A 60,948-nucleotide genomic window follows, 5' to 3' on the forward strand; every position below is an offset into this window, starting at 1 on the left:
CAGCGCTGGCTGAGGGGGGGGAACAAGGCTCTTGAATGAGGGTTGCACCATGGGGGAATCCGCCATCCCAGCAAAAGCCTCTAGCTCCACCAGCCTCCATCAAAAGCATCAATGAGGCACATAGCTGAGGCCACAAGGTGTGGCACAGCAAAGGAAACACTTCTGTGTGCATACAGCAGCTGGAAATTTTCACTACCAACTTTGGGGAAATAAATGTCAATGTCAAGGCAATTCTGGCCACTGTGTTGATAGGCAGTATGCAAAGACAGAGTGGCTATTCTAGATGAAGTCCCATGTGCGGGGTGGGCAGCAGGGTGAGCTACAGGCTGTGGCCAGCCTACAGCATGGGTGAACAAAAAGGCACAATGGCTGCAGGACTGCATAAGCGCTGGGACGTGCTCATGGGGGAGAAGAAAGCACTCAACATTTCAGCAATCGGTTGTGACCAGAGGAGTTTGAATAGGAGACTAAGGCAGTAGAATAGGTTAGTCCTAGACACATCAGCAAGGTTTGGCTGTTTCTAGCTTTGACCCTATTTCCTTCCTCTTCTAGTTTCCCCAAGTTTCAATTTGCCTTCGCTACAGCGGCAGTTTAATAGCAGCAGACACAAAAGGAAATGTGTTGGTAGTGCTAGTAAGGTAAGCTTAAGCTAGTAGGATTTGCACAGGTGGGAAAAGGGGCAGGGGAGAAAATGGCTGCAATGGCAGGGCTGGGGGTGGATATGACTCGGGGGATAGCAATGCAGAGCACAACAGAGAGTGGTAATGGAGACCAAATGCTGTAACAACATGGGAAGCCTGAGCTCCACAGAGGTGGAGTGCTCAAAGGCACCAGGAGAGACAGGATCTGACAGCCTAAGCACACACATGGTGGTCCAAGTAGGAGACTGGGCAGGAGATAAGGGAAAGCAAATACCAAAGCTAGACATGGTAGACTGAATACAACTGGATAGAGGCTTTTGAATGCTGCTCAAGAAAAGAGGCACCAAAGAGCTATCAGCGCCAGTCTTGAGCAGAAAAGCAGGATACAAAATGAAGTTTGGCAACACAAGGGAGAAGAAAGTTGCCAAGTGTATCCCACCAAAGTAGTCAGGACAGCAGTAGGAAAAAAAAAATACACAAACCACTTGCAAAGCAAGAGATAAGATGGAGGAAATTGGACAGGCAGAGGACATAAGAGCATGCATAAAAGCAGAAAGAGAGAAGACAAAGCAAAAGAAATCCACCAACACCCTTCAGCTCTGAAAAGGAAGGCATGACACAGGCCGTAGAACAAAGCAGCATGGAGCTTGTGGCGCAGGATAAGCCAAGAAGGTTGCTGTAAAACCGTAAAGACTCACAGGAAAACATGGGAATGATGCTCTGTATTATCAGTGCAAGACACAAGCTGATGGGGGAAGGAGGGGCAGAGAGAATGGCCAAAGTAAGCTGAAAGCAAAGCTAATGGATTTAACAAAGGCACAGAAGAGTCTGCACCAATATGGCAACATTAATAAGGAGGATGTGGCACCAAGATATGGTGGCAACAAATAGTTAAGGATTGGCAAGAGGAAGTAATTTAAGGCTAATAAGAGGCAGTAATTTATCAGGAGCCAAGAAGAGTAAAGAGTTCAGAGCAATAAATTCAACAAAGAAATAAACAGGCAGAGCCAGAACCAGAGCCACCAGCATGATAACAAAGATAACAAAACAGCAGCATATAAACTCTGTACACAAATGGAGAGCAGCTGATGGAAGCCTAGATGAAGCTGCCAGGCCTCCACTCTCTCTTTATTCAAATTTTCCTCAAATGCCCAACTGCATCAAGCCAGTGACCAGGGAAGACATCTTTTTGAAGTAGAGCCCTTGTTGCGCTTGTTCCTGCACTTAGCATCTAGACCAAGAGCTCTTTGGGGCAGAGGCCATTACAAGATCCCCACCATGGATGAGGTGGACAGGGTGTGAATGAACACAAGGTGAGGAGGCATTTCCAGAGATGGCAGCCACCAGTAGGTCCATGAAGGAAGGTACCATTGCTGGGCTTGTGGAGCACAGGCAGCACAAGAAAGGGTCAAGAGAGCTTAACAGTTGCAGCCCCAGCTAAGGAGCAACAACCAGGCACCTCTCTGGAAAGTGAAGGACCATCCTCCACCATAGAAGTGGGGAACAGGAGGGCAGGAGAAGCAACCTGCATTCCTCACATTTCTTACTATGTCTATGTTTCCTAGAAAGCACGTAAAGCTTATTAGCTGTGCTCCTGCTCTGTTCGGCCCAGATGAACAGGAGACGTTGTTCCTGCAACAAGGATACCTCTCCCTTGCTCATGCCCCAGGATGAAAGCAGGGCAGCTGGAGGTACACACCCACCCCACTGCTGTCTGTTTCCAAGCTTGAAAATCCTGATCCTGAACTTGGGCCACTCCAAAGGGGGATCAGTGCCCAGCAACCACAGGTTTGCTCCAGCGCTTCCTCCCGTCAGCTGTACCCAGGCTCAGCCACAGCCAGACTGTGCTTATGGCCGGGGACACAAGGCGTGGAAAGGAAGGCTGCTCCGAAATCAAGAGAAGCGCCTTGAGATACTTGATGCAGAGAGCGTGGGAAAGAAGCTAACAACCTTCATGTTCATCAGGAGACAGATAAACCACTACAATAATAAAATTTCATTATGACAGCTAAGGAAGAAGAAACAAAAATTCTTTGTTTACTGTGTCTGTAATAAAGTACAAAGGTATCTGCCTTTGCACTACTGGTTGCACAGGCAGGTTTCAGCCCTGGGTGAGGGCTAGAAGTTGCTTATGCACTGTTTGTCATTTTCCAGGCAGCAGATCAGCCCTTTGCAGTGTTAACTCAGTCCTCCATGCCACAAGGTGCACACAAAACACCTTTACTAGGGTCCTTCTCCTTACAGGAACAGAGAGAGGAGATTGCAAGATTTACTAGTTCACAGAGACTCACAGATTTATGAATTTACTGAGAGAGAAATGGGGAGGACATTAGAGTTCTCAATTTCAGATGCAGACTGTACTCACATGCTTACTCGGCATGGCATTCATTCTCAGGACCAAAAACCACTAGAAACCTGATTTTTATTCCCCAGGGAGCTTTGGGTTTTACTACAGGTTTTCACTAGTGCATGCAATTTACAAATCTGAGAGAATAGTATGGGAAAAGTTTCTATTTTTAACAAGAGAAAATAAAAACTTCTGAAGTAATGAACTCCTGAGTAAAAAGATTAATCTTGTTGAAAGAGTTTTGCTGCCTTATGTACTCCCACACAATACATTTTACATACTTCATTTTGCATGCATATATACATACACTTCTTTTACAGAGTACAAAAATAAATTGATCTATATTATAAACTCACTCTACATATGTATGCTTTTTATTCACAGACATGTGTGAGAAAGTTTGAAAAAATGAAAACCCATACCAGCCTGCAACTAGGGGCAGGGACAGAGCTGGATAAAAGCTGTGTATTCCAGGCAGTAAAACATCCTCTCCTACCTGCTTACTTTTAAAGATGCTCTTCCTCCCAACCCCCTTACTATTTTTAAGAGAAGTCCATCTATCCTGAGCACCAGAGCAGCTGACCCAATGACATAGTTACCTCCTGGTGTGTCATCTGTGTCCTGAGCTGAATCTTCCCATCCCAATAGGAAGACTTATTTTATATAGCCACATCAGATCACTCGTGGTGACTGTAAAAAGCTCATACCAGTAAGTCAAACGTGTATGTCTTAGCTCTATTTACCCTTTTTTAAGAAATCCACTAATAATTAAGCATGTTTTATGACTAGCTTTTTAAAATGTCTTTATACAATTTCACCTCACTTAAAAATGGCTTTCATAGTTTTGCCCCAAATGATCACAAAACACAATGAGACTAGAGACCTGGGTTTGGCTTAGAGTTCCCTGCAGTCACAATGCACTCAATTTGCCCTAGTATATTTCTCCCTAGTCTAGGTCTGCTTTTTCTCTTCCTGTTCCAGCCATCATGGCTTAGACAAAATTTTTCAGGGAAAAAGACTGCAGCTTTTTTTGAGGTTCCATCCAATGGCTGATCTGAACAGCCTGGCAATCCCAGCAGTGAGCAAAAGCAGTATCCCAGGCAAGGTTTCTGAAGTGAGTGCACAAAAGACATGAACTAAATGTGAATTACTTATAAAAGGATCCTGAATGACCTACAGATCAGTCATTGCACACCACATTATTCAGCAAACTCAGAAAGAGCAAGCAACTATTGCAAGCCTGCACTACCTTTGGATGAAGCTCCTGCGGTTCTTTGAGTATCTTCAGATGAGCCTTTTCTCTCTACCTCTGGCTTCTTATCTAACTGATGGGATTAGTGACTATTGCTGGCTTTTGAAGCCACCTGGAAATCTACTAATGAATAGTGATAAAAGCACACTCCTTTCTTGATATTCTTCCTCAAATTGCTCCTAAAACACTTCCCCTCAAAATGCACATAGGCTGCCACTGGTGACCCAGCTCTTACTCCTACACACTATGCCCAGCTGCAGTCCTGTGCAAAGGACAAGGTCACAGGTAGCACTGTAAAGCATCTCTAAATATCTTGCATTGGTGTGACCTCAAATTTCCAATTCTTCTTATAGAAACCACAAGTTTATTGACATCACTTACTGGGCTAAGTGATGTTTTTAGTGGAGTGAAAGTCCTTGGGCAAAGACCAGTGGTCTACCAGACGGTAATAACGAGATGTACCTGCTCAGCTCTGCAGGGTCTATTGGCTGGCCACAGACAGCAGTGTTTATGTAGTCCCAGTCCTTTCTTATGGCAATCCTGAGTTTGAAGCTTACAGAGCAGCTCTGAGCCTCCCCAGAAAGCCCTCAAGAGCCACATGAGCAATGACCGAAGGCTGTTCCAGTGAGCCACAGACTGAAATGATGCAACTTCTACATCTCTCCTAGGTCATGTTGATGAAAAGAGGTCAACACTGCTGAAGAGATCTTTTATTTGGGGCCTAAAAACCAGCCACAGGCAGCCAACATGCACCATTTGGTACATGACCTACCAAATGGTATCTACCATGGTACCGAAATGTCACAAGACCAAGACCATCTGAACAGAGCTAGAGGCTTTCATTAAACATATGTGAAAGCATCTCTGCACTGCATCCACATGAAGACAGTTCAGTCAGGATCTCCGTAGTCTTACTTGCAGTCCAGACAGATTTACAGAAGCAATGGACAACTTCTTTCAATCATCTGCTCCCCCTCTTAAATTTAAACCACTGTCTTAGTCATCTTTCGCTCGGGGTTTCTGACTAACAAAGGGGAAGGGAGAAATTTCACCAGTAACTAAGAGGAAAACCACATGTGAAGTGTAAGTTGGTTAGTACAGCAACCATCTTATCAAAACAGCTTAGATCGCATTTTCAGAGCTAAGAGCAAAACAAAGACTGAGTCAGCCTCTTAATCACGAGAGCTGAAAATAAATGCACACTAAACAAACACAGCCCAAGATATATCACTTTTCTTCTCCAGCAAGACCAAGATAGGCAGCTGTAGGAGAAACCAACCCCCAAATCCAACTATCTGAAAAGAGATAACTTCTGGTATAGCATCTCTGCACTAGCGCAGTTGCCAGTTTCACTAGTGCTGTTTTGAGGTTTTTTGCTAACAGTGATAGGATCTAACAAAATGCTTTAAGATTAAAAACTCTGGTCCATTAGCCAACAATACTCATGAAATTCTGCCAGGAAATGAAACTGCACATATGGGTTTTGTATATGGATGAACATTCCCAGATAGCAAGGCCACCTGTCATAAGCAACTCATTTAAGGACTACTTCTGCCTCATTTAGAGGCAGAAACATCAGCAGTCCATCCCTTGAGAAAACTAAACCTTTCTCCTCCCAAGGTTGGTATTTAATCTTCTAAAAGAAATTCTAATAAAGCATACTAAGAATGGCTTCCTCTCAAAGTAGCAAAATGCTGCCAGGCGAGCCCTTGATGCAGGCCTGGGGCAGTGGGGAAGGGAAGTGAGATGCTGCTTCAAAGTTGCCCTGATGTCTGGGGGTGACACTTGCCTTTCTAAACCCGGGCGCAGGCCAGTGCCAGGACCAGCATTGCTGGTGCTGTCCTTATCTTAATCACAAAAAGTGAAAGGTAGCACTATTGGAGGCTGTATGACACTTAACCAACTTTGTGAGGAGTCAGTTTTGACTCTCCCAAGCCACCAATATCTCAGGCCAATACCACCACCAAACATTTAAGAAAGGTAATAGATAGCAATAGAAAAACTTGTTTTGAATGCACTGAAAATCAAGGTCAATTTTTGGCAGATACGTAACTGCAGGAACCCATTCTTTATTTTCTCATGTTCACTGCATTTTAATCATCCTCAGCTCTTCCCTTACACAGGGGAGCACCTGTATCTTTGAAAGAAAGTCAACCAAATAAGCAAACTGTCAGACAAGAAGAACAAGCAGTTCGTGTCCTATCTTTACAGTCGCTTTTACCACACCCAATCTCTGTAAAAGTACACTTCCTGGCTATGTTTTTCTTTTCTGATAAAATTATAAGATGAGCAATAAATGTGGGAAATTGTATTTTTCTATTCCCAGAAGCAGAACACGTTTCTTTTAAATTGTGGATTGCTGCCTTCCACAACTCCAGCCAGATGAGTAGCCCACAAAAATCAAAAAGCAACCCTTTTGGGTTGCCTTTTTTGGCTTACTTAGACAAACAAATCAGAAACATCCCGGGAACAAAGCTCCATGTGTCTTAATATTCCTACTTGGACGCAAGCCAGAGTCTCTTCTGCCTCTACTCCAGCCAGAAAAATAAATAGTGTGCCTACACCCACATCAATAAAAGTTATTCAGTACCTTCCCAGCACCATGAGTTTTTCAGGTAAATACTACCAGCCTGCTAAATACTTAGTATTACTTACCCTTCAGTGAAAAGGGATTATTTCAAATATCTAGTTCTATCATGGGAGATAGGCCAGAACTTCCCAATATCATAGGGGAGAAACATGAGTCAATTATACTCAGAGTAGAGATACTTTCTTGTGAAGTTGCCTGCTGAGCTCTTGAGACAATGAATTTAGGCTCTTGGCAGATTAAATGAACTTCAAACACTTCAGTGTCTCCTTAGGAATTTCCTAACTTGGAGTGCCAGGAGCATGACTTCCAGAAGGGCATGAGTGCCACTTGCTAAATGCCTCTCACCAGCAGAGCTCAAGGATTGTCTGAACTCATGCTTATGCTCTGCCACCTCTACAGACCCAAGGTACTTCCTTCCTTTGTGAGATAACTCAGTGAACACCACCCAAAAAAGGAATGCCAGGCACCTGGCTGATCTGAAGGGCCAGAATATCCCATCAGCAATTCTTTTTCCTGTGTATCACCTCTTATAAAGAAAATGGAAGCAAAACAGAAGCAGTACTATCAGGCATATCATCCAAAAAAAAAAAAAAAAAAAAAACCCACAAAAAAAACCAACCCAACAAGAACAACCAAACCCACAAAAAAGCCAAACCAAAACAAAAATCCTGCAGGAGGGTCACTTGCAGTGAGAGGTGCAGATAACATCTTCAACACAATTTAGGCCCAATTAGCTGTTCACATAGAAGTGCCAGTCTCCATCATGGTTTTTCACTCTCATCTACTAAACAACCTTCAGCCTCTTCATCACCTTACCTCAGCACCAAATGCCATTTTTGAGACTTCCAGGGATGTGTTTTTGCACTCAAGCAAAGGATCAACAAGGGCTCAACTGACTGCAAGATGATTTTCCAACATTTTCTTCTTATGAAAGGTGTGATCAGTATCAGTGGAACCAGACTGAACTCGGGAACCACTAAAAGCCTAACTGCAATGATTTGAGCACAGGCTATAATCTACTCTGGTATCAGGTCTGGTATTTGGTCTGTGAGAGCATCCATTAGCAAGTCCCCAGGGAAGAGCTGAGAGCAGGGCAAGCCTGTAGTACACTACTTCATCCTTTCAGAGAAGACTGCCTCACATGGTTTTTCTCATAAGTGACTCTCCACAAAAATGCCCTCCTTCTAAACATGCACCCAGGCCCTCCCTGCATCTGCAAATGTCTTGTTTCTGCCACATTCTTCTACTATCTCAAGGAAACATCCTGTATGTTGTGTACTCAGTACCTTCATTAACAGCCTCCAGCATCCGTGCTGGAAGGGACAGTGAGTAGTTCGTCCCAATCCGGTCTCACTGGCTTGACATGACTCTGCAGGCCTGTCATACCTGCTGTCAGATATCACTTTTGCAACTGAAGAGCCCTAGCTTGCTCTGATGCTCCCTGCAACGAGGATCCTCCACACCTCTGAGCCTCCTCCAATCCTAAAACATTTTGATCTGACAGGACACCCTAACCACAAAAAACAGTGAAGCAGAGGTAGACAACAGGTTTATACAGTAGCACAGAAGCACTCGTTTCTCTTCAGTCCTTTCCTTCATATCCTAAAGCTTCATCAGCTTTTCTTGACTGTTGCCATGCCACCAGCACAGTGCTCACTCAGCAGGGATGGTCTCTGATGGCAGTTCTTCCTCCTGAAAGGTCATGGCCAGCTGAGACCATTTTTTAATGTGTGAAGCAAGGATAGTCTTTCACCATGTGTATAGTCTCATTTGCTCATGCAGACTTCCACCTGTGCTAAGGTGACTGCTTGTACATGAGCTGTAAGAATTGAGGACCAAGGCAAGGAAGTCATGAGGAAACATGACATTGTCAGAGCCGCTCTCACTCAAGTATACAGGGAGGTGTTCAGGTCACAACCTGGTGACTATTAACTCTATTTAGGGCACATCTACTAAACACAGAGGCAATACAACTGCATGGTGTATGATCCAAAACACCAAAGTACCAGCTTCAAAACCAGCATCAAACAAGAGAAAGCATTAAACAGCAGGATGAACATTCACCAGTCCAATAGGATTACCTTGCTAAAACACTTCTCTCTCAAGCTTGATTTCATTTATCATTTGTATCACAGACAGCCACCAAAATTTAATTAGCAATGTTTATTCAATCACAAGTTACATGAGAACCTTCAGGAAATACACTGCAACTAAGTCTCCGCAGATCAGATTTTTTACATAGCTTGTATACAAGACATACTTGTTCAAAACAGCACAATCAGACTGAACAGTTAGGACAGAGAACTGCGTGTGAGGCAAAACCAGAAGAGTAAAGACCATACAGAGAACATATTACTGGATTACAGCCCGGCATTCAGAAAGTGACAGGAAGAAGCTTTCTCCAACAGACACAAGTATAGCACATCATAAGTATACATTATGCATTAATACCCATAATTATTAAAAAATAGAAAAACATCAAGTTCAAATATTACTTGGCTAGCCACCATACCTATAAGGTAAAACCATAAATGGACTAACTCTGCTTAGAAGGTGAAAAACACTGAGTCTCTAAAATTAACCAGAGCCCAATATAGCAGACTACTTAAGCATGTGCTCAAGTCCTACTGAAACTAGTGGGGCTTACACATGTTGAAGTATTACGATTAATATGGAGATATTTCAGCATGCATCAACAGTTAAATACATGCTAAATACTTTCACTGAATCAAGATCATACTCTCTGAAGTACAACAAAGTTACACGCAGGCTACAGAAGTCATGATCTTTCTCCCTCAGTCTATTGTCCCATCAAAAGAAAAACCTCCTGGGTACAAAAAAACCCTGATGCAGTCCTCTGAACTTTTCGTGTTCCATTAAGAACTCCAAAGGCATATACAAATCAGTGCTATGGACACTCTAACGGTACTTTTGGTTTTCAGCCTTTCAAAACAACAGAATTCTGTTTGCACCAGTATAGTATGAAAACTCTACATGCAATTTGCAAGTTCAGGATAAAGGAACTTGTTTCTTCAGTTCATTGCCCAAATGATCAGTAGATTCTCAGAACTATATACAGCTGTACAAATAATGACAGTGACTATGTACAATCCTGCATGAGCTACTGCAAGAAAGATACAAAGTTCCGTAAGTAAATGTTCAAATTAAAAAAATATTTAATTACTTTTGCACTTAATGTTCTAAGTGAGAAGAAAAAAAAAAAAGAAAAAAAAGCTCTGCAATGTTGACATGTCTCAGACTGTTTAAATAAAATCAGACTTGCCATAGCTAGGAAATCCAAGTATCCAGGCAAATATTCCACATACTTGGGAATGAAACATTTCCATTTGCTCAGAGGAATTTGATTGTTAGGTTTTGGTTTGTTTGTTGGGTTTGGGTTGGGTTTTTTTTTCTTTAATTCTTATATAACCCACTATATGATAGTGAACAAAATACTTTTGTTTCATAGAAACAACTAACATTTGCCCACACCAGGCAAATGGTCTATTTACAGATATATTAGGACTGCCTGACTGACAGTGAGTGTGAGTTGCTGAACTCCAAGGAACATGGAGCTTAAAATGGGGACGCCCTCTGCTGAATCGCCTTCCCTTTTAGGATACGTCTTATCTGGAGACAAGAAAGACAAACACATTAGTATTCATCAACCTAACATGAGTCAATCTGAAAAACAACCCCAACCCTAGACCCAGTTCTGCATTCCTCATTTATCTGAGCCCAGGTTGAGTACAGTTACTCCAGAATTGATCCAATTTTACAGCATTTGAACCAATGAAAAGCAAAAGAATTACTCAATTGCTTAAGTTATTAGCTACTTAGGTCAAGAGTCACCATTTTCATCATGTATTTGTATAGCTTCTAGGAAAGAGGAATTTTCTTCACCTGTTACTCAGGCCTAAGAACTGCCATTACTAATTATGACAAGAGCAACGATAGTACAATCTCAGGCCATGCTGAAATGAACAACAGAAGGTGTATTACAGTCCAATATGTTGCAAGGTTACAAAGAAAAAATCCTATCTTGACAGGAAAAAGCTTTTAGGATGGAAAAAACCCAGTGAAATCTATAATTTCAGGTCTTTGTACAGTTTTCCTGATCCTGACATTGAAGCCAAAGATCCATGAGTAAAATGGTGTTTGCTATGTATTTTCCACAAAAGCTGCAACTCAAAAAACAAAAGAAACTTTCAGAGAGGAGTAAGGCTTTTGTGTAGATGGGAACAGATGGGAGCAAAGGAGAAGGCTACTTGATTTTTTATTACCTGTTCTCCTACAAGGCCATCAGGAACCAGATGAACTGGCTGCTCATTCTCCAAGTTTCTGGCACTTGGATCAGCTCCCTTTCGCATAAGCAGACGCACAGCATCCAACTGACTCTCCCGATACTGCAGGCTGGCAGCCACATGGAGTGCTGTGTTGCCATTATAAGCCTGAAGAAGACAAAGTAGTTCCATGAAGTAAAGGCAGAGCATTAATCTCAGGACACTCACAGTGCCGCACACATGCACATCAAAGATTATATCTGCATTCCAGAAAAATCACTGTACCTTTGCATTAACAAAAGACAGGCAGTTGGGCAGCTCCAAAAAGAGACGAATGAGCTCCAGGTTTGCTTCTTCTGCTGCCAAATGTAAAGCTGATCGACCACTTTTGCGATCCTATCAAAAAAGAAACTGTTAGTCTTCCCTGCAGGTGGTTCACCTATCCAGGGTGAACATGCAGACAAAACAGAAAGAGTAACTGCAGCGTTGAGCAAACATGTTGGCACTAACAATTCACTGAAAGTCAATTTGAATATGTATTTTAATATGAGCACATAATGAACAATGGAGAGATCTTATTTGGCAGTGAGTTTTCATAGCCAAAATATCAAATGTTACATCAAGTAATGTCTGGCCCAGCACAGACCTAAACTGGACAGGTAAGCAGTTTTTAATTAAAATTTGCAGCTCAAGAACAAGGTATCATCGGCACCCTACTACTATGGATACACCTCAGAGTGCTCCAAACATACTCTTACTTTTAAGACACAACCAACTGCAGCCAGCATAGCATCATTCTTAATCCAGAAATTAAGATCGTCACCTCCCTTTTTCTCCAGGGTTCATCTGCATTGATAATACCTTGCTCTGAATAAAGGCAACATTCCCATTCCACTCAGGTAAATTAAGCTGTAGGGAAGCTTTCAAATTAGTCTACTTCCTTTGCAATAACGCTGAAATGTGGCATAGGAGAAAAGGACTTGTTTTTTTCCCCACATTCTCTCTGGATCTAATGCTTCAGACAAAGCCATTTTACTTACTTTAGCTTCAACAGAGGCTCCCATTTGTATCAGAGTCTTGATGGTTTCTACTAGGCTCTTGTTTCTCAACAGAAGCTCCTGTGCCTCAGGGGAGTGACGTGGCTGACTGTTCTGCAGCTCATGCAACACAGCATTATGTGCCAGAACAGCACAGTGCAATGCCGTCAAACCTTAACATTAAAAAACACCACATCATTAATTAACAAATGCACATTAGAAAGAGCTGTTATAAATGGAATCTATGCTGCCAAAGATTCTGGGTTCTGCACCCACTGACACATTGCTGGCACTCAAATGTTTTAAATAATAGCCAATTATTACCTACACTCTCCATGCCAAACACAGCAATCCCATGTAAGAGGAAAGAGATCCTGACAGGCACAGATTAACCACTTTTTTATCTGACAGATATGCCAATTCTAATGTAATTTCAACTGTAATTGTGAATTTCAACCTGGCAAAGATATGCTCAATTTTATTGATTCTCAACCCATGATAACATTCACATCAGCAGCTATTAAACATTATAGCATCCTATAACTCTGTAAATTATAAACTCTTAACTACTCACCTTCATAGTTTGTTGCCTCAAGGTCCACATACTGATTGCTTCCCATGGCTCCCTTTTGGATTGCCTACAAAAGTGGGAACAAGTATACATTTAGGTCTTATCCAAACAACATATTCCTTCCTCAAGCTTGTATACAGCCTTACTGCAACAAAGTTACAATAAATAATGGCATTGAGATATTTTTTTCATAGACTAGAGGATTCCACCAAATTACTCTAAAACATTAGTGAGAACTTGATTGTGAAATTCAGTCTCACTTCAAGCCATTACCATAGAACCCTGAGACATACTCACAAGGCTACACAGAGGAAGGTAAAGAGAGGAGTGGCATTTCCAGAGTCTCCCAAGACAACTACTACAATGTAGAAGCATTAACCGTCAGGGCAAAGCTATGCCTGCTTGGTCTTACCTGAAGGACCTGGGCATGCCCCTTCTCAGCACAAACATGCAACGGTGTTCTACCCCAGCAGTCCGTGGTGTTGACTTGAGCCCCCAAACTAACCAAGTCCTGCACAATAAGATGCTGATTGGCAGCCACAGCAACCTGGAAAGCACTCTGCAAACATCAAGAAGAAAACTCAAACTATTAGTCATCTGATCTCTAACAGGAAAGAGCAACTAAAACAAATAAAAAGCCTAGCTACCTGGTTTTATTTAAGCAGTGATTATGAATACCAGGAAGCCAGGACAAATGAAGCAGAACACAGTGTTTTACCAGCTCAAGGTGATCCCAGAAAGTATTAATAGCTCAAGGTTAATGTTAGTATGTAGGCTAAATCTTGGGGTTAATATTAAATAAACATTTCACCACCTCTTCCCCAAGGTTCAGACATGCAGAAGCACTCAGGTGCACCAAGCAGGTACACAGACTGAGAACCTCACCTGGCCATTGTGCTCCTTAATATCCAGCATGTGCAGGGCAGCCATCTTCCTTGCAAGAACATAGGAGAGTGCTCGTCGGCCCTGGGCAACAGCAATGTGAAGGAAGCTGTGGGGAAGAGGTGAAACACAGAGTTACACAATCATACAAACTACAGATCAAGACATTACAGAGATCCAAACATATGGGAGGGGTGTTATGCAGCCTTCTTCTGCATCACTAAGACAGGAATACAGATACCTTGTTCCCAGGGCAATTTAAATCATCTAAATTACAGTCTTTTCCTCCCCATTTACTAGGGTAAAGTCTAATGATAAGAACCTGAATTTATACAATACAAACACCTTATCCAGTCAGTGTGCTGCAATTCTGTGCATTGCAGCTCATCAGCAAGACTTTTCACTTGGTGAAACTACTGTACTCATGACACAAACACTGCTAATGAACTGCTTCCATTACAACCTCATGGTCCACCAAAACCCAGACGCATCACCCAGTCTTTCACATCAGAAATGCAGAGGTAAAGAGCACTCACGTGTCTCCATCAGAGTCTTTTGCAAGGAACTGTTCTTGAGAGATGCTGGACAGTTTGTTTTCCTCCTGCTCTACCTGCCACTGAAAAAATGACTTTCCCAGCTGAGTCGTGCTTCTGGTGATGCTTTGGTCAGGTAGAGAGACATTCAGAGTAGCCAAAGAGACACTGCGCTCCAAATTATTACAGATGTTACTGGAAAGCAAGCTGAAGTTTGGAGGGTGGGGGCTGACATCAGGCTGCAGGTGGGCACTGCTCAGCGGCTGGAGGGGAGCAAAGATACCCTCTGAACCCTCAGAGTCGTTCAAGAGGGAGGAGAAGCTTTGTGACAGGCAGTACTGCAGTTCATGGCTCTCAAAGGTATTCTGCTGGTAGCCAGGAGACTGGTCATTGGCAGCAAAGGGCCTGTACTCCAGGGAGGCATCTGAAGGATAGGTCTGTGACAAATCTTGGTTCTGGGATGGAGGAAACTGGTAATGGTGTGGCAGATCAAGCATATGCTGCGAGGTGTGATCTTGGAACGCATGGTACTTCTGGGATGGGGAGAAAGCCTGTGTTCCTGGGCTCTCCTGGTACTGCTCACCAGGTGAGCTGTGACTAGACACAGTGGGCAACCAGCTGACCTGCACCGTGTTCAGAGAAATGGGGCTTGACTCGTTCTTGATGTTCATAATGTTCTGAAGAAGATCAGAATTGCTGTCATGCTTTGGGTTGTTTTTATGAGTCTCCTCCATGTTATCCATAGAAGTTGGTGTCTGGGGTGGTGTCTGTCAAGAATAAAAAAGAAAAAGAAAAATCGAAACAAGACCCAAAAAGTTCGAGGTTAGTTGGCTCTGGAAGCCACTAATCACACAAAACTTACCAGGAGGTGTGGGTGAACATTAGCTTGGCGCTTAAAAGACAGTCCATCAGAAAGCAGCTCTGGAGCCTTTCTTTTGCCACTGTGACCTAGTATGCTCTTCAGCTCTGCTGAGAAGAAAATAGATTTAGAACCTATTTGGAGGTTACTCTCACTATCAAACTTTAAAAATGTATAAATGTATGAGGGTATTTTTTTACCTGTGTATTGGTCATAGTTCACCAATCCTCCTTGTGCCTTTTGAGAGAAATCCAGATTATTCCATTATTATGATGTTATTTCAGGGAAAAGAAAACAAAACCAAGAAGAAAGCAGCAACAATTTGCTTCTATAAACATAGATTATACATTAGAATAATTCTAGTACATGATTGCCTAACCCTAATTTAATTGCTTTTAATTAAGGTTAGAAAATTGAAACATGAAACTTAAATGAAAATAATTTTTCTTCTTTTCAGCTATTCATTACAATACCACAAAATTCAAGAAAATTTAGAGAAAAGCACTCCTTATGGAGGTCAGAGGATTTTTTTTTTTTTAACATAAGTAAGCCTATTTTATACTTCTTCAATGCCATGAACTTTTCCATGCAAAAATTTCCTGTGACAAACACACCCTCAGAAAAAGAAAAAATCCCTTTAATCTCCCCAGAATTTCCTGTATTGTTACTGATTTTCATCTTTTCAGAGTGGGGAGGTCTGCCTTCATACTGCATGCTCCGCATGCAACAGCATGACAAACAATTCTCTTCTGAGAAGATGCTCCAACTTGGACAATGAATGACCTCATCCAAGTTAGCAGGGAGTTTCTGTGGTTTCATAACACAAACACATCTTTATCCAAACTCCCTTCAGAAAATAAAGCTTAGTAAGAACATTTTCAAGTGCCTCCTTCACCCACAATAAGCCTCCTTGCTAATTTCTTCCCAGCTGTGTTCTTCCATTATATATTGAAAAGGAAAAACACTGACTCCATCCACACCAGATAAAGCAAAAAACTCCTTTCTGGCATTATCGCATGCCTTTTTTTCTTGGTTTGGTTTTTGTGGGGTTTTTTTGTTTAGTTGGTTTGTTTGGTTTTTTGCCAGCTTCATCAAGCATTTCAAGCAATTATGCTAGTGCTGAAAAATGCTGGTTACCTTGCCTTCCTCTGTGGCTGAGCCCGAGGACATCTGCTTGCTGCTCCTGAAGTGCAACAGGAGCTCCTTCACGGAGTTCTTCACACGAACCCCCTGGAAAGGTCCCCTGTGCTGCTTTCCGCCCCCCATGTGCTGTTCAGCTGTTGGAACATGAATGCAAAACCCGGGTTCAAGACACCGATCCCGTTTCCACGTTTTAACAATTAAGTAAAAAACAAAGAAAAGCGGGAACGCTTGTGGAAAACCCCCTAGACAGAAGCCGAGGCGATGCTCCTGCTCCCCCCTCCACCGCCTCAAGCGGGGACCCCTCGGCCGCAAGAACCGGGCGCTGCGCACGCAGCGCCGGCAGAACACTCCTGCCCGACGCGGGGCTCCCGCTTCTTCACCGCTTCCGGGGCTTTTAAACCAAGAGGGGTCCGCGACCGGCTTCGCTGCCGGTGTGAAGGGGACGGGGCAGGAGCGGCGGCTTCGCGCCCTCCGCCGCCCAGCCGCGGCCGCCGAGGGGTCACGCAGTACCTTGCAGCGCGGGGCGGGCACTGCCCAGGGCGTCCCTCCGGCCGCCGCCGCGGCTGCTCACCGAGAGGTCCGAGTCAGAGCCCGGCGACCCCGGGCCGGAGTGCGCCGGCGAGCAGCTGCCCTCGCTGGAGTGGGGCGACGCCCCGTAGAAGTAGGCGAGATTGATGGGGCTGCTGAGGGCGCTGCCGTCGCCACCATCGGACGCCGCGTCCCGGCTGCTCTCCACGATCATGGCGGTGCCGAGGGGCGGCGGGCGGCAGAGGAAGGCGGCGGGCGGCGGAGAGGCCACAGGAACAGCCAGGGCTGTGCAGTCGTCGCGCCGGCGAGTGGGGGGAGGCTGTACTGGCGGTGGCACTTATATAGTGGCTCCGCCCTCCCCCCCAGGGGCGGTGGGACGTGGCCGTGCCCGGGGCGGGGCGACACGACTTGGGGAGACGTGATCGGGGATTGCCCCGCCCCGACCGCGCTCTACCGCTCCCCAGCTCCGGCACCAGGCACCGCTGGCGTGATGGGGATCATTGTCTCTGTTCAGCCTGGAGAGGAGAGCGCTCATGGAGACCTTAGAGCAGTCTCCCAGGACATGAAGGAACCCTACAGGAAAGCTGGAGACGGGCATGTAGCGGTAGAACAAGGAGGAATAGCTTTAAGCTAAAAAGGGATAGATTTATGTTACATATTAAGAAGAAATTCTTCACTACTACAGTGGTGAGGCACTGGAACTGGTTACCCAGAGAAGCTGTGGCTGCCCCATCACTGGCAGTGTTCAAGGCCGGGTTGGATGGGGCTTTGAGCAACCTGGTCTAGTGGAAGGTGCCCCTGCCCATGGCTGGGGGATTGGAACTGGATGATCTTTGTGTCCCTTCCAACCCAACCCATCCTATGGTTCTGTGATGGGGATGGGTAGAGATGGGTGCCACCTTGCACCTTGACCTCTCCCGTGGAGGCCTCCTGCAGCCTTTGTAGCCCTCACTTGTGAAGCATGCAACCCCAAATTTCCACCCTCTTGTGCAGCTGCAGAGATGGAAACCACAAGCATCACCCTCAGTCTCCTACCACTACTGATGCAGGCTTGTATCCCCTCTGGCATGTACCCCTCGTCCCAAGCCCAAAGGTGGCATGGGATCACCCACCTTGCTTGCTCCAAGCCTTGGTTCTGGGGACACGAGCTTGGGAGCATGGGGATTTTTTTGGTTGTGTGCAACATCCAGAGAGAAGGGGAATGTGAGCAGTTACTCACAACAGAGATGAGTCACATCTTTCCCTCTGGTATTGAAGGCTGTGATAGGCAGGGGACAGACACAGAAGTCATTTTGTTTTCAGGTTGCACCATACTGTGGTGGCAAAGCCTCGTGGCCGAAGCCAGCAGGGAGAAGTGGGTAAGCAATACAATGCCTAAACGAAAACTGGGCGAAACCATGTGCCTGTGATTACTGTTAACAACACAGCTGAGTTATTACCTGTATTCACAGGGGAGACTTCTCAGTTTTCTACTTCTCAAACCAATATTTCTGCTTTCCTTTTTTCCACTTGAGGTCACCATCTTCTAAAATACGAGCGTGCTTTTTTGTTCATGAGGCTGCGATCAATATGTTTTTAGCTCTGTGGCCGCGCAAAAAAAATATGTAGTGAAACAACACGGTATTTCTAAAGTGTATTATGCAAATTGGAGATCTATAATTTAGATTATTATACATGTTTTAGTTGTATTAAAAAACACGGGACAGGTGTAACATGAAATTATATTAATCAGCCCATGAGGAGGCAGGAGTGAATTACTTTATATTATTCAAATATTTCCTCTGCTGTTAGGTGAAGGAAGGGCTTCGCTGGGAATTAGCTCGGCATTTTTCTACTCCAAAGGCTGTTGTTTTACACCATTGTGTAAAACTGACTCATGCAGTCACAGTACAATTTGCAAATGTGACCCATAAAATGAAACCATATGCCAAGTAGTGCCAGAAATAGCACAGCCTGATAGAGGAGAAAACTCACTTGCTCCCTAATCAGTAGCTATCTTCCAAGCACACCTTCTCCCTCATTTCACAAACCTCTTTATGCAAGTGAGGATTTGTGAAATCAAGCTGTATGTTTTAAACACACAAGGAGGTGGGTCACTGCTGTTCTTCAAGCCTGAGATCTCAGTTATGATACCTTAGCCTTAGCTACACATTTTTCAGTATTTCCTCATTGAAAAGCACTTGCCGCTCAGAGATCCTTCAGCCCCTGAACACTCTTTGCAGGCTTAGTGGCTGAGGGGTGGACCCACAACCCAGCTTTCCAAAAGCAGATCCAATTGATCATCCTTTACATCCTCACCCCTGCAAGGCAGCCATTTTAATCTAGCCAGGGGGATATCCAACCACTGCAGCAAACAGATCTTGTCTTTATAAAATGTGAAAATTATAATGTGAATCTGGGAAGTCTGTCATCCAGAAAATCAGATTTGGCACCACAGTTGCCTACAATTCCCTTAAAAGTGTAGAGATTAAAAGCGTATTTCAAACCAAAAGTGGATTTCTTGTCATAATCTTACTGTATCATGGAAGGTCCTTAAACCACACGCAGGCAGGGACAGATGGCACCTTTGTCCTTGCAATTCAGTAACGATTTTGGAATGGTTTTAATTGAAGATTAGTCCTCATGCATGAACAAAAACTATTCTATAACACTATTTAATGAGGTTTTTGTCTTAAGAAGAGTGTAGAGTTGCTTTTTCTCTTCTATTCCAAAGTTCCTAATTTCCTGAAGTGTGAATTGCTGACTTGCACTCCTCTTACCAACCAAAATCTGCTTCAGGCAACACTCTGATACCTCATCTCATACTTGTTTCATCAGTGACATCTTATTTATCAGGTCTTCTGGCATAAATCTACTCCCAGTCAAAGAAGATTAAGACAAGTCTAATTCCACTGAGCTCCATAACAAAAGGCTCTTTCAAAAATACACACACCCATCGGTTACACAAGATGAGCTGGCTCGCAGCAGCCTTGTGCTCTCAAAGTGCTTCCATGCAAGTTACTGGTAAAATATTGCTACATCTACAAATTGTAGTTATTAACGCTGCAGACCTTGAGTATTTGTTGTTTTGGCCCAAATACTACGTAACATCTGTGATGACCAAACCCCTGTGAGATGTCTTCACCCTAAGAAAGCTCCTCCAGGGCAGGGTGATGGCAAAAGCTTGTCACCTCTTCTTCTAACTGGAAACCCAGCATAGCCCCTATGGACAGCAATAAGCTGCAGAAAAGCGGGGGTCAGCTGGGAAGGTATTACAAGGCTGTGGTGCCCAGGTGGTTTCTGTCTGCTCTGGCTGAATTCAGTGCAACCCATCACCTTCCAGAGCTGGTGACTGCCTCAGCTCATCCAGCACTGCCCTCAAGGGGTTCTATTGCACCAGCTCCATTTTACTGGGATATATCAATAATGCCAACTAGCGGCCAGTATTAGCAACATTTGTCCTGAAACCTCTCCTCTGTACACATGCAAACAGTGAGATATGCTTGTATTGGTATCTCACACAGCTGGAAAAATCAGACACAAAATGCTTGGGTTTTTTTCAAAGTTTCTGAAAACTTTGCTTCTTCCCTTACTTCAGAACACAATCTGGACAGGTATTGTGGAATTCAAGCTAATCAGTCTTGGCTTAGGTTATACCAATATACCTGATTATCAAAATACTTTTTGAGAGCGAGACTTGTGCACACCTGTCCTGGATTCAGCAGTAGTAGCCATTTTTCTCCTTCTTAGTAGCTGGTGCAGTGCTGCTGTTCTGTCTTTCAGCCTGGGAACAGTGCTGATAACACCGATGTTTTTAGTTGCTGGTCAGAATGTTTAGTCTGGCCAAGGACTTTATGAGTCTCATGTTCTGCCAGGGAGGAGGGGAAGCCGTAACAAAGCAGAGACAGGACACCTGGCCCAAACTAGCCAAAGAGGTATTCCATACCACAGCACATCATGCCCAGGATGTAGAACTGGGGGCAGTTACCCAGAAGGGCTAGATCCCTGCTCGGTCGGGCTGGGTATCGGTCGGCGGGTGATGAGTAGTTGTATTCTCTTCCCTTGTTATTTCCCTTACCATTATTATTATTGGTGGTAGCAGGAGTGGTTTTGTGTTATACCTTAGTTATTGGACTGTTCTTATCTCAATCCGTGGGAGTCACATTCTTTCGATTCTCCTCCCCATCCCTCCAGGAGCGGGGGGAGGAAGGGGAGGGAGTGAGTGAGTGGCTGAGTGGTTCTGGGTTGCCGGCTGGGCTTAAACCATGACAGTTCTTTGTGGCGCCCAACGTGGGGCACGAAGGGTTGCGATAATGACACATCTGACCAGCACGTGTCTAATCATATTTGTGATAAGCAGTCATTGTTTCGGATTAATAGTCACTTGTCACAATGCTGATTTATTGGCTCTCAAAGTTGTTGCTCTTGATCTTGGAGTTTCAGCATGTCATACCTTACAGCCGGTATTTGCTGTGTTAGTGTTTATCGGCTGGGGATCTTGAGCTAAGGTTCTTGTTTCATTGTACTTTATGGTAATGACTTGTAATACAATAGACTCATTGATCATGAAACTGATCTGGCTTGCATTCCGAGTGTGGTCACCACCCCTATACTTTGGGAGGTATATAATAGAAGTGTATAGCAATTGCACATCTTTTTTCCCCTCCTCGGGTGGTCAGCCTATGAGGGAGACATTCCTACACACCCCTGCAACAAGTACAGCAGCTACTCAAACTCTGACCACAGCAGACAGCACAGCTACTCCAGCTCCAAGCACAGCAGCTACACCAACCCCAGTGACAAGTACAGCAGCATCATTTGAGAGTTCTGAAGGTTTTGAATGGCCTTTGAAAACTGCCTGCTGATTGTGATGGGGATCACCGTGTTGGCACACACACAGAGTGTGTTCTACCCACAACCATTTTGTCTGATCTCGAAAGTTAAGCGGAGTTGTGTTTGGGTCTTGTCTAGGGTTAGACGACAATATAGGAGGATCAAGAGATTCTCCCCAAGACTGGACAGTCATGAGTGGCAGGGTGTGTGGGACAGTATGGGCAAGTATCTAGTCCACTGAGCCCCTCCAGTGCTTTGGAAGCATCGGAGATGGAAGGCAGCTGCATGGAGTCTCCAACGACAAGTTGCAGAAACTGCTGAAGGGAAGGATGAATTATTTTGAGCCTGGTGTGCCCATGACACCTCAGGCCATCAGGGCAGAGATGCAACATATAGATGGACACATGATCAAGGGGTGGACTTAGCAATGGACACTATTGCCCAGGTTATTCGCAAGTGTGAACACTGCACACAGCCTCTCCTGCTCTGAAAGACTGTTACAAGAGATGGAGCCCAACATTATGGACCAAATAGACTCAGCAGCTTTATGGGAATTGGTCCATGCACTAAGGAATGATCTCTCTCTCTCTGTGGATATATATATATGTATATGAGATAAGAGTGATGGTATATTGAAAATGTGGGATCTGAGCATGATGTGAATGGTATAGAATAAGGGGTGGATACTGTCCTGGGTTCAGCAGTAGCATTCATTTTTTCTCCTTCTTAGTAGCTGGTGCAGTGCTGTGTTTTTGACTTTCGGGCTGGGAACAGCGCTGATAACACCAATGTTTTTAGTTACTGGTCAGAATGTTTAGTCTGGCCAAGGACTTTATAAGTCTCATGCTCTGCCAGGGAGGAGGGTAAGCCAAGAGGAATCAGAGACAGGACACCTGATCCAAACTAGCCAAAGAGGTATTCCATACCACAGCATGTCATGCCCAGGATGTAAACTGTGGGCAGTTACCTGGAAGGGCTAGATCACTGCCGGGGTCAGGCTGGGTATCGGTCAGCGGGTGGTGAGCAGTTGTATTCTCTTCCCTTGTTATTTCCCTTATTATTATCATTGGTGGTAGCAGTAGTGATTTGTGTTATACCTTAGTTATTGGACTGTTCTTATCTCAACCCATGGGAGTTACATTCTTTCGATTCTCCTCCCCATCCCTCCAGGAGCGGGGTGGGGGGGAAGGGGGGACTGAGACAGAGACTGCATGGTTCTGATTTACGGGTGGGCTTAAACCACGACAACACCTATGAGCTACTTTGAAGGGATCTGAAAATCCAGTTAAGAACAACAAAAATTCCTGTTCTCAAAGCTTGCACTTGCTGGGCAGTCATTGCAAAAGTCAGAGAGGTTGAAAGCCAAAACCGTAAACTTCAACCACCAACGAACATCGAAGCTAGCCAAGCTCATGTGTCTCCCCTTTGCTATCAGAGCCCACACAAAGAAAAGCTGCACTGTACATGCTGAGCTGGGCTTCCCCTCTGCATTCATCTCCAGTAACTGTGCTCTCATTACACAGAACAGCTGAGCCATGGCATTAAGTCAAAGCAAAATCAAGAAGCCTGCTCAGTGTTTTGGGGTTTCTCATCAGAATTCCATCTTGTCAACACCCTTTTTAATTGTAATCATGAGATTTTCTCTCATACCTGGGCCCTCAATACTGAGAACAGCATGTCAATAACGATAGCACAAATTAAAACTGAGGGAGAAGTTTTGCTGCCTGCTCTCAGGAATCTCTGGTCTATCCTTTCTGACATGAGCTTTGCAGTGTGAGCTGTGATGCTGCAAGGGCAGGAGACTTCTGGGCCATCCCACGGAGTGGCAGCAAGGCAGCTGAAAGGAAACCTCCGGCAGAGCTGCCTGCAATCAGCCCCGCAAAGCCCACGCAAGGGAGCAGGGCAAGTACCAGGCACACAGTCTGAAGACATCCCTACCTCAATATGGTCAGATGATGTGGCCCCATAGGTCATCCTCAGGTCCTGGTCCCAGGACTGGTAACAGTGCTCTTATATAAGCTCAGTTCTGAGCTCTGAGAGAAACTAGCTCTTTTGGGTGAAGCCTGAGTAAGAGTCTGCCAGTTGTCTCCCTCTATATTAGCTTACTCTCCAAAAAGCATTCTAGCTCTTCATTCTTCTCAGAAAATCCCCTTGAAGCTGTAGCTCCTTCACACATACAAAAGTTGAAAAATAAACCCAAGCACAAACCCCAACAAACAGAATATGCATCCTGGGGAGGCCACATGGAGCTCAGAAGAAACTAAGGCTGAGTAAGGGTTATTGCTCTGTACGGATGTGGCTGGTCAGCTGTAAGGAAAGGGCTAGCCTTTACAATATCAGTGTGCCTGCACTGCTCAGTTCCTGGGATGCATACTAGGGTGAATGTTATAGGGGATGTAGGCTTCAAATAAATACATAAATAAATCAAGCCAAGAAAGTAGAGCTTTGCCTTCCCTCTAGACCAGCATGTAATCACTCTGCCAGGCACATAGTCCTTCCTAACTGCAAGTGAGAAACAAACTCTTGGAGCAGCCTATGGTTCAGTGAGCATGGGAATAGAATAAATATCTCTCTTTGTCCATCTCCTAAGCAGCATCACGGAATGAGGATCAGCCCCTAGGTAAAGAGGCAGAGCACAAATGAATTTACACGAATTCAGTTTTGCAATGCATTTCTGGAGAAGCATAACCTTTGTGGTATTTCTCAAACTGGAAATAAAACTGGTAGTTTACAACTCAGTTGCTTAACACAAGTAAATATTTGCTGTGTGGATGTCAAATGTTCCTTATTCTTCAATAGATGTAATTAACGCCTGGTGCAGAGTGTCAGTTGAGGTGTGCAAACACCACCACCACACCTCTGTACCCTTGCAGCATTTCCACACAGTACACAAACCCCAAGCCATGCGGCGTAACGTGTGGTTTGCTTTCAGAATAGCATCCAGAAAAACAGAGATAAAAGCTTAGTAACTATTCCACTCCTAGAAACTGTTCAGGATCAATACCTGTGTTTGCTTTAACGGTTTAGTAGAGCACATGTCATCAGGTTTGAAATAGGCCATGACACAGTTTCGCTCTAAAAGCCAATACAGAGGATTTAGTATTTCTTCCCTCTTTGCTATACTTGTGTTGCTACATTTTTTCCTACGCATTGGTCTCCAAAATTGACATTCTGGGATTAGCTTGAACTTCAAAAGGGGCATATGTAATTCTTCATATAAAAGGAAAACTCAGACTATTTATTTAGCATGTTTTCTTTTGGGGCTTGCTTCTTTGATCCAGAGAATGTCCTCAGTTTTTCTCTTTTTTTTCTCTCAGGCTGTTTGAATTTTTTTTTAATTTTTTTTTCTAAAGTTGGGTTGCTCCTAAGTAGATCTTTTCTCACTGCACATAGAAAGCAGCTGAAATCAGTACAGAGGAAAAGAAACCCCAAACCCAGCAAGGGTTACAAAGGTAATTAAGTGGATCTCATTTCTGTACAAGTAAAGAGTTTCCCCATAGTTGCACCTTGTGTTTGTGGACATTCCTCTCAATGTATTCACTGCCCTGGTTAGTCATGTTTTCTCATAAGCTCACATACCTCATTAGTTCCTTAGTGCCTTGCAGCAGGAACGCATGGCTGAGAAATACATGCACCACTGATGTCACAGCATGCAAATAGGGAGCAGAAGGCTGTTTCCCCATAGCAAAGGGCTGTATCATGTATCACCTGTAAAGGATACTGTATGTACATAGATGAGGTAAATAATGCGCATCCTTGCCTCAAAATGTTTTCTTTGTTCCAATCTTCCCATATAGAAAGGGAGTTAGTGCAGTTTCTCAGTGCTGTTAGGGAGTCCCAGTGTAGGTCTGAAGGGGTAAGCATCAGTTTTCCTCATGACTCAAACTGAACACCTTTTTCCTCTTAACTCAGACAACCAACCTGGGCCAAAACCTGTCATTCTACATCCACATTAATTCTATTTTCTGCTATCAGATGCAGGAGCCTGTGCTATAAGCGCAGAGGATGAGTTAGGCTCTGATGGACTTCAATTTCAGTCTTCCTACCTTTCACAGACAAGGATCACCTGTAAAACAAAACCCCTTTCTAGCAGGGACAGCAGAGCTGTCCCAGTGCAGCATTGCTACTCAACTCTTCAGTACAGGAACAGGAGGAAAAACTGCTTTATCTCAGTGAGATTTTTACCCAGAAAAATACAATTTCTCCAACTACAATCTACCCGGGACCCTGCACTCCTAGTCGCTCAATTTATGTGTAGTAACAGGCAACCTGTCTAAGGTTACATCCAGGCTTCCCAAACGGTGTTTTTCCACTCAAAAACATTATCCAGGCAGACTTTGAAAATTTACCCACTTCTTGGACATGGCAAGCCAGTCACATATACTGGACAGCAAATCCAACTGGGCTGACCAGTCCAGAAATCCCAAGCCACAATATCAGCACACATGCAGATCACCTGTGCTGTGGTTGCATGGCAGGATCAACACCTGCAGGAAGCCCCAGCACTGATTTGCACAATCCTACACAGCCTGTGAACATACCACCAGCTCAAGGGTGCAGATCAGCAGGCAGGAAAGCCCAGGCAGAAACACAACCACCACAGTAAAAGACACTTGAACCATGTTAACATTGCAAAGATCATTGAAGGGAATGCCCTTGGCTTATACCTTGATCTTATTTCACTGTGTTTTCCAGTTTATGAAGTTTAAATGCCTTCAGTTCAGACTTCCATTCACTAGAGAAATTCCAGCTTTCAAAACATATCTGGCTGACCTGGGGAAAGTCCTGAAAGTCAGCTTTAGAGTTGTCCTCCATTAGTCAGACAAAAATTCAATAAACAGGAAATTTTCTAATTTTAAAAAAGCACCTAAACCAAGGCAGCAAAATTTTATTATGGCAGGGAAAAGGTTAGATTGCTTCCAAGCAGAAGTACAAAACCTTTCCTGTGCTTGAGATGAATTGCATGTACTGGGGCGGGATTTATCTTCAGTTAAAAGTGTGTCAGGACAACTGGGACAACATTGCTCCATCATGGATCAGAATTTTCTGCCACATAAGTCTCAACCACAGATGTCCTATGTCTGCATAAAGAATATTAATATCATGAGAAGGGTACTGTGTTCTTTCTTGGTTCTAAGCAAGAAACTAAACTTCTAACAGCCAGTTGCTACACATTTAGAAAGAAATCCACGACAAATGACAGATTTACTGTAATATGTAAACTGTGCATGAGTTAGCATAAAACATCAAGAAAGTTGGAAATAAACTCTTTGATTTTGTGGGGCATGGTGCAGAGCTCTGTTCCCAGGCATTGGCTCCTTCCTCCAGTTCCTAGCTGGGAAAAGACACCAGCTGAAGCCAGACACATCCTGTCTGACAGGACACTGCTCTTCACAGAAGCTAGCCCATGGATGTTCAAGTTTCCTTTTAATTTCCTGCCAATTTCTTGAGAAGAAAGCAAGAGTAAAGACAGTTTTGCACGTTCCGTCTCAGGAGCTTGTGACTGGGAATGTGAAAAGTCACACGGGGATTCCTCAGCAGCACCAACAGGACTGAATTTTGCTGTTCTCTGAAAGCCCCAGGACTAGAAGCAAAGCCAGAACATACTATCCTGGCTGCAGCACGAGGCAGAGCCAAGGGCAGAGACTTGTGCTTGCCGCCTCACTGTTCAGGGCAGCCCAGGGGTGAGGAGGCTTCCCAGCACCCAGGACTGCTGCTGGAAGCCCATTTCCAGCAGCTAGTTGATGATGATGATGATATCCCAACCACTCCTTCTGAGGCGGCAGCAGGGCTGTGATGTAGGCAGAGCAGGCTGCAGGGCTGAGGCTGCTCATCTTCCCCAGGCAGCCCAGGGCTCAGCTGGTGCCCAGAATCCAGAGGCAGATGGCATTGCCTACACACACACACACACTCCTATCCACTGCCATTAGGCACAATGGGAAACGTGGCTTGATGTAAAGAAAGTCAATAAAACATCTAATTAGCCAAAAATAAATCACTTGCCTTGGGAACCAAGATGATACTGGAGTTTAATTTGTAGCAGATATATGGCCTTCTTCCCAATGTCCCTAGGTGACATTCGTCTCTGACCTTGGTCACCCAGTCTGGCTGAGGGAGAGCCCAGGGTATCACCCCTTCTCTGCACCTGTGTGCCTCCAGGCAAACCACAACGTCCCAGCTGAAAATACCTGGCTTCCATCTAAAGTACTTGCAAACCACTTATCCCCAGCCACACTCAAGTCTCTGATGACATCACGGTACAAACATGCCCCCAGATTTGGGGGGTCTAAGACCCAGACCACATTGCATCCTCCACAAGAAGCTTAGAGCTGAGCTGCCTTCATGCCTGCCAGATATGGGCACAGGTAATGAACCAAGGTGCTGCATAATCGACCTCATGTGGTAAGCCAGAGAAACCCTCACCACGCAATGAAGTTTATGGTTTGGGCTAGTAAAGCCCTTAGCATAACAAATTTCAAAGTCAAGTTTAAGTTAATTAAACTTACTTCTCTTAATTCCCACAGATATTTTACTAAATTACAAGAAAGTAGGCATAGATTCCTATTTTTATGCATGTTTCTCTGTGTTGTCTCACACTGCACCATGTCAATTCATTCCTATTCTGTTGAAGGTGGCAGGCTCATATGAGGATGACATTCTGCTATTCCAGAACTCCTGATGAGCTGCCAGAAAAGAAACTGTAATCAAGTTTATACAAAACACCTGCTTCCACTAAAAATGTTTCTTCCATTCAGTGCTCCCAGAGCTGAGCTTAGCTTAGTTTAGCTTCCCATCCATCCATGCATCCATCCTTCTTAACATCCTCCCCTGAAAAAAACAATTGTTTCAGAGAAATTGCCCAGAAGAGCTAAGCTATTTAGGGGTATTTTGCCCCTGAATCCACTGTGGCCTTTCAAAAATCCCACCATTCATTGTGGTTTCTTCACACTTGGTTATCACCCATTAGCTTCCCAAAATCCTGCCTTTCTTCTGTACCCAACTCCATACACAGACAATTTGCAAGCCACTTTCAAGGCTATTAAAAAGCAAAAAAAAAACCAAAATAATGATGAGAAATCAATATTGTTCCAATCAATTACAGGTTTTAAGCAATGAATCAAATGAAATTATTATAGTGTACCTGCATGTCAAAGGAGTGAAGTTAGAATTAGCTCTACGGCAAACGAGCCAGTTCTTTGCACCTTACGGGCATCTGATCCTTATGGCCACGTCTGTGTGAATGACCTGTAAGTTCCTCTGAGGTTTTAAGGTGTGAAACAGAGAAGCAGCAGCAAGGAAACTCCCCCCAACACACACAAGTCCTGCTTACTCTGGCTTTCTGGTCACAGAGAAAAAAATGTATAAAAAGAAAGGCCCCGTGAACACCCCCCACCCCCCGGAGGTTTATCATAAGTCCCAGCTGAGTAAGCAAGAAGTCTTTTATTGCAATGATCACACACCACTTCTCATTCAACGCTGATTACGGCAGCAGGATGTTATGCCATTTGGCAGGAAGTGGCAGGGTGGAGGAAGAGGGCTGTGTGAGTGTAGCTCCCTGGACTTTTTCTGCGTGGTGGAATTTCCCAGGCGGGGTGATCCCTGGCAGGGACATTCCCCCTCCAAAGAAGGTGGCAGGAAACCCCAGGCTGGCGTAATGCTGCCAAAAAAGGGTCTACAAGTCACTGATATGAGATTCACAGCAAGAACCATGAAAGGGGCTGTACAATAAAGGGGTGAAGAAAAATCTGGAATGTACAGTGTGGCGGGGTTTCATTCCTGACAGGGTCAGGCTCTCCTCCTTGCCCACCTCCTGCCAGCAGTGCTGCCTGTATGGCTGCAAACAGCCAAGCTGCAGGTCTCGTAGCCTTTTTCTATCTTGGCGATGCAGGGTAACCTGGACAAGCAAGTGCCTGTGTAGCGGTAGCATAGGAAGCAAGAAAGATGGAATGTCCACAGATAAAGAACAGCTTCGGCCTTTGGGAGGTGAAGCAGGGTAAACACATCTCCTTGGTGACTGCCTGGGTTTCAGCAGGACTTCACCCTCAGAAAGGCTGGGATGAGCTTCATATGGGCTACTGTAAGTATGAAAACTCCATACAGCCAGAAGTCTCATTAAAATAGGAGGTGTGGGGTGTACTCCCCTTTGTCACAGATGTATCAGGTGTAAAACAGGCACCTTCTCCAGGAGATATGATAACCTTCAGCACTGAAGGAGTTTCCAGGATTTTCCTAAAAAATTAGCAGATCCATCACACTCCTGCTGCTTCTTTCAGCAGTGGTACAGAGCAGGATTCACCATGCTTATAAAACACAGCAAGCAAGGACAGACACCCAAATCTTCTCAGAGCAAACACCCCCCGGCTTCAGTGCTTTTTGGTACCCCTTCTCAAGCAGAGTTAACACACTGGCACCAGCAAGATAAAAGCACTGAACCACTTATCCCCCTGCCTCCTGCACTGGAACGTAAATGTTAAAACCAAACAAACAAACCTCCTCCTCAGATTCTACCCTTGCCCTGCCTCAGCAAGCTGCAGGAGGGACATAGGAGAGATCGTCTCCTTCTGAAAGGTGGTAATTTTGAAGCCTTCCCCCTGCAGGCAGGAAATTCTTCATAGGCTCCATCTTCCTGTTCACAGATGTATTATGTCACTGGAACATGTTCAACTGATAATCTTGATGGGTTCAATGCTTTTCTTTGAAACAAGGGCTGTTTGTTTCAGCCAGGGGTGGTATTCATTCACTCACTGAAGGCCCACAGCCATCAGTCTTGTCCAATGCATGGCAGGGCAGTGCCCCAGCCAGATTCATGCCCTGCTCTCTCTTGCAGCAACTGTGGAGCAAAATATGCTGCCATCAGGGACCCATGAGGCCTCTGGGTGCCTTCACAAGGTACCAAGATATCTCTTTGCAAAGACGACAGGTTGCAGCCCCAGAGGGGCATGGATGGCCCAACACACACAGACAGTAGGAGCAGCACCTGGAGCACCACTCAGTTCATCCAGCTGCTCCATCACTTTCTGCCTCTTGAATCAGGGCAGCTCTGGTGTTCTGGCTCCTAAAGCTATGGGGAGCGCTTGTCATTTGCTGCCAATGGTCAGCACCCTCCTTGGAACTTCTAATCTGTGCAAACAAGCAATCCCTGCTGCAAAGGAAAATCCAAATATGACAAGAACCAGAGAGGAAACCAGAAAGGCAGAGTAACAACGCCACGGCCAAACAGCTGATGTGCGAAAGGGCAGGGTGAAGAGTCATGACTCCAATCAGAAACAAAATATTCTGGTAGCAGTATTTGTTGCACAAAAGAATAGGGACAACAGAAGATCAGGAAGAAATTTGTTGTGGTAGAGAACCTACATTTAAAACAGCGGATATGAAATTGTTTGGAATGAAAGATATATATATTGGACACATTTTACATTCTTTAAAATAATTTTAAAATCTGCTTGCTGCTGAAGCTCTTGAGTGTTTTTTATTGCATTTTTATGCAGTATCTTTTTTTCTTAAACTATTTTTCTACTTTTTCTAATAAAAACAAAGGCAAAAATGAGATGTTGGAGAAGTTGTTAACAATAACACAAATACAGAAATCAAAAATGGCAAAGATGGAGCAGAAAGGGAAGAAACCATTAGAAGGAAGAAACGGCTAAAGACAGCAATGGCTGCCTTGCCAGCAGCAAGTGACAAAATCCCTGAGACAAGCTGATTCAGGCAGAGAAAGAGGGCAGGCAGGACTGGAAAGCGTGACTCACCCAGCCCAGGGAAAACCAGAGGGTAGGAAGGAGTGGAAAGAACTGAGCACATGATGGTGAGAGGGGAAAAAACATGACTTTGTCATGGTTCTTTCAGTGCAGATACGTTTGCCATGCCACTTGCCTCCTGAACTCCAATAAACATGTCCCTCCGGAAGCTCTTTTGCAAGACTCTTCAGAGCGGGCTGCCACGCTGTGGCAGAGCAATAGTGCTTGTCATATAACTAGTCCTGACAGCTGCAAACAACCTGCAGCAGAGATTGAGAGTGAAAAGAGAGAGGCCCGTATCAAAAAACAACAGGCTCTTACAGAGGGCCCAAGAGTGAGGGCACCGTGAGAAAAATACTTGTCTATTTTCAAAGCTGGCCAAGGAAGGGAGAGAAAAACAAGTGGAATCCAGCACAAAACGTTTAATGGATGGCTGAACCAGGGAACACTGACTGCCACAGCATGGTCTTGCTGTCAGATCACGCAGTCTGCCAAGTTTTCTACGCTGCAGGAAGAACTGACTTGAGATGGACTGTTCTATCCCAGTAAAGGTTACTCCTCTGGATCCTTTTGTGACTTGGGTGGAGTGGGTGAGAAATCAGATATAAGAGAATATTTAGGAAAAAAAAAATCATGAGGACAATCTTTAGCCAATATGAGAATTACCAAGTTATCAATGTCTATGTCACCAACTAAATTTCACTCTAAAAAGACTTGCATGTAAAAGAGCTTCATTCAGTAGTGTTCATGTCATTTGTTTTTAAAATACAACTACCCAAGAGTTAGAAAATAAACCACCACTAAGGCTGTTACATTGTGGCTTATGTTTTTCATGTGAAAGTCATCTGAGGCTCTTTTTCAGTGCCTCAAAGCCCTCTTCTGGCCACATCCATTAAGGATTCACTAATCTATTAAACACACACTAGCTGACACAGTCAGGATGTGCACATTATACTTTCAATTGGGTTTAGTGATGTGCTCACTCTGCATCTGCTGCTCATACAAAACAACTTACATACTCTTAATTCTCCAGCATCCTCCCACAAAATCACTTTCTCCCATTCCAGGCAGAGAAGCTCCTGTGCAATTCACAAAGAGAGACTCACAGAGCAGACCTGCTTATTTCACCATAAAAGGCTGTTGAGTACTTCCACAAGAGGCTAGTAACATCAACAGTGAAGGAGGAAACAGTAATTTGGACAGGATTTTAGAGAGTCACTGCCCAGATATCAGCCAGGTTACATTGCTTGAGAGTTCAGATTGGTGTGACAAGCACCACAGTGAATTAACATTTCAGGAAAGACTCAAAGATACAGATACAGGAAGATGCGTGGGGTGTCCTATGGGCCTTGAATGCACCAAGTGACTTACAAGACAGTTCTAGATTTTAATTCCATTACTTAAAGTAAAAACTCTTCATAACCTAAAGAAGCAGCAACAACAGTGGATCTCAGCTCTGTCCTTCACACTGCTTTTTTAACTGAAGTGGATTAAGTATTTCCTGTTGGCTGGTTGCATTGCAAAAACACTCAACAAAGGAAGCCCAGGTTATATGCAAACTCTTATCGTGCCTCAGGCCTGACACACCGACAGGAGGAAACATCAAGTGTGCTTTAGAGCCAAGTGTCATGTCAGGCATGCATAGCTTGCACAGATCACTCTCCTCCAAATACACATCATCAGAAAAAAAAAAAAATCACTTTTCTAAGTGATCTTAATCTATAAACTATACTGTGAAACTTCTACCCTACACACAGGGCAAAAATGTAATACATAAAACTAAGGGAACTACTATGCAACTATAAAAATATAATGTCTGTGGGGTTACAGCAAATAGGATAAACAGACTAAATCAGATGAAAGAGGTCAAGTAAGCTTGCCCTCTTTATTAGGAACTTCTTATTCTTGAGCTTTTTGACTTTTTAAATTATTTAAATTAGGAAATAAAAAGATGTTAGGGCCTTCTTTGTATTGTAAGTATTTCAATAATATACATGGGAAAAAAAAATCCTTTTGAAAACAACTTCTAACACACAGAGTTCTTCTCTGCTACCAACAGATAACAAGAGCCTTGCAGACATTCTAAGCATGAAGTGATCTGGACTTAACAACTAAGTGCTTTAAACAATAAATACACGTTTGTGATGATTTAAGTTTTTGCTATTATTTAAACTGTCATGAGTGGAACAACATTTTAACTCACACTTTTGCAACAAAGCCAAAGCAGAACCCCAGTACTCTCACCCTTCCCAGGAATTAACTTCAAACCTTTGGGTTTTGTCATGTATACATGGAATTGTGGCCTGTAGTACATAAAAAGCCTTACAGACCCTTCTCGTAAGCAAAGTTCCCATTATTAAAAGCTTACTTCTAACAAGTAAAACAATGAAAAGAGATAAATTGAATCTTGTAAAGCAATAGTGCTGCATAGCAGATGGAATTACCAGCAATTGAAAACCTTAAAAAAGGGAAACTTTCACTTTTTATCCTCTCTTTTCACCAACAATTCAACTAATGCTTTTACTAAATCTCTAGAACAAAAAATCAGCTTAATGAGAAAAAAGATTCTCGAAATAACAGGTGCAGAAAATCACCATGAATCAGTCCAATCCATAAAATGGAGGTTTTGTATCTTATAAGTGGATTGCTCTGGAATCTTCTGATAAGCACCATAAAAATACTTCTTCATTGGGATTTATTTATTTGAATAAAGAAATCTAAAAGGAATAAAAATCTCTGTATTGAAAGGCTCAGGACAAGAATGAAGATATTAAAAAATAATACCATTTCTTCCCTTCAAGTGAAGAAAATGGAAAGAAAAGGAAGATGGGGCTTTCAAAAACTCATTGAATAAATTTTTACACGCAAAAACATATTTAACTGATGATTGAGAAATTCCTTTCCAGTCCTGTTTCATATTAAGTAACCTGAAAAATAAACAACCTCTTAAATTCCTATTAAAATCCATTTAGAAGCTTAGAGGTTTAAAGAAACCAATTTAAAAATATTTTATTGCTTCTATGTTTCCATATATACAGTACATATACAACTGGTGCAACTGATAATAAGATGAGAATAGAAATGAAAAATCCTTTATAGTTCAACGGAATGACATATAAAATCGTAGTGTCCCCAGCCTTCATCTTAAAACAAGAGTAAAGTCTCAGTTTCTCCCTTTCTCCTCCCTGTCTATTCCAGAGCTCAAAGAAATGAATTATTGATCCTCATTCCAAATCAACTGGCAATTTCTCTCAAGTGCATTTCCTAAAAGTTAGTTCATCTGTTATTAAAAAATTAATCTAATTAATCTAAAAGGGAGAGGTTCTACCAGAAGGCAATTAGACATCTTTGCTAATAGCAACCCTGTTCTCCTTCCCTCTATTATCAAAACAATCAAAAAACCATATTCTTCTTTGTTCTTGGAAACTAACAGCAATATAAAGCTGCTGTTAAAGAGCAGTGGTGAGCACTATGACGTTTGGAGATGAAACACTCTGCCACAACACTTTCACACATGATAATGGCTTTATGAGGAAAACCAGATGGTTAGTCCACAAATTAAGTAGTTTCTTTCAAAGTAAAAGTTTGAAGTCTTATTTTCATTAACATTATTTGGATAGATTTGTTATTCACGATGAAACTCTTATATTCTACCTATTTTAAAAAACACATCTGGAAAAGATGAAAAGTCATTTTGCATTGTGGTGGTTTACCTTCCCGGACCTGAATTACTGTGGTCTCTTTTTAGCAGAGAATAAATTTCCATTAGCATATTAAAGAAAGAAATAGTTACCTAAAGCTAAACTGTCAGTAGGAACTGGCAAATTGGACCTCCTTAATTCTGATGTGAAAAGCTAAGTAAAAATGGTATTTCAGTGTATGCGACTCCTCCAGTCATTTTTAAACATTTTAAAATTTGTAAGTTTCTAGATGGATATTATTGACAGTTTCTTACATCCTAAAAGCATTTACATTTGTTTTCAAAACAGTTCTCAGCTGTCCTTTAAAATAAACAGAATAGAACCACTGTTCCTGTAGTTAGTAGTAGCAGCTATCTTGGGGCTCCAGCAATAAGAGCACAACCTTCCTAACGTAGCAGCAAACTTGGCAAAGAGTAAAATGTTTCTAATATGAAGCCATTTCAATTATGCCACTCTGGGCCACCTACCAATTGGCCTCATTAATCTTCTTAGTTTGCTCACAAAGACTCAACTTTCATATTCTCCTTAAAAGTGATGAGCTTCTTCAGAAGCACTCCTCTACTGTTCTGACACATTTCTCAGCAAAGCAGATGGTAAAGACAAACTTTGCCTGAGTAGGTCCAGAAATAAGACATCATGGAACACTGCTGCTTAACTTAGGGGCTGAATTTTCAAAGTGCTACTACCTAAAGCTATAGACAGGCTCAGTCAAGTGAGCAGCAGAAACCACCACGCCAAGAGGCAGAAGAGCCACCAGCTTTCACACCAGCAAAACCACTGATATTCACCAAGCATCCGTATGAAGGGCAACCCTCTGTGTACTTGGCTTTTGGGTGCAATTTTTTTGACCTTTTATATTGGCAGCAGTGAAGCTCATGAAAAAAAAATCAGAAGGGGCATCACAGCATGGCCTTGACACTAGTGTGTGCCAGTTACTGTTACCCATTGCCAAATCATCAAGTGCATTCACATCACTTAGCTTCTCCACACAGACACAACATATGAATGATGCAGAAGAGTAATTATCAGAAGCCCAGCTTCACAGGAACATAAGTGAAGAGCTTTATCTTACAGGGAAGGGAAACACTTTTATTTGTAAATGCTTCAAGCTTCAAGTAAGTGACCCTGCAACTTGAACTTGCAGAAACTGCCTGAGACAGTGTCTTCACTGAGGTCATAATATACACATTTCTCCATTACAGACAAATCAAGAAGTAGACAGTGTATCAAAGCTCAGAAGAAATTCAGTAGTACAGGATATCAAGCTAAAATACTGGCTATTTGCATTATTTAGCAGCCATCTGTGAACACCAATGTTGCCTAACTTGTGTGCTCTATTTCAGCAAATTCATGATGACTTAATGCTATAGTTATTTTGATTGTGCTTCCCTGATTGATATTAGTGATTTTGGTACACTCTCTTCACGTTTCTAATTAGGACTTTGAAACAAAAACAGACACTGTGCTTCTCTGGCATATAACTGGAGAGGGACGTCCCTCAAACTCTGGAACACTGAGGAAAAGAACCGCTCCCAAAATCTTTCCCAGACTTCACACACAGTTCTGAGCAGCACGACTCTGACAACAGAATCAGTGTCATATGGATTAAGCTAAGCCTACAGTGCAGACAAGTAGTAAAGCTAATAACCCACGTAATTTCTTATTGAATCCTGTTGATTTAAAGTGCTCTCTAATAATCTCAGATATGAATGGTAAGGTTGACAGGAATCAGCCTTGCAGGAAGATATGGCCTGAACAATCAACTCCTCTTTACCACACTTCACAGCTACTCAGAGATAAGGCCACCCACTTATACTGCATGCAAGTACAATAACCAGAGTTCTTCCGTACCACCCAGCCTACTTCAATTGCTCCAACAAAGAGCAACTTTACTTCAGCTATAGCAGGAGATGACATAAGGATACCTACTTGTGCTAAGTTTGCAAAGGGCACACATAAGATAAAAATGCATTTATTTGATTCTTAACAATTATTTCTTTTGGGTGCAAGTTATGTGGCAGGTAGTGAGCCAGAGACATCTCCCAAGCATCCACAAAGTGCACAGCAATTCCTGAGAACATTTTTCTCATTACAGAATCAAGCTGAAAGGAATACCAATCACTGTTAAAGAGGCTCACTTCTGGCCCAAGCTCCTGAACATTGGCAGTTCTGATGATGATTGAAGTCTTGGGGCTGCGATCCAGCAATTGAATAATTGATCTCCGAATGTTCCTCAGCCGCTGAATATACACTTCCACAGGGAAAGTGCTGAAGTGGGACCATATAGTTATGGCTATCACGGTGTTTCTCCCACCCACTATGCCGTTCAGTTCATTGGCAACGTAGCGCAGCTCACTGCTAAAGACTGTGGAGAAGCGAATGGGTGGCCCATGACAGCGGAACTTCAGTAGGATATTGTGCTTCAGGTCCACAGACATGAAAGGCCCCACGTTCTTAGGACTCCCCAGGTTAAATTCCACTAGATCTGAAAACCCAAGAGCAAGCATTAGTGAAAGATGACATAAGAGATTAACACTGTCAAAAAGATGCTAGGACCACAGGGCAAAATCAGCAGTAGATAAGGAAATCTGAGCTTAATTCTGAGAACTCTAAAATGAAACAGAAGGTGAGTATCATGCATGTTTCAGCTGCATATTTCAGAGTGGAGTTTCTGGGTGTTGAAATATGCAAGAAAGCACACTTCAACTTCACAAGGCTGTTCATGCCTTTCCCAAAATATTTCTTTATCTCTCTCATAAAAGATATTTAACAAATAGACTCCTTCAGTCATCGTTGCCCTATGAATCCCATGTCCATGGAAATCCTCCTGGCAGCTTCAGGACTCCATTAAATTTAAAGATGACTTCATAGAATCATAGAATAGTTAGGGTTGGAAAGGACCTTAAGATCATCTAGTTCCAACCCCCCTGCCATGGGCAGGGACACCTCACACTAAACCATGTCACCCAAGGCTCTGTCTAACCTGGCCTCGAACACCACCAGGGATGGAGCATTCACAACTTCCCTGGGCAACCCATTCCAGTGCCTCAACACTCTTACAGTAAAGAATTTCTTCTTTATATCCAATATAAACTTCCCCTGTTTAAATTTTAACCCATTTCCCTTGTCCTATCACTACAGACCCTAACGAAAAGTCCTTCCCCAGCATCCCTATAGGCCCCCTTCAGATACTGGAAGGCTGCTATGAGGTCTCCATGCAGCCTTCTCTTCTCCAGGCTGAACAGACACAACTTTCTCAGCCTATCTTCATACGGGAGGTGCTCCAGCCCCCTCATCGTCCTCCTGGCCCTCCTCTGGACTTGTTCCAACAGTTCCATGTCCTTTTTATGTTGAGGACACCAGAACTGCACACAATACTCCAAGTGAGATCTCACAAGGGCAGAGTAGAGGGGCAGGATCACCTCCTTCAGCCTGCTGGTCATGCTCCTGTTGATGCAGCCCAGGATACGGTTGGCTTTCTGGGCTGCAAGCGCACACAAGACCGGTCCCAACACCAATCCCTGATGAGGGACACCACTCGTTACTGATCTCCAGCTGGACATTGAGCCATTGACCACAACACTTTGCATGTGGCCATCCAGCCCGTTCTTTATCCACCAAGTGGTCCATCTATCAAGTTGATGTCTCTCCAATTTAGAGACAAGGATGTCATGTGGGACAGTGTTGAACGCTTTGCACAAGTCCAGGTAGATGACGTCAACTGCTCTACCCCTGTCCATCAGTTCCATAGCCTCATCATGGAAGGCCACCAAATTGGTCAGGCAGGATTTCCCCTTAGTGAAGCCATGCTGGCTGTCACCAACCACCCTGTGCTTTTTCATGTGCCTTAGCATGCCTTCCAGGAGAATCTGCTCCAAGATTTTGTCAGGCACAGAGGTGAGACTGACTGGTCTGTAGTTCCCTGCGTCATCCATTTTCCCCTTCTTGAAAATGGGGGTTATATTATCTGTTTTCCAGTCATCGGGAACTTCACCTGACTGCCATGATTTTTCAAATATGATGGACAGTGGCTTAGTAACTTCATTCGCCAGCTCCTTCAGGACCTGCAGATAGATTTCATCAGGTCCCATGGACTTGTGCACATTCAGGTTCTTAAGATGGTCTAGAACCAGATCCTCTCCTACAGTGGGCCCAGGGTCTTCATTCTCACAGTCCCTGGGTCTACCTTCCAAGACTTGGGTGGTGTGGTCAGAGCATTTGCCAGTGAAGACTGAGACAAAGAAGTCATTAAGAACCTCAGCCTTCTCCAAATCCAGGGTAGCCAGTTCTCCCTATAGCTTCCAGAGGGGGCCTACACTGTCCCTAGACTGTCTTTTATTCACTACATACCTATAGAATCCCTTCCTGTTATCCCTAACATCCCTAGCCAAGTTTAATTCTAACTGGGCCTTAGCTTTCCTAACCTGGTCCCTAGCTTCCCAGACAACATCCTTGGATTCTTCCCAGGCCACCTGTCCTTGCTTCCGCCTTTTATAAAGCCTCTTTTTTCCCTCTAACTTTCCTCAGCAGCTCCTTATCCATCCAAGGAAGTCTCCTGACCCTCCTGCTGCACTTCCTTCTAGTTGGGATGCAACACTCCTGAGCTTGTAGTAGGTGATCCTTGAATATCAACCAACAGTCTTGGGTATCCCTGCCCTCTAGGGCTATATCCCATGGGACCTTACTAAGCAGGTTCCTGAAGAGGCCAAAGTCTGCTCTCTTGAAGTTCAGGGCAGTGAGCTTGCTGCACGCTCTTCTCACTATCCTGAGGGTCTCAAATTCTACCATCTCATGATCGCTGCAACCAAGGCTGCCTTGGAGTGTCACATTTCCAACCAGCCCTTCCCTGTTGTTGAGCACAAGGTCAAGCATGGCACCTGTACTTACAGGCATTAAGGAGTCTCAAAGTCTGTATTCCAACACAATTTAACTGCTTTAGGGGTAAGGGGTGAGGAAGGAATATCTAATTGGCTACTGAAATTCAGTTTTTAGGTTAAAATAAGGAAAACACAAGAAAGGGCTCAAAACCAATCAACAGAAATGGAAGTCATTTGCTACTTCATTATAAAGTCATTCATGTGACTGGGATGCTGCAAGGCCTTACAAAGCAACCCTAAGTGACTTCTGCCATGCCCCCTAGGTGGCCACCTTAACTCACAGCTACCGCAGCAGTCCTCACTGGTGAAACATGGGCAAGGACAACTTTGCAGACACCTTGTGGCCTCATTTCCAAGGCCTACATGTTTCCAGTGTCTGCTCTAACAATTGACTAAATGCCTATTTACCAGGACTCCCAGTAATGTTTGTCTTTCTTCTTCCTTTACATTGTCATCCACTAATATCAACTTTTGTGTTTGAGATGTGAGAAATAAAACCATGCAAAGTTCTTTAAGGACAAAACCAAATGAAGAAAAAAAGAATTAACCTGGAACAAATGCTGTCAGATATTCAAACCATTGCCTTATTGTAGAGTCTCCAAACAGGTGGATTACTTTTCCTTGTAAGCACTTGGTTATATCATCTGACTTGTTAAAATGATGGATCCAGTGTGTTCTGGACCTCCACTGATCTTCATAATAATAACCAGAAGGTGAAGACGTAAAATATTCAGCTCTGTCTATACTGCTTGAATCTGCAAGAGAAAAGTTCTTTAAAATTAATGTATAGCAAAAACCAACCTCCATAACCTTCATGGACATATTGCCAGTGGTGTATGAACATCTTTCCTAGTTTAAATCAAAAGAGTATGATGTATCACGCAGATTAAAAAGCTGAGAGAATCACAGATTCATAGAATAGCTTGGGTTGGAAGGGACCTTCAAAGCTCATATATTCTAACTATCCTCCAATGAGCAGGGACATCTTCAACTAGATCATGTTGCCAAGAATCACATCCAGCCTGGATGCATCACAGTTCTGAAGCCTGATGCATCATCACCCTTCTTTAAGCTCAAGTATTTCACCCCTTCTACCTCAAAACCTTCAACTACAGGCCAAGTTGGCTGAACTATTAAAGTTTCACTCGGTTCACGTCACATGGTGTCTCTGATGATAAAGTACAAAGTAGTGAGTACTTGTCGCCTTCCACAATTGGACAGACGCGCTCAAGGGTGCTTGCTTGCACACGGTACAGAGCAGCAGGGAACGTCCGTGCAGCGGCGCTCTGCTGCCCCCCAGCTGCCATCCTACCGCCAGCAGCGCGGGCCACCAACCCCAGCGCGGCAGCCTGGGACCAATCAAAACACAAGCAACCAAACAAAATAAGCCCGTCCATGGAATTACAGATACACACACCAACACTCCTGCTCCGACCACACAGGCTGCAAAAGTGAAGTCCGGATTGCCAGGACTCCAAAGCTTGGAAATGCCAGAATTAAAGCTATGACCCAGAATTTTTTTATGTGTCCTTTGAATGTATGATTTACAAGTTTCTAATTCCATAGATTTCCTACTTTCTCTCTGCTACCTAGCCCCTTCCCCTTTTACTGCCCAAGATAGTTGGCCCCCTAAGGAGTAATGAGACTACCCCAGGGAAGCTTTCTTCTGTAGGATGCCTACCAAACTTGCAGACGTCAGGCAATACCTTGCAAACAAGGGCCAGAGGTTAGAGGAAGAGAAGCTGCAATCTCATAGTTATGTCAGCCAAACATTGCCATGACCAAAATCATGCCAGGGACTGTTGTAACTGTGTAAAAGTACATGCAGAGAAATTCCAAGCATCCTCTGGTAGATGCTTCATTATAACACAGGCGTAGCCAAACTCTAAACACTCAGTAAAATCAGACCATAGGCATCTTTAAGCACCCATTCCTAACCAGCATTTTCGGTCTCACTGTGTGCAATATGCTCTGTGTCTTGCATTAGTAGATGTTAACCTCCTTAGTTAACATCTAAGTTTTTACAGGGACACTGTAAAAAGCAAGCTACTATTCTGTTTGTATAACACAAAACACTATAATTATGAGTACCACAGGACAAGGCACTAGAAGACTGTATCTCCGGATGATTCTTTAAATCAGGCAACAGGGACAATGAAGGAAGAGGAAAAAACTCAACTAGTAAAGTTGACTCCTCTAATATGTATAAAACAGGAATCTTACAAAGAAAAGGAAAACACCTTCATATGATCATGTAATTAAAGAATAATTCATCATGTGAATTCACAACTTCAGTTCATTTGCTTCTTAAATTTTGATGTAAAAACATTTGCACTATTTATCTCTTAAAGCAATTCTTAGACTATACATAAATATATAAAAATGGTCCTAGAAAAACTTTTTGATGCCTCATGCTAAACCTAATACCAGCATTTCAAATCAGTTTTGCTCCAGAATTCAGAAATTCAGAATCCAGGTAGTCTGGATTTTATAGAAGAGAGTAAAAGCTCCAATCTGAACAGTTACAAACCAGGAATAGAAATAAAACTTGTATTTCAGAAAAAAAAGTTTTAAATGTCAGCTTGATCTACATTTACCCTTAAACAGAAAGGTATGTGCAAAAACAAGAACAGCAGAACAATGCATTTATGTGCCATCAAACCTAACAAATCCATACATCCACCACCATTATACCAATGTGTTAAGTTTATTTATTCAGAGACCGTTCTTCTTAGACAGAATTTCCCTGAGGAATACTGTGCTACTGCTATCAACTCTTTCTAATCCAGCATTACTTCTCAGGAAATGCAGGCAAGCTTTGATCCTGAAAACTCCTGAAAGAAGGGCAATGTAATCAAATTTCAAATTTGCAGCAGTTTCTTCAAGGAAATACATAGGATAAAAAAAGCAGCAAAAAACATCTCATCTAAAGGATGTGAAGAAAGAAAGTGGGGGGAAATGCCACTGGCCTAATAGCAGCACTCTTTTACTAGTGAAATGCAAACCTAAAAGCAAGAAATGCTGTAGGCTGTTTTCTGTTAAGACATTATTGCTCATGTCATGAACTCTGCCTTTAAAGTCTCCTACAACCTTACGAAAACACATCTGAAATGCTTTCAATCAAGAAGCAATTCTCTGTGTATCACACAAAATGAGTCATACAGGCTTTAAGATGTATATGGATATGAATGAGATAAACCCTCTAAGTTTAACTTATTACAGACTGTCTCTTTCTTCTGTTTTTAGACAGTGTGTAGAACAATTAGGTTCTGGTCCACAACTGCAGGTTGTGACATCATGTGGTTAAACAAATGATAGTAATGCTTACACGCAAATTGCCAAAATCTGATAGCCAAAATACTTAAAGAAAGAAAGTAAGAAATGCCACACAGCTGGGTTTGCTAGAGGAACTTGAGAGCTTGGTGAGCAGTTACTGTATGACTATTTACAACTCTGAGTAAGTGCTAGAAAAAAGACACTTTTGAAGAGAACAACCTTTTTTATTGCCTTTTGTTAAAAATTCCATTTATGTATGTAATTTTAGTCAATTTCATTGTTAGAATCATAGAATAGGTAGGGTTGGAAAGGACTGTAAGGTCATTTTGTTCCAACCCCTTTGCCATGGGCAAGGACATCTCACACCAAACCATGCCACCCAAGACTACATGCAACCTGGCCTTGAGTACCACCAGTTAGTACTAAACTTATATTGCATATTCATCTTCTAAATACAAATTTAAAAGTTAATTTATATTCCATGCTATGAAAACAAGCAAATCGATTATTACCTCATGCCTATTATTCTTTTTATAAATTCAGTTATGCATTACAAACAGGAATCTTATGAAGTTCACTTTACCTGTAAATGCCTTGGGCTTTACAATCACTGAATCAGGTCCACTGGAGAGTATTGGCCTTTTGATATTCACATCACTTGGAAGAAAAAAAAAATATTTGTAAAATTAACAGTAAAATTTGAAGATAATACTAATTTTTTTTTAATCACTTCAAATAAGTACATAAGACTAAGAACTTTTAAATTCAAATTTACTCTACTCGCTATAGCTGAATTCATTCTGTATTATTTTCCACTATCATTATTCTGAATCAGAATTCAAAATTTCATAGCACTAGAACACAAATCTTGCACACACTTTTACTGGCACAAACCCAGATCAAGCTATCAGAGGTCTGCAAGATGCTTTGTGGGATTTACCACAAAGAGGGAACTTCTCAACTTGTACATGTACCACTGGCAGGAGACAAGACACTGAAAGGGTACACTACTGCATCAGCAGCTCCCAGCTCTGCCAGTGCTCTACAGGTGCCTATCACAGAAAATACTTCTGCTGAGGTAGTTACTGCTTTTAGCCACTGCAATCCCACAGCCTGCTCTGCAGCACACAGTGGAGCTTGTGGCAGTCCAGCACCTCCAGTTCTAGCTATAGCCTAGGCTGGAAGGTGTATCCCCTACCCTGGGGGAGACAGTAGTACCAGCTGATGTTCAGAGATCTCCAGTAATAACTTTGGTCTTCCGGTAGGACAGCAATTTGCTGAATATAGAAAAAAAGCTTATCCCCTTAAGCACCAAGAGACTTCAGAAGTACTTGCTTGTGAACATCAGTGGATTCTGATCACTTTGTGTTGGACACACATCACTACTGTACAGCTGTGACAGTTGCAGAGGTTTAATACTAAACTATTCTGTCTTTTGTTGCTGTTTAGAAGAGAATCCTTTTCCCAATGTTTTTCTCCATGTAAGAAATAAATAATTCAGAATTTCTATAAGCAGTTTCAGTAAAGGATCTCAAAGGTGAATGAAACAAAAACCAAAACATGCAGGAAAAAAAATAATAAAATCCCCCTTCCATTTGGAAACCTCACCAATCAGTATCAGCCATATGTTGCAGGTGAACTGCCTGAGGCACAGAAAGTCAGAAGACCCACTTACAAGCTTTACAAGGAATAGCGAAAAACCATTTCCGCTGATATTTATGGTTGATCTCCGGCTTTCAGTTACAAACATGCACACACTTTCCTAATTAAACTATTGGGAGCTGCTACTCTAAAGCCTTTCCCAATTTAAAACTCAAGTGAACATACTGCCGCAACATTTCAACATCATTTTTTGGAGAGCAAGGCGATAGCCTGCAACTACAATTCTGACACTACACAGTAGCTAACTATGTCTAATTTCAGCTGAGGGTATATCCAGAAGCAGTTCTATCACATCTACCCATGCACTAAGGGATATATTTTTTAAAAAATGCTGAATGCAGAAGAAAAAGATGGCTGTGAAACTAATTAGGTTCAACACTTCATATAACATGCACAGATCATTTCCACTTGCAAAGGTTTTGTTCAGAGGTTTGTTCTACCAAGTGTTTTCTTCATGACTGTCTTAAAATTATTCTTAAGATTTAAAAGGAACACATTGCATTAGATGCAAGATGGCTTTTGCTGAGGGTAAAAGCAATTGTTGTTTTGTGTAAAAATAAGACTAAAACTTGGACCTTTTTAGGTAGCTCAGACTTGGCAAAAAAAACACCCCAAAACATCTCAAAGCATTGTTATCTGTATTGCAAGTGTAGGTGTGGAAACAAAATAAGGAAACACTTCCTCAAACCACCACCAGATTGCATGCTCTTCAATTTAGCAGGTGCACCAGGGTTGAATTCAAAGCATAGAGAGAGAACTACATTCCAAGATTCTTTAGTTTAAGATTACTGTGCTCTTGCACAGCTGAATGGAAGGAAAGAAACTATTCAACAATTCACATCAAAAACCTGCTTCTGCAGATACACACCTCCTCTAAGGCAATCTGTAATATTTCACCAATAACCGAAAGTTTGTCTTTAAGTAAATGATACTTGACTGACTATACATCAATTCAATAACACACATACCTTTGGAAAAAGAGGCTTTCTTCTCGTGTCAGAAGACCTTTTTGATATCCACCCTTGGCGTGGCTGATTCGGCTGGCACAGGGGAGTTTTCGAGGCTTGTAACAGAACCATGGCTCACCCGTGTAGAGATCTGTGAAGTTACAGACCGGGAGATCTCCAGGCAGGCAAATATTACACTCAGTAGTTTCGGAATACCTCCCAGACTTGAATAAGCTTTTGAAATAGACCCTGTCAGGCCTTTCTTCTCGTAAACGCAGGAGGACTTGGATTGCTTCACTTGGATGGACAAGTGATACAGAAACTTTGACCTCCCCTGGCCAAAGCAAGGTAAAGAAGACTTTGTAAAGGCCATTGTGGCAATCTACAATCTTTCCTGTTGCTCCAGCTTTCAGCAGAGGAGAGTGAATTCGTGCCTGTAGATAATCACCACCATATTGCTTAGGTTTTCCTTGGAAATCCTTCATATGAACAAGCACCTCTAACTGATCACCCACCTTGAAGAACCTGCTGGGTTTCACAATCACAAAGTCACTATGTGCTGGATCAGTGCTTTGTACAAAGGCAATTTTGCCATCAGGCAACTTCGGCCACTGTATTGCAGCAAGCAATGATTCCTGTTCCGCTTGTTCTCTTTTGGACAAAGTCTGCTGCTTATAACCACAGTAAGGCTTCCTGGCAGTTTTAGTTGTCTGTGATAGAGAACGCTCAACATTGTTTTCTGTTATCCAATTTGATCCTGAAACTGTGTCATCATCCAGGTGCTGAGGAGGAAAAAGATTACCTGAAGCTGTGCTATTAAATGAAACACTATGAATAATGGATGCTTTGTCACAGAATGATACCAAGAACTGGGATTTGCTTATAGAGCTTCACATGTGACCAAATGAAGCAACTTTACTAGGAGACACAAATCTATTACTTTGACCATGGGCAAAGAAACAGATGGTCAACCTGTGAAAAGAGGCTTTAATATATAAATCAGGTCAAATCTTCTCTGTGGCAGTATTTTGAATGCCAGTATATTCTGTAAATATCATCAATCTAGAAAAAATTACAAAAGGTTGTATAATTAAATAGGAAATTGTAACTCATGTTTAATTTTCTTCCTGTAGCAATATTATAGTCTTTGAGCACAATGAGGTCTAATAGCTGCTCAATACAATGCCAGGAAACAGGGTTTCTTTGAGACATTACACCACGGATGAAGCTAAGGTACCCCCTGCACATGCCTTCCAGATTAGTCTGTTGCATGTAGCAGCTGCAGTCACTTATCTGCTTACATTCACATTGCTTCCTGTCTAATTATTTGAAATGTGGAATTCCCTGTGATGTACAGATTGAAAGAAACAGAAGAACACTTCAGGGGCAATGAGTTCATGAAGTGGTGGGCAAGTAAAATAGTCTGGGACAAGCTAGGACTAAACCAGAAAAAAAAAATTATATTTAAGAGTTTAAAAATCTATATTCAGCTTCCTCTAGAGTCAAATGAAACACAAGCAAAGCATTCCCTCATCCACACAAGAGTTTAAAAACTAAAATAGTTAAAAGAGTGCTAGACTAAGAGAGGTGGCTTCTGCTATGATTTGAGATCAGTGTCCAAAAAATGTATTTTCATGCAAATGACTGCATAGCACAGTCTAAGACTCCAGAGCAACCTGTGAGATTTCTAATCAATAAATCCAAACTTACACCTCATATGTGCACAAAATTACAGTCAATGAGTACTTAATTATCAGGTGTATGTTGTAGAGCTTTATTCATACTTGAGTGTCATAGAGAAGCAAATAATTTTTCAAGCAAAGATTAAAATTATACAACATACCATTCTCATGGCATCAGAGAATATGCCAGTTTAGACTGAGATTTCTAAAAAATTTAAACCATACTATTTTATTTTTTGAAAAGATCATTGTACATACATTCTAGTGTTTTCTGTTTACTTCCTCCATAACTAGCTGCCCAGTAATGTACTAAAATTCCCAGCATTTACGTTAAAGCCATAAGGCTTTATTGTTATAAACCTTTCTTAGTCCATTGAAATATCATTTACATGTACACACTAAATAGTTTCCTCCTGCTGCCAAATTTTATTTGACTTTGCCAGTATATTAAAGGCATTTGAACAACACAGAGATTCAATACATTTTTAGAAGAAAAATAAACCTAACAAGCAATAGGAATGCACAGGCTTTTGAAGCCTGTTACTTAAGAAGCTGGTTTTGATTGGCTTAAGAGGATGAGCACACTAGGATGCAGGATGGATACACAGAATCTTCTCTGTTGAATAGCCATACTAACTATAAAACCTGAAATTGTAAATTGCTACATTTTAACTGTGAAATGTAAATTGACAGGTATTCACAGATCTGTATTCACAGATGTTATTATCGTAACAGAAAGCTTTTGCTTCTCTTTTACATTTCCAACCAGGATGGAATAAACTTTCCCTGAAAACCATCTGAGGTAATTTGGAATTATTTCTATTTTCCAACAGAGCAGGCAAAAAGGAGAATGTATCACTGCACATTACTTCATTAATTCAGTTGATTTCAGGCAGAGCTAAGAATGAATCTTGGGCACAGTTCTACTTTAAATCTTGCCTACGTGCATTCTCAAATTAAGCCAAGTTTCTATTTTTGGATACCTTTACAACTTCTTCCTTCCACTTGCTCATGCATATACATAACACAAATATTGCTGCATGAAAATATTTTTTTAAAGTTAGTTATATTTCTTCTGTGTGTTTCATAAATACTTGTGTTCATTGTAAGCTCTCAAGAGACAGTTTCTGTATTTCAGTTGGTTCTTCAGTGACTGGTATTTCAGGTCAGGGGAATAAGGAAAAAAAGAAATCCTCTCAAATGTGGGAAAGAGATAGCTACCTAAGAAGGCCTTAAAAACAAACCTATCATTATATTTTACCACCTATAAATTTCTTGAGGATTTTTAACCCAGTATTTCTGTCAGAGATACAGACAATCTCGTTCATGGCCTCGCTAGCCTTTCTGAAGTCTTTCCAAGGGCATACCTATATCTTTTAGTGGGAAAAGTTGCAAAGAACACCGAGCCAAAAAACTTACGCATTCAAAAAACAGAGCAGAGAACATAGTTCCATGTCTCTAAAACAATTCTCCTACACAGCCTTCTTAGCAAAGCACAAGGCCAAAGCTCTTCATTTGTATTTAGCCACTGTTCCAGACAAGCACTGTCACTTCAATTGCAGCATCTGAGGTTACGACCCACTAAGCAGAATAGATCATACCACAAATATTTCCTCAGTAACTCTTCAAGGGGAAGAGAAAAATAAAAAATCTCTATGAAGGTAAAACCACAGATGATTCAACATCTTGAAGGACCATTCTTTCTCTAACATCCATGTTCATCTTTACACTCCTCTCTCAAGCACAAACAGGACCATACATTATTGCAGAATGCAATACAGCTTACATGTGACAGTAAGCCACACCACTAATACTTACAAATGTTTCAGCTCAATTACTCATCTTTTAGCATTCTCACTGCCAACTAAACAAAAATCAGATATAACATATAGACCCACCCAGACAATTATGCTCTTAAATATATTCTAGAAGGGTCACAGGGTACTTGGTTAGACCCATAATGCACACTTGTCCTCAGTTAAATGTGATTATCTTGGTGGCTGATAAAAAATGAAATATTTCAATTGCTAAAAAGGTAGAACTCCATCTCAAAGCCTAGTATCTTCTACCAGCTGTGACCCTTAGCATGGTCTGGTACATTTAGAACAATTGCTGTAAACCTGCATGTCACTAAGAGCAGAAAAAGCCACAAGAGAGCCCCACGTGACAGGCATCCATGGAGGGGAAGTACCAGTTTGCCCAATAGACAGTCTGAGTTTATGCAGCAGACAAATAATGAAACTGAACAAATAGCAATTACTGAAAAGTCAGTCATCTTACTGTCTAATTTTACACTCCAGGCACTTTATTCCTATTTGTTGCCTACAGAAGGCATGAGATCAGTTCACTGTCTTTACTGCCTCGCAGCACTGAGTGGGTGCCAAGTCACTCTAAATGTCAAAGCAAACCCTAAAAAGCCATCACCAGACAGACAAATGTTCCAGCAATAATCCAAATAAGATGACACAGTTATCTTTTGTAGGCACCTGCAATTTAGCAGCAAGAATAAAAAATTTTGTTACATAGTTATCACACAAGAAACTGCCTCTCTCCCTATATACTCTCTTTAATAAGTGCTCTTAAATAAAAATGCTCACAACCAGCCCTGAAGTGGTTCTGTCACTCTAAAGGCAATTGGTACAACTATACAAACCCTCCTGTATCATACAGGTATGATGTTGCTCCTCAGCAACAAGCCTGATACTTTGTGGAAAATTAAACTGTTGAACATTTTTATCCATCTAGCTGTGTTTGCAAAAAAAACCCAGCAAAAACATTTCTTCTGGTACTATAAAGCAGTGGTCAGCTGTGGGCCTCAAGGGAGGAGTTACTCCATACTAAAAACTGAATTAAACAGTAAGCAGGCTAGCAGATGTTTTGGGGACAGCTTGATTTTTTTTTTTTTTTTTTAACACAAGGTAGGAAAAGTAAAATTCTGACATAGGTAGGACTGTTGAGAGAGTATCATTAGTAGCTTAAGAATTCAAGAGTGAAGATTACAACATGAAAAAGTATAAAATCCTAAAGAGAAAAAGCAAGGAGGCTAGCTGGGAGCTACCTGATAAGTGCCTTTAGCTCAGCCAGCTAGATTAGATGATTTGAGGATGAGAAGTATGTTTGATGCATTTACAAATACATTTTCAACAATAAGCCCTCCTTCCAGAGCCTGAACAGATTTGGTGTGAAATATCTGAATATCTGAACAGATATTCTGTGAAAACGTTCTAAGCCGGAAAAGGCTTTGATCCCTATGCTGAAAAGAATCAGCATAGACACCTATACTAGATTGCCTGGAAAGCTGTGCCAAAGACACAGACAAATATCAGAGCAGGTCCATTCAGAAAAGTCAAGACAACAAAAGAGGTTAGAGTTGCATGTTACACCAAAAAGATTTACCTGTAACACAATTCTTAACTGAGTTTGGAATGTGAGATGTGTAAAGATCAAAGCCACGTGGATACTTATCATGACTAGCGGGTGAACACCCATACTTCATATTTAATTTCACTCTCAAAGCTCTGCAAGAGCCCTTTTTCTAAGAAATGTAAGTTTAAAAAAAAAAAAAAATAGTCTAAGATTCAAAATACCACCAATGTTCTACGTGTAATATCCTGGGGCTGAGGACAAGGGAGAATAAAACCAAAATTCTACCTTCTGTGTTACACAAAAATAATCATGCTAACTCAAAAGAAAAGTCCATCAAACACAGTATTTTGATTTCTAGTATTTTCCAACAGCAGATATGTGAGAAAAGAATACAGGCCAAACATGCTGTGATATTTACTCCTGTTTCTGCCACTTTCTGGCTTAAAGATGTCTTAAAAACTAGAGTTGACATCTTTAAGATGCACTAAAGAATTTATCTTCTGTGAATTCATGCAGGTTTTTTAATATATGCATTTAGCAGCTACAGTCTTACTGCAAGGATTTCTGCACCTTTGATGCAATCCATAAAAAAACCACCCCTGCTTCATTTGAATTCAGCATCTGCATTTTTTTTATTTAATGTCTTCACTAGTACTGGAATAGGAAACAAACATTCATTCTTTAGTTATCGATCCTGCGTCAGTTGTGATTTTAGACTGCTCAGACACTTTCCTTGCCCTTATCTTTACCTCTTCCAATTCAGCTTTATCTTTTTGGGGGTGAGAGGGGATTTTATAGCCCCTCTTTTGGATCATTTAATTTGGGCATCACTAGCCAGAAAAAAAAAAAAAAGACTTGGCATAAAACAAAACAAACAAACCAAAACCAAACCATAAAGCAATTATTGATTGGCTAACACACATAAAAGATAGCTATAATTTAACAAGGTGCCAGGCTGAGCATTATTATGCTCACCCACCAAATGCTGCACTGAATAGCAAACTGCCAAACAGGCAGCCAATGGGCAGGGTCAGCCTTCAAGGTTCCCTAGAACAGAGCCTTGGTGATTTAATCTGTCTTGACTTTAGTCTGGGGTTACTCACTAATGCAGTTTGAAAGTACCACTGCACTAAAGGGGTAAGTAAAATGAGCAAACATGCAAGTCAGACACAGCAAAGGGAAAAAGAAAAAGGCAAAGAGAAGTTGCATCAGTACAAACTGGAGATCAACTAGCTAGCTGACAGCTCTGCAAAAAAAGACCTAGGGATTCCAGTGGACAGCAAACTGATCATGTGTCAACAGCATAGTACTGTAGCAGTGAATTAACAAAAGCATAACTAGATTATCAAGCAAAGTTATAATTACCCTCAATTTGGTCTTGGTGAAGCTATACCTAGAATACAGTGTCTGATTTTTGGACACCCTCATACCACAGTTAAACTGGTGAGCCTGGCTAAGAACCCCTGAGATGATTAGGGATCTGGAGTACATGACAGAAAGGGAACCAGAGTTTTTTGTTTGGTTTGTTTTAAAGTCTGGAGAAGACCAAGAGGGGATCTAACTGCAGTCTTTCACTACCTAAAGGGAAGTTACAGAGGAACTGGGATCAGATACACTAAAAGGACAAGAGACAATTTCCATCTGCACATAAGAGAAGCATTATTTACCATGAGAAAGGTGCAGCACTGCAACAGGCTGCCTAGGCAGGTTGTGAAACCTGACCATCCTTGATTATTGTCAAAACACAACTCAGCAATACCCTGCGCAATCCAAGCTAACTAATCAAATTAGCCCTTTGAGAGGGTTGTTGGATTAAATACGTCCAGACATCACTTCCAGTTTCAATTTTCTATGATCCCAAGTGGTATCTAAATGCCATCAGTCACAATTCTGACCTTATACTCAGAGAGGTAATGTCGCTCAAGCCTTCTTGGAGAAGAAACAGGCTCCACTTACCTCTAACTGAAAAAAATTGTGGACCAGCACCACAATAGCCAGTAGTGCCATAAGCAGGCAGAAGATCTGCAATCTGAACGAGTCACGCCACATTGTCCACTCATGCCTCTCTCTCCCATGTTAGGTGCTGCCATGACTTCCATTCACAGCAGACATGAATGTCATTTCGTCTCAGTAGTGCACAAGAGAATTCAGGTGATTTCTGCTTCATTCCTGCAAATGCATTTACAAAAATTATATTAAGCCCCAAAATATTAATAGAAGTCAAGTTTAACACTGAAAGCATATAAATAGCAGAACTGTGCACAGCAACAACGGATACAATAAAACTGTTAAGACAGATTTTTGTGGCATTATTCTGAACAGTACTATCCAGAGCAAAGAGGTAGCTGGTCTCTTCTCACAAGTAACAAGTGACAGGACAAGAGATAATGGCCTCAAGCTGCGTCAGGGGAGGTTTAGACTGGATATTAGGAAATATTTCTTCACCAAAAGGGTGACCAGGAATTGGAACATCTTTCCAGGGAAGTGGTGGAATCACCATCCCTGGAAGTGTTCAAAAACCATATAGAAGAGGCCCCTAGTGACACGGTTTAGTGGCGGTATTGGCAATACTTGGGTAACAGCAGGACTTGATGAACTTTGTCTTTTCCAACCTAGTTGATTCTGTGATTACGTTACTTAACTCTCTTTGGCATGTCAAGGCAAAAACCTCATTATAAAGCCAGTTTCACCAAAAAAGCAAGAGAAGAGTGCAAGATTTCTTTCTGGCAACCAAAAATAAAGAAACAACAACCACCCTGTTTACCTGTTAGGCCACAGAACCACCATCCAGCCATTACGAGACCAAGACTAGTGGGTTTGGACCATTTACCTGATTAGAGGTCCCAATAAGTTGTTCTTAAAGATTAAGGTCTGAAGCAAGTCTGGATAGGCAAAAGATATTTTTCACCTATCAGTTAAACAGGAGTATCAGAGTTGAATGCATTAAAACTCAAAAATTTCTATAACATTAAACTACACCCTTCCTGTTGGTTGGTTTGGTTTGTTGATTTGTTTGGGTTTTTTTAGTCATTCCTTCTACATCATGTAGTTCTATGTAGCTTTAATGGCAAAAAAGTAAACTTCTGTGAAAAATGCAAGGTGCTGGGTTTTGTTTCTTTTGTTTGTATTTTTTTTTTTAAATACAATATAATAGAAGTCATGCTTTTAATAAAATTTAACTTTCATGAAATATATTCCTTGAGGTTGCCCAGTAGCTGATCTATTATAAAATCACAGATTTAACTGCTGAAAAGGAGTTCTTACAGCTTATTACTTGTTCAGTTTGACTCAGATCTTCCTTCTTTTCTAGACGGACATTCTGAGGCAGTCATTTTACAAGCAAAAAGGGTGCCGTTCTTGCAGAAGGAAAAGCTCTAAACTTGGAAACAGACAACAGATGGCAAGAAGAAACACTCAAAAGATACCAATCACTTCAAACCTTATTAACAAAGCAGTGTTACTCATACAACCATCCACCAAGTGTAACAACATAGAATCATAAAATGGTTAGGGTTGGAAAGGACCTTATGATCATTTAGTATAATCAAATTATTAGATAAATTTTGTATAATTTTCTATAAATAGTATAACAAAAAAGTTATACTATTTATTAAGACTATATGAAGAAAGTTGTGTAAACTTAAATTAAACAATATCATAGAATCATAGAGTAGTTAGGGTTGGAAAGGACCTTAAGACCATCTAGTTCCAATCCCCCTGCCATGGGCAGGGACACCTCATCATGTCACTCAAGGCTCTGTCCAAACTGGCCTTGAAGTAATGATACATTAAATATCAAAATTAGCTAACAAAATCATTCATTATTTAATGAATTTGAATGAAAGATAGAAAATTGAAATATATTACTGGTATAACAAGGACAGTCTCAAAATAGACCCCACATCAAATTGCTTTACAGGGATTATAGGGATTATAATTTCAAATGCTTTGCTGAGAATCACAGAGATTGTATTTCTGACTGATGAACAAACTTTGAAAGACCAAGACATCCATTCAAGTAAAAGCATTGAACTGACAAAATGCAACAAAATTTCATTGTAGAAACAGCTGTGTGCTAATATAAAGTATTAAATTTGTATAAAATACCAACTCAGGTTTTAAACCATAACTGCTAATGAATATATCTAAATACATTAAAATCATAATTTAAGGCCATAGATGACTATCTGAGGAACAGAAGGAAATACACTAGAGAAAAATTAGATTTCCAATTTGCTGAGAATTATCTGAATACCACTGAAAAGCACAAGACACTGAAAATCAATGGAATGCAATTTCACAGACTTAAATGGGCCACAGAAGCTAATAGCACGTATTTTTGTTCAAAAGTTTTTGTTCAAATTTTTCTGTATTTCTGTAAACATCACATGTTTTAAAACATTCAAATGTACAGGTTTAGAGCTGTCTTTATACTAAAGGCCTTAACTTACTTCCAGTTTCGTCAGCCCTGAATTATTGATCAAGTTCATTTTTCACATAATGGAAGCATGCAAGTACACCACAAAAGCCTTAGATACTTACCCCATTCTTGGAGATCCTCTAAAGCTATCCACAAAAAAGGCCAAAAATAACCTTGGAAACAACACTGGGGGAAAATCATATATATATATATAAAGATATATATATGCACACACAAATATTTAATAAAATCTCACATATTTATGGTTTGCTTGCAGTAACAAAAAATAACATAGCAGGTAAGACTCCTTACCCATAAAATTAGTTTTATTTCTACGCTAACCTGGGGGTGTGGCGGGTGGGGTGTTAAGTATTTTAATTTCTTTTAAATTCAGTCCTGTACCTTTGAGTTTTCCTCTATTAATTATTAAGCATTACCCCTCTCAGCTATGTTCTGTTATTACATACCACATTTTTGCCTAAGGTTAAAAACAGAAACCAGCTCAATGACATTTTTATGAATAGTATTCAAGTTCTCTCATGCTCAGGACTGTTTTTTTGGGTTTGGTTCGGCGGGTTTTGGGGTTGGGGATTTTTCTCCAAGTCGTTCAGTCTTATCAGCTCTCTATCCCGGTACTTCTCTAAGCCAGCAGCACTACAAAAGCACGTATTAGCGCAACCGCTTCAAAGAGCTGTCAAGCAAACCGCTAAGGCAGACAAGCCGCTAACTGGCGACGCCGAGCCAATTTCGCTGAGGCACAAGGTTTTTAGGCTCGAGACACAACCACAGAAAACCGAGTTCGCGCCACTGTTTCTCCCAATTCAGCCTTGCTCCCCAGAGAGCGGAGCTGACATTCAGAGGTCAGTGCCGGTTGCTTGCCAGAGCTCAGGCTTTGCGGTAGCTCCGTGCAGCTGCTCTGCTCTAGGAAAACAAGGCTGCTCCACACCGAAGTGTGAGCACTACCTGGGTCCTCGCCCGCAAATAAGGGATGAGAGAAAGGAGACAAAAAAGCAGCCAGCAGGAAGCACTGCCGCCGGCGATGTAAATGGTAAAGCTGTATTTTACTGCCTCGGAGGCACTTTTTCTCTCGCTTTTCCTCCCACAGCACACCTCGGCTTCGGGTGGGCAGCCCCGTGCAACAGCCCGGGCACACGCCTCAGGACCTGCCGGCCTCCGGGTGACACGGCAACTTGCACCCCTCGGCGGGCGGCCCCTGCACATGCAGCAAGCACCTCCAGCCGCCGCCGACAGAAAGCCCGACCGATGCCCGCAGCGCGCCGGTGAGGACGGGCCCAGCCGCAGGAAAATGGGATCCGAGCGGACACCCACCAACCCCCAAACCCTCACCTCAGCCGGGCACCCGAGGCCGCTGGGCCTCCCTGCCGCACCCCCGCCCAGCTATTGCCCCTCCACAGCGCCGCTTCTCCAGCCACATTTTACCCTGCACACCGCCGGCACCCCACGCCCCCTCACCGCAGCCCCAGCCGTTCCTCCGGGCCAAACATCAACCTCGCCCCCGACGCGGAGACGGCTGGCGGTATACCCATCGGCCCCGCTGCCCCGCCTGCCGCCCCACCCCCGACACCAATGGCTGCCGCCGTCGCACCGCCCCCCAGTCCCGCCCTGCCAACCACCGCCCCTAACGGCCACCGCCTCGCCCAGGCTGCAGCCCCGGCCTGGATAGAGAGCGCAGGCCGCGGCCGAGAGACCCGGCACCAGCAGGGGAAACTCTTGATTGAACCTGAACCTGGCGGAGTTCTGCACCGCTGGCGATGTTCAACTGCGCTGAAAACAGTGATCGTATGAGGAAGGAAAACCGTAAAACCGCACACACCCATCGCTGGGCATCCTCTGTGCTGAGAAGGGCACTAGTTAGTGATAAAAAAGAGAAATAAAAGTCCCTGTAATGTTTTGAGTCACAGTGGGTGAAGCCAAAGAAACCAGGATGCGGGGAGGCTGGTACAGAGTGCAGGTGGCATCATGATGCTCCCCACCTGCACCCCCAGTCAAGAGACAAGGTTCTGATAGGAACATGGATCACAGTCTGCTGAGCCTGAAGTGAATATGGGAGGAAGCAGGCATAGAACAGCGAGACGGCTATTAAGGAGGGCCAGCTGCAGGAGCTGAGGTAGGGAGACAGGTACACAGCAGCAGTGTCAGGCAAAGCCAGCTGCGTTAGATGCAGGGCTTCAAAATGCTCAAGGAGCTTCATGCAGTCAGCATTGGATTTAGCATGCTGCACCAGAGCTGAGGGGTACCTTCAATGTGACAACAGGTCATCTGCAACTGGATTTTCCATCACTTGTAAACACCACGTAAGTTTGGGAATGTCTCTTTCCAAAATGTTCACCCTCTAGCAGTTGTTTGCATGTGTACAGGTTAAAGGCTCAATGTTAGTTTCAGCAAGAAATACTTGACTTGGTTAAAATCAGGAACAGAGACAGAGCAGCTGAAATAGTCCTGTGAACATAATATTTCAGCCATTAAAAATATTAAATGCTTACTTGTCTTCTGCCCTCATCCCCATCAGCCTATTTTGAACTAGTTAAGTGATCTTGCTTCTATTTTTCTTCTCTTTTCCTCACATTACACTGGTGATTACTTGATAGAGATAGAAAGCAAAAGTCCAACAGGCACCAGTATCAGTCAAGAATTAAAAGCCATCTGTCTGTATAAGCAGAACATTAAAAGACATTAACATTGACATTGCCAGGCCATAGAAGGGAATGGAACAGGCAATTACGAATATGAGAAAGCAGGTGAGAAAGGTCACCTGCTAGCAAAAGCATAGCTACTCCATGTGCTTAAGACTCTCAGTGTCTGTGAGTAAAGCCAGAGAATAAAAGACCAAAAGGGCAGCCAACATGTCATAGAAGTAGTATTGAAATTGGGAACAAGTAAGCCACAATGAAGAGAGGACAAGTAAATGAAACCTACCCCAAGGAGCTCAGCACTACAAGACAGCTGTGGGGTGGTTCTTGAAAACACAAGCTCTACTAATAGCATGTGCATTTGCCTTTAATTTTACATTGAAGGAGCTGTAGGAGCTAATGATGGAAGAAAAGAGAGTTCAGGCTGTAGAATTTCTCAGTCATCCTATTTCTTCTCAGGTCCCACAGCATCCATACATATAAGCATTGGTAATCCCCTCAGCTCATTTTCTGTGCATTTCCCACACCAGAAAACATGCTGCAATTTTTCAAGGGACTGGAGAACTTCAGCTAGTGTAACAAAAATGGTCAGGAAGAGACATCATAAAGTCTGCTGCTTGAATGCAGTTCAGCAGAATGCTAACAAAACAGCCCTGACTGCTAGACCACTGTTCCTCACAACCCTACATTGAGACTTGGTTAGGCTTTTGTAATGGGTTATTGCTTTCAGCTCAACACATGAACAGTTTCAACACCATGTGCCACATATTTTACATTTTCCAGGGCATCCTACATGATCATGGGCTTCCCAGTTTTCACAGACAAATTCTAGAGTGTTGGAAGTTAAAGATTATGACTGGTTTCATTTGGGCATCCTGTACACGATTTTCCTCTATTTCTTCCTCAGTCACTGAAGTCTTGCATGTTATGAGAAAGAGCAGCTGTGCTGGTTTTGGCTTGGGTTAATTTTCATCATAGTAACTAGTATGGGGCTGTGTTTTGGAAAACAATGTTAGTTACACAGTGATGTTTTCATTACTGCTGAGCAGTGCTTGCACAGAGCCAAGGCTTTTTGTGGCTCTCACCCTACTAGCAAGTGGCTGGGGGTGCACAAGGAATCAGGAGGGGACATGGCTGGGATAGCTGACCCCAGGTGATTCAAGGGATATTCCAGACCATATGGTGTCATGCTCAGCATGTAGAGCTGGGAGAGGAAGAAGGATGGGGGGCCATGTGGTGTGATGGTGTTTGTTTCCTGTTATGCATGATTGAGCCTTGTTTTTCTGAAGATGGCTGAACCATTGCCTACAGATGGGAAGTTGGGAATGGATTCCTTGTTTTGCTTTGCTTCTGTATGTGGCTTTTGCTTTACTTATTAAGCTGTCCTGATCTCAAACCATAAGTTTTCTCACTTTTACTTTTCCAATTCTCTTGTCCCACCAGGCAGCTGTGCAGTGCTCAGTTACCAGGTGGGATTAAATCATGACATCAGGTAAACAGGATCTTGGCAAGGAAAAATGGGGTAGACTAGAGCCATCGCAAAGCTCTCACATTCACGAATTCTAACAGAAACAACCTAGGCTGTGCACAAAAGCATCCTCTGAGCAATCCTGAAGCAGTCCCCACTCGGACAACAGGCACAATTATCCAGGGGGTATGTTCACTCCGTTGGTCTTGATGGTCCCAGACCAAGGAGCATGCTGGATTGCAAGACTTGAGGCAGTCACATGCACCTTTCCAGATCCACGAGTTATGATAGAGTGGCACAAGGGACATGTCTGAAAACATCCTCATGTATAGCCAAAACCTGTGCCAGGCTATAGCCAGGAAATGAGAATGAGCTCTGTCAGCAGCATGGGTAAAGTTGAGGAAACCCATGCCAAAATCTCTGCGTGCTGTCCCATGTAGGCCAAAGTAGTACTTTCTACCTACACCCTAAATTGATGCATTACGTCACCAAAGATCCTTCACAAACACAGTACTATGGCTTGTAATCAATGACATACTGATGAAAGCTACGCTTGGACGTAGTGGTTTGTGCTTCTGAAGCTGTTTCAGTACAGCAGAGAAAAAAATTAGTGTTCACACAATAACACCTGAGTGAAGGGAAAAATACCTCACCTACCATTGGGACATGATGAAATCCATCTGCGGGTCCTGAAGGAGCTGGCCAATGAAGTTACTAAGCCACTGTCCATCATATTTGAAAATTCATGGCAGTCAGGTGAAGTTCCCGATGACTGGAAAACAGATAATATAACCCCCATTTTCAAGAAGGGGAAAATGGATGACGCAGGGAACTACAGACCAGTCAGTCTCACCTCTGTGCCTGACAAAATCTTGGAGCAGATTCTCCTGGAAGGCATGCTAAGGCACATGAAAAAGCACAAGGTGGTTGGTGACAGCCAGCATGGCTTCACTAAGGGGAAATCCTGCCTGACCAATTTGGTGGCCTTCTATGATGGGGCTATGGAACTGATGGACAGGGGTAGAGCAGTTGACATCATCTACCTGGATTTGTGCAAAGCGTTCAACACTGTCCCACATGACATCCTTGTCTCTAAATTGGAGAGACATCAATTTGATAGATGGACCACTTGGTGGATAAAGAACAGGCTGGATGGCCGCATGCAAAGAGTTGTGGTCAATGACTCAATATCCATCTGGAGACCAGTAATGAGTGGCATCCCTCAGGGACTGGTGTTGGGACCAGTCTTGTTTAACATCTTTGTCGGTGACGTGGACAGTGGGATTGAGTGAGCCCTCAGCAAGTTTGCTGATGACACCAAGCTGTGTGGTTTGTCTGATACGCTGGAGGCAAGGAATGCCATGCAGAGGGACCTTGACACGCTTGTGAGGTGGGCTGATGCCAACCTGATGAAGTTTAACCATGCCAAGTGCAAGGACCTACACCTGGGTCGGAGCAATCCCAGGCACAGCTACAGGTTGGGCAGAGAAGAGATTCAGAGCAGCCCTGCAGAGAAGGACTTGGGGGTGTTGGTCAATGAGAAAATGAACATGAGCTGGCAGTGTGCGCTTGCAGCCCAGAAAGCCAACCGTATCCTGGGCTGCATCAACAGGAGCGTGATCAGCAGGCTGAAGGAGGTGATCCTGCCCCTCTGCTCTGCTCTTGTGAGGCCTCACTTGGAGT

At 42.7% G+C, this 60,948-nt stretch overlaps 2 protein-coding genes across 11 annotated transcripts; both read right to left on the minus strand.

Annotated features, from left to right (window-relative positions):
• Positions 1-9,078: 9,078 nt before the first annotated feature.
• On the minus strand, positions 9,079-16,929 carry NFKBIZ (NFKB inhibitor zeta). 4 transcript variants are annotated; one of them, XM_080613446.1, is made up of 12 exons: positions 16,649-16,929; positions 16,133-16,272; positions 15,196-15,232; positions 14,999-15,102; positions 14,140-14,903; positions 13,607-13,712; positions 13,134-13,280; positions 12,725-12,788; positions 12,154-12,323; positions 11,399-11,509; positions 11,114-11,281; positions 9,079-10,460 (listed from the first exon to the last, which is right to left on the minus strand). In XM_080613446.1, exons 1-12 carry the CDS (start codon positions 16,878-16,880, stop codon positions 10,407-10,409), a joined length of 2,097 nt encoding a protein of 698 aa, XP_080469572.1. In that variant the 5' UTR covers positions 16,881-16,929; the 3' UTR covers positions 9,079-10,406. The 4 variants fall into 4 exon arrangements, with proteins under 4 accessions (XP_080469572.1, XP_080469571.1, XP_080469570.1 ...); XM_080613445.1 differs by having other exon boundaries at positions 14,999-15,105; XM_080613444.1 differs by lacking the exon at positions 9,079-10,460 and having other exon boundaries at positions 10,903-11,281.
• A 19,247-nt stretch (positions 16,930-36,176) lies between these two features.
• On the minus strand, positions 36,177-56,699 carry NXPE3 (neurexophilin and PC-esterase domain family member 3). 7 transcript variants are annotated; one of them, XM_080614101.1, is made up of 9 exons: positions 56,620-56,649; positions 55,269-55,332; positions 53,991-54,105; positions 53,491-53,608; positions 52,683-52,895; positions 45,700-46,460; positions 43,653-43,726; positions 40,342-40,548; positions 36,177-37,401 (listed from the first exon to the last, which is right to left on the minus strand). In XM_080614101.1, the coding sequence occupies exons 5-9, from the start codon at positions 52,773-52,775 to the stop codon at positions 36,851-36,853; spliced, it is 1,686 nt and encodes a 561-aa protein (XP_080470227.1). In that variant the 5' UTR covers positions 52,776-52,895; positions 53,491-53,608; positions 53,991-54,105; positions 55,269-55,332; positions 56,620-56,649; the 3' UTR covers positions 36,177-36,850. The 7 variants fall into 7 exon arrangements, with proteins under 7 accessions (XP_080470227.1, XP_080470229.1, XP_080470225.1 ...); XM_080614103.1 differs by lacking the exon at positions 53,491-53,608 and having other exon boundaries at positions 45,700-46,112; positions 46,194-46,460; positions 53,991-55,332; positions 56,620-56,699; XM_080614099.1 differs by lacking the exon at positions 53,491-53,608.
• Between the last annotated feature and the right edge of the window lie 4,249 nt (positions 56,700-60,948).

This window comes from Psittacula echo (assembly GCF_963264785.1).
Source record: "Psittacula echo genome assembly, chromosome: 3".
NCBI lineage: Eukaryota > Metazoa > Chordata > Aves > Psittaciformes > Psittacidae > Psittacula > Psittacula echo.

Excerpts from the sequence above, each read along its gene's own strand:
- NFKBIZ (XM_080613443.1), bottom strand. The coding sequence starts at position 16,880 with ATGATCGTGGAGAGCAGCCGGGACGCGGCGTCCGATGGTGGCGACGGC. Across the intron at positions 15,233-16,132 it reads CAGCCACAGAGGAAGGCAAG|GCACAAGGAGGATTGGTGAA; the intron begins GTAACCAGCATT and ends TTCTCTCAAAAG. Across the intron at positions 12,789-13,133 it reads GGCATGCCCAGGTCCTTCAG|GCAATCCAAAAGGGAGCCAT; the intron begins GTAAGACCAAGC and ends CCACTTTTGTAG.
- NXPE3 (XM_080614098.1), bottom strand. The coding sequence starts at position 52,775 with ATGTGGCGTGACTCGTTCAGATTGCAGATCTTCTGCCTGCTTATGGCA. Across the intron at positions 43,727-45,699 it reads GAAAGCCTCTTTTTCCAAAG|TGATGTGAATATCAAAAGGC; the intron begins GTATGTGTGTTA and ends TTTTCTTCCAAG. Across the intron at positions 37,402-40,341 it reads TCTGACAGCATTTGTTCCAG|ATCTAGTGGAATTTAACCTG; the intron begins GTTAATTCTTTT and ends TTGGGTTTTCAG.